This window comes from Pelodiscus sinensis, chromosome 13, assembly GCF_052426305.1.
Source record: "Pelodiscus sinensis isolate ZL-2025 chromosome 13, ASM5242630v1, whole genome shotgun sequence".
NCBI lineage: Eukaryota > Metazoa > Chordata > Testudines > Trionychidae > Pelodiscus > Pelodiscus sinensis.
This window is the reverse complement of record NC_143064.1, coordinates 47,673,085-47,736,696: the sequence shown is the minus strand read 5'-3', so window position 1 is coordinate 47,736,696 and position 63,612 is coordinate 47,673,085. Positions and strand designations below refer to the sequence as shown.

The 63,612-nt window shown below is 63.9% G+C and overlaps 2 protein-coding genes across 4 annotated transcripts; one reads left to right on the top strand and one right to left on the bottom strand.

Annotated features, from left to right (window-relative positions):
- The first annotated feature begins 5,363 nt into the window (after window positions 1–5,363).
- Window positions 5,364–34,353, top strand: OCRL (OCRL inositol polyphosphate-5-phosphatase). Of its 2 annotated transcripts, XM_089781684.1 has the most exons (24): window positions 5,364–5,541; window positions 6,392–6,461; window positions 7,240–7,319; window positions 10,162–10,200; window positions 11,222–11,332; window positions 11,405–11,500; window positions 12,442–12,562; window positions 12,650–12,811; window positions 13,240–13,341; window positions 13,814–13,928; window positions 15,950–16,066; window positions 16,570–16,757; window positions 18,452–18,563; window positions 19,088–19,197; window positions 20,370–20,505; window positions 21,342–21,452; window positions 22,477–22,642; window positions 22,818–23,053; window positions 25,258–25,281; window positions 30,900–31,019; window positions 31,159–31,243; window positions 32,586–32,713; window positions 32,959–33,070; window positions 33,145–34,353. In XM_089781684.1, the coding sequence occupies exons 1-24, from the start codon at window positions 5,511–5,513 to the stop codon at window positions 33,267–33,269; spliced, it is 2,697 nt and encodes an 898-aa protein (XP_089637810.1). In that variant the 5' UTR covers window positions 5,364–5,510; the 3' UTR covers window positions 33,270–34,353. The 2 variants fall into 2 exon arrangements, with proteins under 2 accessions (XP_089637810.1, XP_089637811.1); XM_089781685.1 differs by lacking the exon at window positions 25,258–25,281 and having other exon boundaries at window positions 5,365–5,541.
- An 11,510-nt stretch (window positions 34,354–45,863) lies between these two features.
- Window positions 45,864–52,603, bottom strand: APLN (apelin). Of its 2 annotated transcripts, XR_012895625.2 has the most exons (4): window positions 52,344–52,603; window positions 47,415–47,586; window positions 46,377–47,069; window positions 45,864–46,253 (listed from the first exon to the last, which is right to left on the bottom strand). XR_012895625.2 is itself a non-coding variant. In XM_075896608.2 (3 exons), exons 1-2 carry the CDS (start codon window positions 52,561–52,563, stop codon window positions 47,420–47,422), a joined length of 387 nt encoding a protein of 128 aa, XP_075752723.2. In that variant the 5' UTR covers window positions 52,564–52,603; the 3' UTR covers window positions 45,866–47,069; window positions 47,415–47,419. The 2 variants fall into 2 exon arrangements, 1 of the variants encoding a protein (XP_075752723.2); XM_075896608.2 differs by having other exon boundaries at window positions 45,866–47,069.
- Window positions 52,604–63,612: the final 11,009 nt, after the last annotated feature.

Genomic DNA, 63,612 nt, shown 5'->3' with positions numbered 1-63,612 from the left:
AGACTTTTGCCCGAACGGGAGCAGCATAGTATTTCCGCAAGAAGCACTGATTTCAGACAGTAGGAAGTCAGTGTTCTTGTGGAAATTCAAGCGGCCAGTGTAGACAGCTGGCAAGTTTAAATCTTGCCAGTCTAGACACAGCCGAGAGCATTTGCCCTGACAGCAGTTTGGAGGACATACACACTGCTTGTATCCCAGGACAGAGGGCAGGGTAGAGTTTTTTTGGGAGCCCAACTCTGCACTTACAGGGCTGCTATGGGGCCAAGATTCAGGTGCACGGAGCAGCATCTCTGGTGGTACATCCCACTGGCTCTAGTCCACACTATCAACCCCTCACTCTGGCAACATGAACACCTAACTGTCCACAACTGTTGTCACATTTCCAGCAGGACAGTGAAAAACTTCAGGGCCTGGTGGTGAGGCGCACGTGCGTGCGTGTGTGTCCCTGTCTCGGATCAGTGTAGCATCAGCAGGCACCTAGCTGCCGTGCTCTGGCCCGTGCTCTCGGTGCCAGAGCTATCTCCTCCGTTTGTACATCTGCAGTCACTAACACAGCCCCATTGGGGCTACATCTAGACTGCAAGCCTCTTTCGAAAGAGGTTTTTTCAGAAGCTACTTTCGAAAAAGCCTCTTTCGAAAAAGAGCGCCCAGACTACAACCAGTACTTTCAGCGTCTAGACTACAAAGAGCACTTTTGAAAAAAGGTGTTCTTCCTCATAAAACGAGGTTTTCCACGGTAGAAAAAACTGCCACGTTCTTTCGATTTACTGTTGACAGAACGCGGCAGCAGGCTAGACACACCCTGTGGTTGTTTGGTGACTGGTCGCTGTGGAAGAACCTTGTTTTGTGAGTAAGCTGCCTGTCAGGGCTCTCTTGGATCACTCCCCTCATGGGCCTGAGTCAGTCTGCAGTGGACTGCACTGCCATTTCTCACCAGCATGGTGTGAATGGCGAGGTGATCACAAGCCAGTGACGTGGAGTAGTGCAATATGGCTTCAGGGTTCAGTGACAATTCATGGCCAGTTACAACTGCTCTGCTTCTCCAGCAAGGGCAAACCTATCTACTGAGTATCTGCGACCTTAGTGTCCTGCTGGCCACTAATAAGCAACTGGGGGCAGGGGCTCGAGGGGGACATGGGAAGGGAGAACTTCTTGTGATCTCACAGTTCCACCAAGCCATGACTTCCTCACTGGCACAAACCAGTGACCATGAATTGTCCCCCTCATCCCAATGGCATGTGGATGATTTATTTCAGGCCAGCCCCTCTGACTGTCCACTTCTGCCAGCACATCGCCATCTGTCACACCATGGGGCTTCCCTCCAGCTTATCTTCCTAAGACAATGTGCTGTGTAACTCTCATTGGGATCCCTCGACATGCAGGATGCAGCTCCATCCGGAATGCACACTCAGCCGGGGACCAGCAGTAGCACTGGCCGTGCCACTGAGACTAACAGCTGAGCAGTGTCCAAGACAGTGTTGCCTAGCACAACTATCCAAAGCTGGCGTGGGGAGGGTCCCAAACAATCAAATGGTGGTTTGGAAGAGAGTAAACTCTTGTGGATCAGGGCAGAAGCCAACGGCAAAACTTTGTAGTTTGTTTGTTTGTTTGTTTGTTTGTTTGTTGCAGGGGCACTTTGAGGTTTTTGGCTAATTACAAAATTGCTAGAGAAACAGACCAAGATAGCTGATTATTTTTAATTCCAGGAGGGACCACTGTAGTCATCTAGTTTGTCCTTTTACATAACACATAGAAAATCCCTCTGTCGGCCCCCATCCCACAACTAGAGGCTGTTTTAGAGTACGTGTTTGGGAAAGATAGTCACTCGAAGTACAAATTCCAGTTGCCTGGAGAATTCCTCAGGAAGCTGTTCCAATAGATATTACAAATCTGCCGCTTATTCCCAGCACAGCACTCTCTGAGCACAGGCCCAAAGACCCGGAGAAGTCCTGGCTGCAGAAAGAGAGGCAGCAGCTTAAGGAAAGGAAATTCAGGGAGCAGGAGCTGAGGCAGCAGCAGGAAAAGCAGCACCCACAGAGAGTGGAGTGGAGCTCTGGATGAGTGGTTGCTAAGCCCCGACCTGCCCACTCTTTCACCTTTTACATGTTCTTATATAATAAAAAACACTGTTGGGGATTGGTGTTTCCAGGAACCTGGAATGACAACAACTAGTTTCACTCCTTCATACTTATTTAAATAACACAGAGATGATTTTATGACTGAACCTGGGAATAATGTGTCAGAACTCTCTGGGTAGCGCATAGCAGTGTTTCTATTCCGTAATCACTGCAAATATTTCCACGAGTCATCACCAGGGCTGTCTGGAGTTTGAACAGCTGAGCCCACGTTGTAAGGAAATGGACTTTTTCTGTAGCCATATTGGAAAGCCTAAAGCTGGATGTCCACTTATCCTGAGTGTGGCCAAGTTTCCAGTGGTCCCAGAAAGTTTGTTTACAGCCACCAGTCCTGGCTCTCAGTGTTCTGTGCTGACATTTACTCTAATTTACCCGATGGCTGTGTCTAGACTGGCAAGTTTTTCCGCCAAAGCACCTGCTTTAGCGGAAAACTTGCCAGCTGTCTACCCTGGCCGCTTGAATTTCTGAAAGAACACTGACTTCCTACTGTCTGAAATCAGTGCTTCTTGCGGAAATACTACGCTGCTCCCGTTCGGGCAAAAGTCCGTTTGCGCAAAAGGGCCAGTGTAGGCAGCTCAGATTTGTTTTGCGCAAAAAAAGCCCCGATCACAAAAATGGCGATCGGGGCTTTTTTCGCGCAAAAGCGCGTCTAGATTGGCACGGACACTTTTCCGCAAAAAGTGCTTTTGCAGAAAAGCGTCCGTGCCAATCTAGACACTCTTTTCCGAAAGTGCTTTTAACGGAAAACTTTTCCGTTAAAAGCATTTGCGGAAAATCATGCCCGTCTAGACGTAGCCTAAATGTCTTGCAAGAGCCCAGGAAGCAGCGGCAGTGCTGGTGGTGCTGCTAGACAATACTGACCTCCCATAGTCCAGCAAATTCTCTGGTTCGGCACTGGTCAGGTCCCGGAGTGCCAGACTAGAGAGGTTCGACCTGTGGGCTAGTGCCATGAAGGCCCTTTCCCTTGTGAACGGGCATGCAAGCCCGCAGAGTGTAGGTTCACAGCAGAGACCCCAGAAGGGTGGGGTAGTGCCTCTGTTGGCAGGGTTATGCCAGCACCTAAGGGACAGGTAGGGGTGCATGCCTGAGTATGGCAGTGACAAGCAGAGAGGGTTGTGTGGCCAACATGGCACTGACAAGCAGAGAGGGTTGTGCAGCTGGTGTGGGACTGACAGGTAGAGAGGGTTGTGCGGCCGGCATGGCACGGATGAGCAGAGAGAGTTGTGTGGCCGATGTGGCACTGACAGGCAAAGAGGGTTGTGCAGCCCGCGTGACACTGACAGGCAGAGAGGGTTGTGTGACCATTGTGGTGTTGACAGGTGGAAAGGGTTCTGCGGCCGGTGTGGTGCTGACAGGCAAAGAGGGTTATGCACCAGTGTGGCACTGATGAGCAGAAAGAGCTGTGTAGCAGAGGCGTAGCGTGGGTGTTTTGCGCCTGGGGGCAAAGCCCAAATTTGCACACACACCCCAATCATTTGTTACTGTGGATCTGTTATTATTTCGAAATCAGCAAAAAAATAAGAACATAAGAAAAAAAATCACAAACACTACTAATAGCCACAGATCCTTGGATTAATGAGTTGATCAGTTAGGGTATGTCTACACTACCACCCTAGTTCGAACTAGGGTGGTAATGTAGGCAACTGGAGTTGCAAATGAAGCCCGGGATTTGAATTTCCCGGGCTTCATTTGCATAAAGCCGGGAGCCGCCATTTTTAAATGTCCGCTAGTGCGGACTCCGTGCCGCACGGCTACACGTGGCACGGACTAGGTAGTTCAGACTAGGCTACCTAGTCCGAACTACCGTTACTCCTTGTGAAATGAGACATACCCTTAGTAGACCATAGTAGACCATAGTAGAACTACCATGATGCTGTCTGGAGTAAGCTGGATGAAACATTGGACTGAAAAGTCATATAAACATTCAACACCAGAAGCAACAGGACATTACAATTAAAGACTTTTGTTAAGAAAGTTTAATTTTTCTTGCCTTAGCTATAGTGAACTGATTAATTATGTCATCAAAATCTATTTTTTGAGGGTCTCTCTCTCCACACTTAGAAGGGCCAGATCACTTAGTCTGTTCTGGCCCATTGATGCTCGAAGGTAAGACAGAATCAACTTTAATTTGCTAAACGAGCATTCACAGCTGGCAATAGATACAGTGACAGTGAGAAGTATTTGAAGAGCAACCCGCAAGTTGGGAACCACATCGTCACCATAAGTCATAACACACAGAAATAGTTTTAAATCAAAGTAACACACAACTGGAGAATCGCCCTCACTTTTTTGTGGTGCTGACAGGCGGAGAGGGTGGTGGGGCCTAGCGCTGACAGGCGGAGAGAGCAGTGGGCAGGGGTGGCGCTGAAAGGCGGAGAGGGCTGTGGGGCGGGGGTGGCGCTGACAGGCAGAGAGGGCGGTGCGGCAGGGGTGGCGCTGACAGGCGGAGAGGGTGGTGGTGACAGGCGGAGAGGGCATTGGGCGGGGGTGGAGCTGACAGGCGGAGAGGGCGGTGGTGACAGGTGCAGAGGGTGGTGGGCGGGTGTGGCGCTGACAGGCAGAGAGGGCAGTGGTGACAGGCAGAGAGGGCGGTGGGTGGGGGTGGCACTGACAGGTGGGGTGGGCGGTGCTGACTGGCGGAGAGGGCGGTGGGTGGGGGTGGCACTGACAGGTGGGGTGGGCGGTGCTGACTGGTGGAGAGGGCGGTGGGCGGGGGTAGCGCTGACAGGCAGAGAAGGCGGTGGTGACAGGCGGAGAGGGCATTGGGCGGGGGTGGAGCTGACAGGCGGAGAGGGCGGTGGTGACAGGCGGGGTGGGCAGTGGGCGGGGGTGGCACTGACAGGCGGAGAGGGCGGTGGGCGGGGGCGGTGGTGACAGGCAGAGAGGGCGGTGGTGACAGGCAGAGAGGGCGGGGCGGGGGTGACAGGTGGGGTGGGGGGCGGTGGGCGGGGGTGGCGGGGGGGTGGGCAGGTGGGCGGGGGGCGGGCGGGGGCGGTGGTGACAGGCGGGGTGGGCGGTGGGCGGGGCGGTGGTGACAGGCGGGGTGGGCGGTGGGCGGGGCGGGGGTGGGGGTGACAGGCGGTGGGCGGGGGTGTCGCTGACAGTCGGAGAGGGCGGTGGTGACAGGCGGGGTGGGCGGTGGGCGGGGCGGGGCGGGGGCGGGGCGGGGCGGGCCCATTGCCGCAGGGAGGGTCCCTTGCCCATTGCCGCGTGTCCGGGCGCGGGGCTCAGGCGCGGCCCGGCCGGGGACTGGCTGCAGCGCGCTCCTCCGGCCGCCAGGGGGCGGGGTCCTGGCCGGGCCCGCTCGCTGCGCCCTCGGCTCGGGAGTCGCCGGGAGACGGGGCCGCGGGAGCGACCTGCCCCGACCCGCCGCCCATGGAGCCGCCCGCGGCCTGGAGCCTGGACGTATCCGCGGGACCCGGGCGGGGGGGTGTCGGGGGGCTGGAGGGACCCGGGGCGGGGGGGGTGCGGGGGGGCTGGGGGGACCCGGGGGGGGGGCGGGGGGGCTGGGGGGTCCCAGGGCGGGGGAGGGGGCTGGGGGACCCGGGCGGGGGAGGGGTGTCGGGGGGGCTGGGGGGGACCCGGGGCGGGGGAGGGGGGTGGGGGGTCGGGGGGGGGAGGGGGGCTGGGGGGGACCCGGGGCGGGGGAGGGGTGTGGGGGGGGCTGGGGGGTCCCGGGGCGGGGGGGGGTGTCGGGGGGGCTGGGGGGTCCCGGGGCGGGGGAGGGGGGTCGGGGGGGTGGGGGGGACCCGGGGCGGGGGAGGGGGGCTGGGGGGGGCCGGGGCGGGGGAGGGGTGTCGGGGGGGCTGGGGGGACCCGGGGCGGGGGAGGGGTGTCGGGGGGGGGGCTGGGGGGTCCCGGGGCGGGGGAGGTGTCCGGGAGGGGCTGGGGGGTCCGGGGCGGGGAGGGGTGTCGGGGGGGCTGGGGGGTCCCGGGGCGGGGGAGGGGTGTCGGGGGGGCTGGGGGGGACCCGGGGCGGGGGAGGGGTTTGGGGGGGGCTGGGGGGTCCCGGGGCGGGGGAGGGTGTCGGGGGGGGGGGGGGGGGTGGGGGGGTCCCGGGGCGGGGGAGGTGTCCGGGAGGGGGGCTGGGGGGTCCCGGGGCGGGGGAGGGGTGTGGGGGGGGCTGGGGGGTCCCGGGGCGGGGGAGGGGTGTCGGGGGGGGCGGGGGGGTCCCGGGGCAGGGGAGCGGTGTCCGGGAGAGGGGCTGGGGGCTCTCGTGCCGGGGCATTGCTGTGTTCCTTAGCCGTGTGCCCATGCGGTGGAGGTGAGAGCAGGACAGAGGGTGCCCTGCGTCCTGAGCCTCTCCCAGCGCCGTGGGCAGTGCGAGTGAGTAGCGCACACGGGTGGCCGGGGTCCACAGGGAGGTGGGCTGCCCACGGTGGCCGGATTGCACAGAGGTGGCAGGGCTGCGCTTTGGGGGTACTACTGGATAGGAGTCAGGGTGCAGCATCTTCCTTGCCCTTGTGGGGCACAGGAATTGTTCATTTGTCAGCTGGGCTGTGTTGGCAGACGGCTGTGTAGTGTTTGGGGGAAGGTGAGCGTATCCCATGTTATTGTAGGGGGTGAAACTAAGTTCCTCTCTCTTGTGTGGGCACCTCTTCCATGGCTCTCGCTCCATTCCTGTGTCTCCGGAGTCGGAGGTTACACTACTAGATGAGTTAAAGCTGTATAGCTTTTGTGGGTAGGAAATCCCTGAGAAATGGAAAGGCCTGTCACACTAGCAGCACACTTGCTCTTGGAGTCTTGCCCCTCACTTTGGGGATGCTGTCCTCTTACCAGACAGAGAAGTGGCCCTGCTTCCAAGTGTTAGGTCCCTAGTCGACTCCCCATTTCTTCTGGTGTAAGCAACTTAGCATGCTTCCTTCATCATGTGCAGATCAGGAAGCATCTTTGGGAGCTTTTCTTCCAGACACATATTATTGCATGCATCTGTCTGTATACCTACGGATAACTGTTCCTCCCCACTGTTCCCACCAACGTAGATCAAGAGCAGGGATTGAAGGGTCTTTGGTTTCAGGAGAAATACAGCCATGGTGTCAGCAATACCTTTTGCCCATGAATCTTTTAGTTTTGGAGCTGTTCTGAGTCTTCCTCTTCTCTCCAGGTTGGTTATCCATTCGCGGGAGAAGGACACACCTGATCAGGATAACATTCCCATCAACAGCCGCTTTAGATGTGTTCAAGGTACTGATGCTCCCACACCTGCCCCTGTACTCTGCAGCTAGAAACCCGCTGCTTTGTTGTCCTGGCTGTACACATTGGAGTTTCCTTGTGGAGCTGAAACTCAGGGCTTATAATTACGGCTTCCTGCTTCTTCCTTCTCCCAAAGCTGTGTGGGGAGTTGGTGGATCTCAATATAAATATCGATGTGTGGATGTTTGGCTAGTTCAGCTGCCAGCATGAGGAGCAGCATATGGAGGCCAAGTGAAGGCTGCGTTTTGGTGGCCCCCATGACGGGAGAGGGTAAAAAGGACAGGATGTGCTGGGTCCTATGAGATTCTGAGCCCCCATGGAACTTTGAGGGTAGGCTGGAGGTCTCATGGGATTTGGAGCCACAAGTTTTGTCATAAAGCTACAGGCCCACTCAATGACCCCAGCTTTGGAACAGCCTCAGGGTATGTCTACACTACCCCGCTAGTTCGAACTAGCGGGGTAATGTATGCATACCGCAATTGCAAATGAAGCCCGGGATTTGAATTTCCCGGGCTTCATTTGCATAAGCCGGGCGCTGCCATTTTTAAATCCCCGCTCGTTCGAACCCCGTGCCACGCGGCTACACGCGGCACGAACTAGGTAGTTCGAACTAGGCTTCCTAGTTCGAACTACCATTACTCCTCGTGGAATGGGGCACGGGGTTCGAACGAGCGGGGATTTAAAAATGGCGGCACCCCGCTTATGCAAATGAAGCCCAGGAAATTCAAATCCCAGGCTTCATTTGCAATTGCGGTATGCCTACATTACCCTCCTATTTCGAAATAGGAGGGTAGTGTAGACATACCCTCTGAGAGGACCTCTTCAGTGAGTGATGCCTGTAGGGGTGAGCGCCTTAGGCTGGTCCTCCTGCCCTTTAGCACTCCTGCTTCCCATGCGCTCTGTTCACCAAGGCAGACCTCGGGGGAATCTTGTACCATCTCTGGGAGCAACACACCTGCAATAGCACCTCCAGGGACAGTCAGCCAGCATGGTCAAAACGAAAGGATTTATTAGTCAGCTGGAACACAGCCCAGAAAGTCCTTCAGTAGCACAGAGAGAAGTTACAACTTTGTCCTTCCAGGCTACCCCATGGCCCCAGCCAAGCAGTGCCCTTCCCTCACCCTTGGCTCCATATTCAGGTTCCCAGGCCTGTCCCGCTCTGCCCCTCCTCAGGCCTTTATTGTCCAGCTGGTCAAATGTGGCTGGCTTCCTGTGGAGGGGGTAGGCCATCCTAGCTCATTATGTGCTGTGAGCCAAATGTCCCATTCTGTGCCTTTGTCATTGGCTTCATGGACCTGGGCTCCAAGGCTGAGACAGCTAGGCATCAGTCACTCCTGCCTTGCTGGATCTCTGCAGACAGCTCTTTCCCCCACCTATGGACCAATGCTGCATCTGGGGGAAACCGAGGCACACACCGCATACATACAGAAAATTCCCACTCCATCACAAGATCTAACGGGATTTTGTGCAAGATTTGGAGACAAGTAAAGAGCCGTATGGTCAACGCCAGTTCCAGCAGTCAGTCCACCCCACTCTTAGGCTGGTCTGCCTGTCCTTGAACCCTCCTGCTTCACACCATGAGCTCTGTTCCGCTCCAGGTAGCGGTGGGCTTATGCTAGTCACCGCTTTGGACCTGGGAAGGAATCTTTCCCCTGCCACCAGCTTGCCCCAGGCTGGTTGGCTTTTTCACCTTCCCACATCTAGGAATAGGGATTTGGCTGCTGGAAGACTCAGTTTGTGCCTATGTGAGAGTCGCTTAGTTGCATGCATTGTCAGGTGCTCAGTGTAGGAACTCGCTGATTTAGGCTCCAGATCCAAAAAGTAATGCAGTGGGCATCCCACGGGCATCCCAAGCACATCTCCTTATGAGAGGCACATCGCGTGTGACCCCTGGGGGCTGCAGGGCCTGTGGTACTACGCCTATGTGCTCGATGACCGGGCTGCTTGGGGGCTGAGGTTCCCTCTTGCCTCAACCCCTGAGGGGGGAGGGCTGCTAGTGGGTGAGAGGAGGAGCCCAAAGACCATGCTAGTGTGCTGATTAGCTCCCCCTGTGAGGAGAGCCCCTAAGAATTGGCAGAGGATCGGTGGGGTGTCAGTAACTGCCCTGGGCTGTCCCCAGTGGGCACCTGGGATGTAACTTGACAAATAAAATTGTGGCCTGGTTAAAATTCATACCACGTGTGCTTGCCTTCCATATGGGAGGCCCCTGATGTCCAGTATCAGTCAGGAGTGCCTGAAAATCAGCGGCTATGTGTCCCTTCCTGTGACATGTTTGTGCCAAAAACCACTGCCTGGAATGGCATCTCATGGCTCCCTCCACTAGCGGTGCGGCAAAGATCAAAGCTAGAATGGGAGCTGGGGTCTGAATGGACTGAGAGCTTGCTTACGCAGAACTGTACCTTTATACTTATCCTGAGGGACTCCCTTTATCTGCCATAAGCGTCCCCAAGGGGCATTATACCACGATAGTCATGTGGCATGCTTCTGCCGGTAAATTTCTTCATGTAGCCAACCATGGGACTTGTGGGTGGAGCTCGGTGGGAGCTTGTACAGCTGCACATGCTACTCTTGGGGAATCAGTCTCCAGACTGTCAGGCTGCTATCTCTCTGAAGAGACCCATTTGCAAGGGGACCTCTCCAGCCTGGCCTGGTAACTCTTTCCAGGCATGCCACTGCTAGTGGTGAGATACAAATGGAACCTTTCTGCTCCTTTGCTGGGGCTTGGGATCCCCTTGGGTTGAGGGCAGGCGCTGTGCTTTCGTTGTCTGTGCTCAGTCTCCTTGGTGCCCCTGGACAGGCTGAATTTTCCTGACTCTTCTCTTTTCTTTCTCAGAGGCTGAAGAAACTCTGTTGATCGATATAGCTACAAACAGTGAGTCTGCTGTGATGAGAGCTTTCTTCAGCAAATACATCATCTCTGCATCACTGACACACTTTCCTTCCTGTTTCACCCACTCTGCCCGCCCTTGTCTCTTCCCCTTGTGCCCTCTGCCTCCCCTTGTCTTTCTGTCCCTTTGCTAGCTGTGGATTGTGTCCTCTGTAAGTTGGTAGCGAGAGTGGCTGGCTTTGCTATTCTTTCGGAAAGTGCTCGGTGCCACGAGGAGTGGGATCGAAATCCTTAGCTCAAAAGGTGTCACTTGGCTGAGTGTAATCTTTCCCTTCATGCTTCTCTCAAAGCCCCTCCCTGTGAGCCTGCCTGACTTTGCCCAGAGCGTATCCTGCTGCCCCCTTTAGTGGTGCCGGACTCCTCGCTGCCGCAGAAGCAGCCCCGTGGTTAGAATGCAGGGCCAGCGGAAGGGGAGCCTGACACTCCTAGGAGGGGTTCATGCCCTGCAGGGTCCCCCGGCGCTTTGCGTGCAGCTTAGACAGGTACAGGTAGTCTTCACTCTGCCCAGCGGGAGCGGGGAGAACAGACGCACTTGAGGGTTAGGTGCTTTGGTAGCATGTGGGCTGCTTGTCTTGGGGACCCGTAATGCCTCTAGTGCCTGTCAGGGCGTGCCCATTGCTACAGATCCCCCCGGAGCCCTGTCCATTCTGCACTGGGCATTCACCCGCCTTTGGTGCTTGCAGAATCACCGCTTCCCTTGTGTTCGCCTTTCACACAGCAGCAGGGCAGCAAAGCAGTCTGACAATCAGGAAAAGGGCCCTAGAATCCCATCCCGCCCACAGATGGGTGGGGGTGCCGGGGTGCAACGAGGACTCGACACTGCCTCAGACTCTCTTTTTAAAATAGACTAGATGTCAGGGTAGCAGCATCCCTTTGGGAAGATGAGCTGTTCCATGGTGAGCCCAGAGGAGCAGGTGGCAGCTCGTGGCTTGTTCACGGGAGTGCTTTAAAGGTCGAGAAGCCGAAACTGTCTGTGTCTCGGTGTGTGTGTTTTGTATGTCTGAAGCTGGCTGCAAGATCAGAATACAGGGCGACAGCACACCAGAGCGCCTCTTTGAGATCCCTGATGAGGAGCGCTGCTTGACCTTCCTCTCCCAAGTGCTGAGCGCACAAGAAGGTAACCATGCTTACAGCCACGTGTGGTCTTGGAGCTCAAGAGCCGTTTCTCACAGCGTTGTTTCCTCCGCAGCCCAGTCGAAAGCACCTCTCCCTGAGCACAGGGAGCCAGCCAGCTGGTATCAGGTGGAGAAAACCCTTCCAGCTCCTCCTCAGCCGTCTGCCTCAGGTACTGAGTGAGTCCTGCCTCTGCCATTGCTGCCCTGTGTTCAGGGCACAGTCAGGCTCTTGTTTGCAATGGCTGGGTGGGTTGCATATGAAACTATGATCTCTTAGGAACTTGGATTTTTATTGGCCCTGATAAGTAGGAGCCTGGCTAATGCTTTCCCCCATCCCCCCAAAAGCACATATGCTGCTCCTAGTGTGGTGTTGCCATGGAGTAATGTCTTAGGGTATGTCTACACTGTACACTTGTTGTGGAATGAGCTATCCGGAGATACATTCCAAAATAGCTTATTTCGAAATAGAGCGTCCGCACTACAGGGAAGCCTCAAAATAAGTCCGAGGCAGGCTCCCCTGCTGTGGCCACGCTACCTCGATTTAGAGCCCCAGGAGGCACTGGGGAGAAATGACTTTGAATGCCCTGGGGAGGAGCTATTTCGAAATAGCAGCAGTGGAGCATCCGCACTGCAGCTGTTTCAGAAGAGGAGTTATGCCTGGTGGAACGAGGTTGACAAACGTTGGATAAGCCTCCCATTATTTCGAAATAAGAGAATTGCTGTGCAGACGCTTGCGTTGTTATTTCGGAATAATGCTAGTTCTCTCGAAGTAACGGTGCACTGTAGACGCACTCTTATTGACCTACTTGTATCTCCTTCTGCCAAAGTCCCTCTTGATTCATTAATGTTTCTCTCGCTTCCTCTGCCTGTTCCTCCCCTCCCTCTGCCCCCAGCGGGGCCCTCCCATGGCTCTTGGCTCCCCCCCACCTCTGTCCGCAAGCATCGCTGTCTCTCACCCCTGAGGCGCTGTCAGGGCTGCTGTAACACAGTGACCCCTGGCCTCCCTTCCCCCTGCCGGAGTTAAGGTGCCCCCTCTGGGGCCTTGTTAATTGGTCTCTGCAGAGCATTCACCTGGGCATCAGTTTCACCCTCCAGCCGTCTGTCATTACAGGGGTTCTAGGCTTTGAGGATAACTTCAATGCCATAAGTTTGGAGAAGAAAAGAAATTTACAAAACCAGCAAATGGGATCTCGCCGGGAGCCCCCGCCTCCTCCCCTGCCGCAAACCAGGCAGTAAGTAGCCTCCCGGAGCTGTTCCCTGGACCCTCCGGTAGCCTCGGCAGTAAGCCCACATGAAGTCTGTGGTTGCCTCCTGTGCAGGGTCCATCGGGAGAGGGAAAGTGTGGCCAGAGACCAGCCAAAAGTAACCAACACCATGCGCAAGCTGTTTGTGCCCAGCCCGCAGTCTGGGCAAAGAGAGGGGCTCATCAAGCACTTGCTTGCCAAGAGAGAGACCGAATACGTCAACATCCAGAGCTTCAGGTCAGCGCCACGCCCGGTGCCTTGGGGGGAAGGGAGGGAGAAGCAGAGCTTTCCTCAGCTTCTCTGGGCTGCTGGCTTGATCCTCGTGCAAGTCCCACAGCCAGCGCCTGCTGCTGGGTGGCCTGTTTGAAACACGTGTGTGTGTAGCGGGGAGGGGTCAGTCCAGTTTGTAGCTGGACAGATGGCCACAGTACAGTCCCACCCCCATCCCGTTGGCACCTCCTGGTGGGTGATCTCAGCCCGGGAGCGGGGCTGAGATTACAGGGCTTACTCGGCCCCGAGCGGTGAGGCCTGGGGCTTTGGCTCTCACCCCTGGGGCAGTGGGGCTCAGGCCTTGGTCCCCAGTCCTCAGGCTGTAATTCTTGTTTGAAGGGGTGTGTGCACTGACATTTGAGAGCCCTGCCTGGCTGCTCTCGTGTGTATTGCAGGTTTTTTGTGGGCACGTGGAACGTGAACGGCCAGTCTCCAGACAGCGGATTGGAACCCTGGCTAGTCTGTGACCCAGACCCCCCAGACTTCTACTGTGTTGGGTGAGGAGTGAGCTCCTGCTAACTTACACATACTCATCTTGTGCCTCCCCCCTTCCCTTGGCCTAGTGGACTCCAAACTATAGACTGGTGCCTGGCTCGTTCCCGGGGACTCCGCAGGAAGGGACTCTCCTTTGCAGGGCTGGAGGAGTCAGGCCGATACAAAGAAGCAGCCGAAAGTCAAGCAGATTTCTTGAGCTGACAAAAAGCAGCTTTCCTCCAGCGAGACAGCAGCTCATCCCCGGCACTAGCAAAGCAGGCAAGACTAATGCCCCAGGGGCATGGTCTCTGGAAGGGGCTTGTAAGCCCCTGCACAGGGCCATGGTGCTTTTGTCCAAGCTAGCCTAGGTGTCCTTCCTGCAGGCTGAGTGACCAGAGAGTCAGACGGGGGCCCCTGCTGTGCTGACTTCTGACGGGGGCACAGGAGAGACTGGCTGGGGGAGCGGGGAGGTGTCCTAAATTGACCTGTTTTTAGGTTCCAGGAGTTGGACCTCAGCACCGAGGCGTTTTTCTACTTTGATTCTGGGAAGGAGCAGGAGTGGCTGACTGCCGTGGAGAAATCCTTGCACCCCAAAGCCAAGTACAAGAAGGTGAGTCCCACTCGGCCATCTCTGCTGGCATCCAAGCCGTGGGGCCGGGGAGGGGGCAGGAGTGACGCTCGCTCTTTCCCAGCTCAGAGGCGCCCTGTGTCTCCCAACCCATATGGCCAGGGCTGTGTACCTGAGACCGAAGCAGGACTAGTCTCCGGGTCAGGGGGAGTCGCTGTGTACTGGAGTAAACCTGGAGATGCTTGTAGGGCAGAAAACCCTCCACTAATAGCTCGCTGGCCATTTGGTGGGTGCCTCATGAGGAGCAACAACAGCAAAAAGGCACCAGAGAGCTGACAGGACAGGTGTTCTGAGCGGGACGAGGCAGGCGGTCAGTTTCCACGTCGGTAGCTCCGCTGCGAGAGAGCCTGGGTGCGCCTTGTCCGTGAAGGAGCACAGGGGAAGTGAGCTGGGAGCCTGCGCCGGGGGGGAGCTACGTTACTTGAAATGCTGCTAGCTGGCTCCTTCCCGACACATCAGAACTGAGTCACTGCAGCACAGCAGGTCTGGTGAGTGGCTCTGTCGCCCCCCGTGTTCTGCTGTGACAGCTGCGCACTGCTGGTTTAGGCAGAGCCCGGTGATACGAGACACAGGCGCTCCAAGCAGGCCTGGTCTTGAATCTCCATCGCATGTGGAAGGCTGATCACACAGGGGTAGCGGCAGGCAGTGTTCCCTGTAAGCTGTGCACTGTGCCACCCAGGCGAGATTCAGGTGCAGATCATGTTTCCACTGGTGGTGCATGTCCACTCATGCCTCAGTGCCCAGAACAAAATCTATTCCACACATGGATGGTAAAATTGGAGGGAAGATTGGCTGCAGGCAAGGTGGAAGTGGCTGAAATCACAGATAAAGTTCATGGTTAAAGATGCGGAGTTCAGAGTCCTGCAAAATATTGGGATGTCTCTAGCTCCTCCTCCAGGGAGGGATTGTAACACCTGCTGATAGGGCATTTCTTCACCCCCTCTTGATGGGGAGGTTTTCTTCTCATTAACAGTCATAACACTTCACACTTCTCTGGTGAGCATTTCAGAGCGCTCCACGTACCCTGGTCAGTTACATCTCTCAACCTGCTGAGCTGGGGGAAGTAACACCCCCAGTTAGAAGATAGGGAAACTCCTGGACTGAGAGGTGAAGTGACTTGCCCAGAGTCACCCAGAAGAGATAGTGGCAGAGCCAGGATCCATGCAGCAAGTGATGGTGCACACAAGTGCCCCGTTAGTGACTGTAGGATGAGCCGCATGGTGGAGAACAACCTCCCGTCCTGCGGAAGGTGCTAATGCCCTCTGGGAGGCGGGCAGTACCAAGCAGGGCAGGGAGGTATTGTGCCAGCTTCGCTTGCTGGCTATCTCCTCTACATTGAAACCACTCGTGCAAAGAGTTGGGCATTTAAACTGTGAGCGCCACACCAGAGGAGCAGAAACAAACTCCTGCCACCCTGGGACCCGAGCTCTTGGCTTTTGTGGGGCCCAGGACTAGTTCCGTCCATTCCTTCTGCAAGGTTTGGCTGGTGGTGCCTAAGTTTTGTATTGCAGCTGTGGCTCCAGTCTGACTCCTGCAGGGCACTTGAGAAGCCTCCAGTCTTTCCCACCGGGACGGGACGTTGCTTCAGAGGGATGCGCCAGAGCATGAACAGTCATGAGCTCGGCAGCATCCCCTGCTGGTGCCGTTGGAGGGCCACTGGCTCTTCTCAAGTCTCCTGCAGTGCAGGGAGTCCCCCAGCTAGTGCTTTGTTGGGAGACAGGAAGGGGCCATGGAGACAGGGCAGCGCAGGAGGGGAGAAGTCATAAGAACGGCCGGACTGGGTCAGACCAAAGGTCCATCTAGCCCAGTAGCCTGTCTGCCGACAGTGACCAATGCCAGGTGCCCCGGAGGGGGTGGACCGAAGACAATGATCAAGCGATTTGTCTCCTGCCATCCCTCTCCAGCCTCTGACACACAGAGGCCAGGGGCACCATTCCTACCCCCCGGGGAGTACAGTACAGCTGACCTGGAAACTCTCTGAACTTTTGTTTGCTTGTTTGCAGGTGCAGGTGGTCCGTCTGGTCGGGATGATGCTGGTTGTGTTTGCCAGGAAGGATCAACTGAGTTATATCAGCGAGGTCATGGTAGAGACTGTGGGGACAGGAATCATGGGCAAAATGGTGAGTGCCCTAGATCAGTGTCTACATGGCCCCGGAGCAGCCGACTCTGGCGGGAGTGAAATATCCTGTGGTAGGGATGTAAGCGACGAGTCGACTCCCCGATAAGCAAATGCAAAGGAAGAGGCACAGAGGGGAACCCTGCCAGCGGGGACTGCTTGGCTCCCGGCACGGTTCCCGCTGCCTCTCACCCTTTGAAATATACAAGAGCTGCAGACAGCTCCTGTACGTCCCAAAGGGAGGGGCACAGTGGGATAGCGAGCGCCCCCCTTATCGACTAATCCTGCAGTCAACGGAAATTCCACTGCCTCTCGAGTAGCTGATTAATCAAAACGTAACATCCCTAGAGCAGTGTCTTGCCCTCATCTCATCCCTGCTGCCTCTTTTCCTGCCGGTCCGTCTCTTGTTCTCATTGTGTCTTTCCCCAGCTCTCTCCTGTCCCATCTGTGACTCCGCCTCCTCTCTCTGTGCCCGTGCGACAGTCTCACGGGTAACTCTGTCCCCAGGGTAACAAGGGTGGTGTGGCCGTAAGGTTTGAGTTCCACAACACCACCTTCTGCATCGTCAATTCCCACCTGGCAGCTCATGTAGAGGAGTTTGAGCGGCGGAACCAGGATTACAAGGACATCTGTGCCCGGTTAAGCTTCCTGCCCCCTGACCAGGGCCTGCCTCAGCTGAACATCATGAAACACGAGTGAGTCACCCATTCCACCTTTCCTCACGGCCTGGGGCTTCTTAGCTAGCAGTTGCTGCCAGCTGGAGCCCTAGTAGAGCCCAGCCTTCCTGTTTCATCGACACGGTCTACACTGACATTCCTGGTGGTGCAGCAGACAGGAATCGGCTTGTGGGCAGCGTTCGTGCAGTGGCCAGCCGGTTGCTAGTACCCTGTGAGAAGTGTAGTGTGCTCGTCTCAGCAGCCTGCGCTCTTCCATCACAGGCTGATTGTTCCAGGGCGCGGAAAACCTGGGGCCTTTCTAGAACAGCCACCAACCTCTGGGTTTTGTTCCAGGTTTTCTGCTCTGTTCGTTTTTGAACTCTTGCTCCTTGGGAGGGTTTACGTGAGCAGAGCACAAAGGCTGCAAGGTTGTGGGACTAGCAGTGGGCTCAGATTTCAGTCGGTGCATGTTAGCTTTGTTGTAAGAGGCTGAGAGGCGAGTAGGAGTGTCCGAGCTCCCATCATGCGAGAGGGCTGTCCAGAGGCCTGTGAGGGGGTCGCCAGTGTGGCTAGCAGGGGGACCAGTGAGAGAGGATGGCTGCATTAAGGAGTCACAGAAATCTGAGGAGACCTGCACTCTTGTCCTGCCATCTCAGCTCAGTCACCTGCGTGCTCAGCAGAGGTGCTCTGGGGCTGCCCAGATCCTCGTAATTTCCTAGGAGTGGAAAAATAAACAACCTGGTAGACTTGGATGGGATCCAAGGGCCATGCAAAAGGCCTACGTGCTGGGTTGGCAGGGGGCTGAGCCTTATCCAAGTGCAAGCTTTTCCTTGTGGGCTGTGTGCGCGGTGTGTTGGAGGGATAAATACCACTGGGCCGTGACTCGCTGTACCTCTCCCTTGTTTCACACGGATGGGTTTTTTCCACATTGTTTTCAGACCGAGGAAAACTTCCCCAGCTGTTCCCGAGGATCATGGTCAGTCTCCATCGCTGGCATTTTGAAATCAGGGTTGGCCGGTTTTCTAAAAGATGTGCTCGAGTTCCTACAGGAGTTTTTGTGGGGGCGTCAGACTAGATGATCAGAGTGTGTCCTTCTGTCCTTAGCATCTGTGTGGTGTTAGTCACTGCTTGGTTTCTGGGAGGGTACTCTAGTAGACACTTGCAGGAGTGGCAGCTGCTGTCATATTTTGAAGCTTCCTGTGTTTGATTAATTGATTCTGTCGTCCTGTTGTGCTCTAGCTCAGTGACTCTCAACCCTGCCTACTGTACCCCTCTCGGGAGTCTGATTTATCTTAGCACCCCATGTTTCTCCTCACTTAAAAACTCCTTGCTTACAAAATCAGACATAAGATACAAGATTGTCCCAGCGCCCTGTCACTGAACAATTGCTGACTTTCTCCCTTTTACCATCTAATTATACAATGACTCACACTGCCAGGTTGAGAGACCCTCATTTAGTACATAGAGCAGTATAAACAAGTCATCGTCTCTGTGAAACGTTAGTTTGCATTGACTTTGCTAATGCATTTCGTGGAGCCTGTTGTAAAACTAGGCAAATGTGCCCCCTGCTAGATCTCTGTGTCCTCCGGGGTACAGGTACCTCTAGTTGAGAACCCTCCCCTAGCTGTACCGAGATGCCCCCTTCCCAGCCTGGCACCCGCTGTGTCTCTCCCCCAAGGGAGCTCTGAGACAAACTGCTGTCTTTTCTTTTCCATGTTTGCCTTTGGGTGCAGTGTTGTCATCTGGCTGGGAGACCTGAACTACAGGCTGTGCCTCCCTGATGCCAGTGAGGTGAAAACACTAATCACTAAGAATGAGCTGCAGAAGCTGTTGACATATGACCAGGTGAGCGAACTCCGCCACGTGGTCGCCCCGTTTGACTGTGTCCCCGCGCTTAGGAGAGCTGGCACCTGCCCTGTGACGGTGACTGGACTCTGCTCTCGGGCGGTGTTGTTCCTTGCTGGCTAGTCCCCATTGAACATCCGAGCAAGGGTCTCTGGCTGAAAGACGTGCTGTAGGGATGTGCATCAGAACTCAGACACCTTGTGTGTAGCTCCTCGCCGCAGCCCCCTGCTTTCCTTGACATCCAGCTAGCCTCTCTCTTGTTCCGTCTACCAGGGCTTGTGTCTCAGGCTGGTGGATCATTCCACTGAAGGACGTATTAACGATTGCCCTGGCTGGGTAACGCAGAGTGTGAAGACAGAGGGGGAACACTGACAGTGGTCAGTCACGGCTTGGAGGGCCCTGGACAGCGTGTTGCAGGAGGGCTGCCTGTAACTGGGGCCCAGTGTGCTGCTCAGCAGCCTGGATCTGAGTTGTGGGGCGGGGCTGGGCTTTGGTGCTGATAAGCTGTTCCTTTTTGCCTCTAGCTGAATATTCAGCGGACTCAGAAGAAAGTTTTTGCTGATTTCACAGAGGGAGAAATAAAATTCATCCCCACATACAAATTTGACTCTAAAACAGACCGCTGGGATTCCAGGTAAGTCTGTTGCTGGTAACCTGTGACACCAACAGCATCTTGCCACAAACTTTCCTTCCCTGGCTGAATTATTAGGCTGTGATGCCTCTCCTGGGAACACGCCTAGTGCCGTCAGTGTGACGTTGAGTAGCCTGGGGGAGCCCTCGCAAATAGACTAGACGTGGTATCTGGGACAGAGCTCTTTGCTGATGAGGCTAATGACTGCTCCATGCAGGCCATGCTCCCTGAGAGGCGTGGGGAATACCTCTGAGGCGAGAGATACAACACAGAAGGTGCCGAGGGGTTGGGAGTAGGTGCAGGTAATCTTAGAACAAGACAGCTTTGCCGTAGTCTGATCGGCCCGGGGACACAGTCAGTTTTGCTTTAGCCTTCAGTGCAAGCTCTTTGATTCCTCTGCCGCACTAAGGCAAAGGAACAAAAACGATAGGCCCCACCCAGGCAGGCACTGCAGTGTCCCCTTCCTGCAGCAGCTCAAGGATTGCAGCTCTCCCGTAGCCCCACGGGGCTACCAGCCCCATTGCAGTCTGCTGCTGCTGCTCAGGCCCCCTCCCTTACAGACCTGGGTCCTTATATCTGCCTGTTGAGCGTCTCCTTAGGCCATGGTTGCTGGTCTCTGGCCCTGCAGGCCCTCCGGGGGAAGGCCGCCCTCCTGCTCCTGCCCATGCACTCTCCTGGGAGGGGTGATCCAAGCCACCCAGACTCGAGGCCCGTGGGGAGCAGGAGCAGCTGAACGGGCTTTTGGCAGTGGGGCCCGTGGGCAGAGCACTAAACTAGCTTGCACCAGCGTGTGGCAACAAAAGAGGCGACTGCCACGTGGGGCCATGTATGCTGGGGCCTTGCGTAGAGCTGGCCCCTGCTAGCCCCGTCCGTTTCCTAGCACTGCCGCAGCAGCAGGGAGGTCAGCAGCCCCAGTGCTCGCAGGGTGGGGACGAGGTCTGGAGCACTACATCCGTGTCTGTGGGCGAGCTGGCCGCCGGGAGGGAGCTGCTAGGCACTGGAAGGGTGCCAGCCCAGGGTAGCCCCATGCAGGGGCAGGGAGAGCACAGAAGCAATGGGATGCGAGGTCAGGAAGTGCCGGGAGCCCCCGGCTCGAGATGCTGCCCTGGGAAGTGGGCGTGCAGGCGAGCGGGACAGGAGCGCTCGGGGATTCCCTGCTCATTGTGTATCTGCAGTGGGAAGTGTCGCGTGCCAGCCTGGTGCGATCGGATCCTCTGGCGAGGGGGGGACGTTAATCAGCTCCGGTACCGCAGCCACATGGACCTGAGAACCAGCGACCACAAGCCAGTCAGCTCGCTCTTCCTTATCGGGGTGAGTGTCCCTTGCGGCCTGGTGCAGGGTCCACCCGCTGACCAAGGGAGACGGGGCCTGCGCGTCTTGATGTAAACGGGAAGGGGGACGAGCAGCAACGAGCGCTAGTCGCCCGGCAGCTTCGCTTCTCTGTGTCTGCAGCCGGGCGCTCAGCAGAGCTGCTGTTCTCTGCAGCCCCGCTGTGGTGTGCGACGCCGGAACGGCCTGTGCCCCGCTGGCACAGTGGCACGCTGGCTTGTGCCCTGCTCAGCAGGAACGCCCAGCCACCTGGTTGCTTTACCAGTGTTTTCTGGGCTCCGAGGTGTGACCCCGGGGCCCCTGCCGCTGGGGTGGGCGTGCTGAGCTGTTTGCAGCTGGCTCCTCCCCAGGCCCACGCGCTACCTGTCAATAACTGCCCCCTTCTCTGATGCCGCTTCCGCTCTGCTGGGAGAAACAGAAGGGCTGGGAGCCTCTGGCCGGGGGGGGGCTGAATATGTGCGTGGGTGGGGAGCGACTTGAGAGCCCGGCCGCTGGGTGGGCCACATGCCCCCCTATTACTCTGCCCCGCTCTCAGAGCTAGGCTGTCTGGGTGGCTTGTTGAGCTCTTGGGAGGCCTGAAGCCCGACTGGCGTGCCCGTGCAGGTTGGCAGCGCCTTTCCCACAAGTAGCAGATCCTTCCTGGTGCCCGCTGGCCAGGAAACACCAGTGCCATGGCTGCAGGTAGCACCGCGTGCATGGACTTACCCGAGACTTGGGGGGCAGCTGGGCCAATCCGCAGCCTTCAGAGCTGCGCACGTGACATTCCCAAGAGTCTCTTCCGCTCTGGCCTACATCCGGGGTGACCTGCTCTTCCGCAGGTGAAGGTTGTGGATGAGCAGAGGTACCGGAAGGTGTTTGAGGATATAGTTCGTATGATGGACAGAATGGAGAACGACTTCCTTCCCTCACTGGAGCTCAGCCGGAGAGAGGTGAGACCCCAAACGGATTCCTCGTCTGCGTGCTGGCGAGCAGCGTTTCTAGAGGCTGAGACCCGGTCTGCACCCAGCACGTGGGCTGCCTTGGCTGCCTGGCTCAGGGCTGTGAAAAATGTCCCGGCGTGAACACCGGCGTTGGGTTGCTGTAACGCCAGGGTTCTTCTGTCGCCTCCCGGGGCGGTACCTACGCAGCTGGAAGAACTCCTTCGCTCAGTGCAGCCTGTGTCTGCGCGAGGCTGCTATGATGGTGTGACGGCGCGTTGGGGGTCCCCTGTCTCCTGCACCCTGAAATGGCACAAACAGACTCCACCAGCCAGTGGAATTGAGGGTGGTTTATTGCTCCTCCAGGATACAGCACAGCACAGATGTAATCTGGTTACAGGAACTGGGGCTAAGAGGCCTCAGTGCCCCCCTTGAGATAGGGGAGTCCCAGCCCCCCTCCCCAGCTCCTTCTCCCCTGCTTTCCAGACAGGAACTAACCCACTCTCCTCCAGCCCTGCCCCCCAGCCAGGGTAGCATTCACCTTCCTTTGTTCCTCTCCATGGGGGGTGTCTGGCCATACTGGTTTGCATAGTGACTCATCCTGTTTTGCTGGGTCGTGGTACCCACGGCAGCCAGTGGGGGTTACCCCAGAGCCAGCAGCATAGAAACCAGCCAGGTACCCCCACTACGTCACAGATGGCACAGCGCCCGGCCTGCGGCAGCTGGAGCATGGACCCGGTGTGACGAGTCATTAACTCCAGCGTGGAAAATAAGCCAAAAACTAACTTCCGTCCCCTCCCCCCAGCCGGGCGTGGGGTTAGAAATTGGGCATTCCCCTGACCTCATGAGAACGGCCAGGCGGGGTCAGACCAAAGCTCCGCCCAGCCCAGTGTCCTGGCTGCCTGGGGGAGCAAACAAAGCAGGGAATCGCCAGGCGCTCCCCTGTTGCCAGCAAGTGCTGAGGTGGGGCCTGGCGCGGCGGCGATGCTGGTACTCACTGTGGCTCCCCGGGGGCCGTTTTCTCTTTGCTTTGCAGTTTGTGTTTGAGAGGGTGAAGTTCCGGCAGCTCCGGAAGGAGAAGTTCCAGATCACCAACAACGGGCAGGTCACCTGTCACTTCTCCTTCATCCCGAAGCTCAACGACAGCCAGTACTGTAAGCCCTGGCTCCGGGCCGAGCCCTACGAGGGGTACCTGGAGCCAAGTGAGTCTCACGCGCGGCTCTGGAGCGCCTTGGCTCAGGGCACTTTGCCTCTCCCCTTTTGCCTCCATCCCCACCCTTGGGAGCATCTGTCTCCCTCGTTGCTCGGCTCTCTCCTGTGCGTGTGCCCGCGAGGTCGCCGTTCGGAGAGCCCAAGTGTGCCCCTTGCCTGTTGCAGACGAGACCGTGGACATCTCCCTGGACGTGTACGTCAGTAAGGACTCGGTCACCCTCCTGAACTCGGGGGAGGACCGAATCGAGGAGATCCTCGTCCTCCACCTGGACCGGGGCAAGGATTACTTCCTCACTGTCAGCGGGAGCTACCTGCCCAGCTGCTTCGGCACCTCCCTGGAGGCTCTGTGCCGAATGAGACGGCCAATCCGCGAAGTTCCTGTCACCAAACTGGTTGATCTGGTAAGGAGCAGCGGTCCGGGAGGGCAGGCGCCTGGGGTTTGCACGAGGGCTTATTGAGCAGATACTGCGCCCTTCCCAAGGGCTAACCTCCCCTCCCTGGTGCAATGGTCCTGGCTTGCCCTCGTCTTCCTCCCCTCCCTGGGGCAATGGTCCTGGCCCGCCCTCGTCTTCCTCCCCTCCCTGGGGCAATGGTCCTGGCCCGCCCTCGTCTTCCTCCCCTCCCTGGGGCAATGGTCCTGGCCCGCCCTCGTCTTCCTCCCCTCCCTGGGGCAATGGTCCTGGCCCGCCCTCGTCTTCCTCCCCTCCCTGGGGCAATGGTCCTGGCCCGCCCTCGTCTTCCTCCCCTCCCTGGGGCAATGGTCCTGGCCCGCCCTCGTCTTCCTCCCCTCCCTGGGGCAATGGTCCTGGCCCGCCCTCGTCTTCCTCCCCTCCCTGGGGCAATGGTCCTGGCTCGCCCTCGTCTTCCTCCCCTCCCTGGGGCAATGGTCCTGGCTCGCCCTGGTCTTCCTCCCCTCCCTGGGGCAATGGTCCTGGCTCGCCACTGAGGGCTCTGCTTTCAACCCCAGCCTCTCCTGGGCCTTCCCTGCTAGTATCAGAAGGGACGAGAGGCTCTCCCGGACCTGTGGTGTCTTGCCTGGGTGCCGAGCTATGTGACTTCCTTATGGAACCCCGGACGGCAGGGAGTGCGAGGAGTCTGCCGTTCCCAGAGGTTGCCTGCAAGCCACCCAGGCTGTCCGAGAACGCCAGAGCCTGGCCCTGATGTGGGCGCATCAGGGAACTCAGACGCTTTCTAAAGGCTGCCAGTGATTTACCTGACACAACTCTTGGGCTCTTCCTAAGGCGGAATCACTTCCCCTTATTTATTCTGGCTTGGACTGCTGGGGCTTGCCCTCTGGCCAAGGGCGTGAGCACAGAGCTAGCATGGGCTCCAGCGACAGCACCCTCTGCACGCAGGGTGGCTGCATGGCAAACATGCTCGTTTTGCAGGCGTGCGTGCTGTGTGAGGAGGGAGGCCGGTCAGTCCCTCTTGGCGCTGCAGAGCCGGAGCGGCACGAGCGAGCACGTCGGTAAAACAAGAGGCCCGCTACCTCTGCGGAGTCGGGGTTCGATAGTGAAAGCACACAGCCTCCGGCATCAGGAGCTTTGCTCACGCTAGGGCCGGGGGTGCTCGGTGTTGGTGGGTTAGGAGCCAGCGGCTGCCGGCCAGGAGCAGGGTTTGCATCCCCAGGTCCGCTGGCAACTGCTGACCAGCGGAGGGGGCAGGCGAGCAGGAGGCCAGCGTCCTGGTGCGGCAGGCAGGGAAGTGAGCCAGGATGCGGCTGTCAGGTGTCACCGGAGCCTGAGCTTACGCTGCCTGTCTCTGCTCCCGCTCACCTGGTGCCGCGCCGGGGAGCCCGCTTGCTCTAGGATTTGGGGGTCCGGACCCCAGACCCTCGTGGGCAGAGAGCAGAGTCCGAGGAGAGAGCCCATGCTGAAGGGGGGTGCTCTGCAGCCAGTGCCCCGTGCGTGCTGGAGTGGCATCTTTCCAGGGAGCGGTAGCTCTGAGCTGCCCACTGCGCTCGTTCCAATTCTCCTTGAGGGGGCAGTCCCCTGTCCCCCTCCTCCGGTTGCCTCTTAACGTCCCATTGGGCCCCTACCCCAGCCACTGCCTTTCCGCGGTGGCCGGGGGCCCCTCCACACGCAGCCTGGGAGGTGCAGGAGAGGCCTGCCAGCAGAGAGGCGGCGCCAGCATGTAGCCGGTTGAGGCCGACTCCCTCTGGGCCTTTGCAGCATGTTTTCCTGCCCCGAACTGCACAGAGGTATTGCTGGCACCTGGAGCTCCCCTGCCACCTCTCGCCGCGTGCCAGGCAAGCCCCCGGAAACGGCCCAGAGATTAGACAGGGCTCAGTGCCGGCTGCGAAGCCTGGGGGGTGGGGGGGTGCCGGTCCCACCCCGGGCTTTGGGGGCCCGCTGAGTGCGCTGGGGCAGCTCAGTAGATTCCTGAGAGGCCGTTACATCATGTGAGCAGCATTCCTGCCAATTGGGATCGAAATCGCCTGCCGCAGCTTTACCGGCAGCGGTGTCAGCAAACCACGGGAGGAGTAGCTGCCAGTCAGTGCTGGTGGGGTCTCGGGCTGCTGCTTTTCTGCTTAATCTTCAATCAGGTTCTGTCTGTTAACGATGCCTCTCTCTCTCTCTCTCTCGCTCCCCCGCTGTGCTCCCAGGGAGAGGACAGCTTCCTAGAGAAGGTAATGCAAGAAGCCAGTGCTGCGGGGCTGTTGTTAGGACTCACCGTAGAAACCAGACCTTTTCCCATTGGCTGCTGGCGAGGCAGCCTGCATCCGGGAGAGGGCAGGGGCAGACTAGGGCAGGGGCAGCTCCAGCTCCAGCCACAACGACAGGCGCCGCTAGGAGCCTGGAACAAGCCGGTGCGCTCAGGAGCACTGCGTTCGCCATGGGGAGGTGCAGATGGCACCGCTCGCGAGTGTGGTTGTAGTTTCCTTCCGATGTTTTCTGTTGGGCACGAAATTCCCCTGCCAGGGCCCAGTGCCCAGGGTGAGTCTGTCTGCAGCCTGCCGAAGGCCTCACCCCGCCGGGCAGTTTACATCAGCACGGGGGTGTCAGCATCGAGGAAGGGTTTGTTAGGCGACGTCACCCTGCGTGTGCTGATTTCCTGGAGAGTTGGGGACTCGGCTCCCACTGCTGCCTAGGGAAGGGGCCACTGTCCGTCCCTCTCCTGCAGCTGTCCCGCGGGAGAGCTCCCTGGGCCGGGCCGACCCCCAGGCTGTGCTCTTGGCTGGTCCTGCAGGACAAGGAGCAGCGGGTGGCCTGTCTCCAAGGGCTGCTCCCTGTGGAGTGAGGGAAGCACAAGAGCAGAGTGTGCTCCGAGTGCGTCAGGCGGGGGCACGCTGTCACCATGCCCAGTGTGCCAGCTTTGCCAACAGGCTGCTCCGAGTCAGCCCGAGAGCCTGTCTTTCTGCCTGTTTCTAGTGCAGCCGGTTGCATGCCTGGAGTGAGTCCAGGCTAGGGCAGACTGTCCAGGAACGGCGCAAGCCCCAGCTGGAGGTGTGTTCCATCAGTCGATTTCACCAAGCCAGTAACAAGCGGGAGCTCCTGAAGCAGGGTAGCAGGGGGCTACAGGCAGTCCCCGTGGCCTCCGGTCGCGTACCACACGAGCTGTTTGCTGACCTGCTTTCCCCTTGTATGCGCGCAGGCGAATTACAGTCAGGTTCCAAACGACCATAGCTGCTTCTGGAGTGAGCAGACTGTGTGTGTCCTTTAGGGCTGACCCAGCTCGGCACCGGGGGCCCCGGCTTAGCCTTAGAAATCTCGCCCCTCAGCGTTCAAGCAGCAAAGGACGACTCAGTTCTCCCCACCAGGCGGTTTTAGTCCCTCCCCCCACACCCAGGCTGTGATGGGACAAGAGCTTCCCCGGGCCCGTTGGGTTCAGTGGTACATAACGCTCCTGCGGGGAAGGAGGCTTTCACTGGACAGTGCTTCTCCCCTGGGGGAGGGGGAGGAGTCACAGGCTGAGCATACGTCTGTGTTGTTTGTACCATGGGACGCGGCTGTTCTCAGTAGGATTAATACCCACAGCGTCCTATCGGCCTCCCGCAGGCACAGAACACGCGCGTAACGCTTCTGTCCATTTTAACTGGACTAGCCCCGGGAGCCAGCACCGCCATGTAATCCCTTAGCCCTGGGCTACACTAGCGCATTGGGTCAGTCGCATTGTGTCACCCACGCGTGTAACAAATCGCCCTCCTGAGCAACACAATCAGCCTGCTCTGCCTCCTGGCGTAGACAGCTCCCAGTTGCTAGGGGAATCCTCCCGTTGCCCTGGCTACCATCTCCGGGGAGCGGGAGTGCCTGTGGCAACAGGAGAACACACACACCCTGTCGATGGTGGTGGCAGGAGCGCTCCGGGGCCGGCGTGCTGCTCTGCCTGCTACGAGCGCTTTGCAGGGAGGGTTGTGGGTGGAGCATGCAGCTCTGGGGGGGGGGGGGGGGGGGGGAGAAAGCCTTCGCCTGCCCGTGATCCCCAGCGCACCGGCTCGCTCGGCCCCACCGCTGCGACTGCGCGTTCTGTGCTGGGGGGATCCCTACAGCTGCGCGCTGGAACAGGGCAGGTGCCAAGCAAGTCCGCATGCCGATGGGGTTGCCGTGTGTGTGGAGGGGGCAGGGTTCGTGCCAGACAGGGCCTGGGGCCAGCGCTGCATGCAGCTAGCAGCGCTCCTCCAGCATGATCTAAACCGGGAGCCCACACTGCGGGGTAGCCCTGTGCCTGGGAAGGGGCTGGAGAGTTCGAAGCAGACTTAGCTGCTTGCCACAAGTAGCAGGGAAATGAGGCAAAGGAGGGTGCAGGCCCTCTGTGAATCCAGCAGGAACAGGACCCCAAACGGGGGCGCTTGAGCTGGGCCGAGAACACGTGTCCGAGTGCAAAGGGTGCGAGGGAATGACTGTGCTAAACCCGCAGTCATGGGCGCTGGGCGGGCAGGCAGGAGCCAGCACCCATCGAACCTGGAAAATGAGTCGGAATGTTTGAGGGGAGGGGTGAGACCATGTGATCCAAGCCCAGAGTGAGCTACAGCACAAACACGCCCGTCGTGCGAGATCACATGATCCAAGCTGAGTGAGCTACAGCACAAACACGCCCGTCGTGCGAGATCACGTGATCCAAGCCGAGTGAGCTACAGCACAAACACGCCCGTCGTGCGAGATCACGTGATCCAAGCCCAGAGTGAGCTACAGCACAAACACGCCCGTCGTGCGAGATCGCGTGATCGAAGCCCAGAGTGAGCTACAGCACAAACACGCCCGTCGTGCGAGATCACGTGATCCAAGCCCAGAGTGAGCTACAGCACAAACACGCCCGTCGTGCGAGATTGTGTGATCGAAGCCCAGAGTGAGCTACAGCACAAACACGCCTGTCGTGCGAGACCGCGTGATCCAAGCCCAGAGTGAGCTAAAGAACAAACACGCCCGTTGTGCGAGATCACGTGATCCAAGCCGAGTGAGCTACAGCACAAACACGCCCGTCGTGCGAGATCGCGTGATCCAAGCCGAGTGAGCTACAGCACAAACACGCCCGTCGTGCGAGGTCACGTGATCCAAGCCCAGAGTGAGCTACAGAACAAACACGCCCGTCGTGCGAGATCACGTGATCCAAGCCCAGAGTGAGCTACAGCACAAACACGCCCGTCGTGCGAGACTGCGTGATCCAAGCCAAGGAGTGAGCAACAGCACAATCATGGCCGTCGTGCGAGACTGCGTGATCCAAGCCAACAAGTGAGCTACAGCACAGATACGCCTGTCGTGCGAGACTGCCTTATCCAAGCCCAGGAGTGAGCTACAGCACAAACACGCCCGTCGTGCGAGATCACGTGATCCAAGCCCAGAGTGAGCTACAGCACAAACACGCCCGTCGTGCGAGATCACGTGATCCAAGCCGAGTGAGCTACAGCACAAACACGCCCGTCGTGCGAGATCCCGTGATCCAAGCCCAGAGTGAGCTACAGCACAAACACGCCCGTCGTGCGAGATCACGTGATCCAAGCCGAGTGAGCTACAGCACAAACACGCCCGTCGTGCGAGATCACGTGATCCAAGCCGAGTGAGCTACAGCACAAACACGCCCGTCGTGCGAGATCGCGTGATCCAAGCCCAGAGTGAGCTACAGCACAAACACGCCCGTCGTGCGAGATCGCGTGATCCAAGCCGAGTGAGCTACAGCACAAACACGCCCGTCGTGTGAGGTCACGTGATCGAAGCCCAGAGTGAGCTACAGCACAAACACGCCCGTCGTGCGAGATCGCGTGATCGAAGCCCAGAGTGAGCTACAGCACAAACACGCCCGTCGTGCGAGATCGCGTGATCCAAGCCGAGTGAGCTACAGCACAAACACGCCCGTCGTGCGAGATCCCGTGATCCAAGCCCAGAGTGAGCTACAGCACAAACACGCCCGTCGTGCGAGATCACGTGATCCAAGCCGAGTGAGCTACAGCACAAACACGCCCGTCGTGCGAGATCACGTGATCCAAGCCGAGTGAGCTACAGCACAAACACGCCCGTCGTGCGAGATCGCGTGATCCAAGCCCAGAGTGAGCTACAGCACAAACACGCCCGTCGTGCGAGATCGCGTGATCCAAGCCGAGTGAGCTACAGCACAAACACGCCCGTCGTGTGAGGTCACGTGATCGAAGCCCAGAGTGAGCTACAGCACAAACACGCCCGTCGTGCGAGATCGCGTGATCGAAGCCCAGAGTGAGCTACAGCACAAACACGCCCGTCGTGCGAGATCGCGTGATCCAAGCCGAGTGAGCTACAGCACAAACACGCCCGTCGTGTGAGGTCACGTGATCGAAGCCCAGAGTGAGCTACAGCACAAACACGCCCGTCGTGCGAGATCGCGTGATCGAAGCCCAGAGTGAGCTACAGCACAAACACGCCCGTCGTGTGAGGTCACGTGATCGAAGCCCAGAGTGAGCTACAGCACAAACACGCCCGTCGTGCGAGATCGCGTGATCGAAGCCCAGAGTGAGCTACAGCACAAACACGCCCGTCGTGCGAGATCGCGTGATCGAAGCCCAGAGTGAGCTACAGCACAAACACGCCCATCGTGCGAGACCGCGTGATCCAAACCCAGAGTGAGCTACAGCACAAACACGCCCGTCGTGCGAGATCACGTGATCCAAGCCCAGAGTGAGCTACAGAACAAACACGCCCGTCGTGCGAGATCACGTGATCCAAGCCCAGAGTGAGCTACAGAACAATCATGGCCGTCGTGCGAGACTGCGTGATCCAAGCCAACAAGTGAGCTACAGCACAATCATGGCCGTCGTGCGAGACTGCGTGATCCAAGCCAACAAGTGAGCTACAGCACAGATACGCCTGTCGTGCGAGACTGCCTTATCCAAGCCCAGGAGTGAGCTACAGCACAAACACGCCCGTCGTGTGACAGCACGTGATCCAAGCCCAGGAGTGAGCTACAGCACTGACACACCCGTCGTGTGACAGCACACTAGGGCTGTTGGCACACAGCCAGTTCTGTAGGCACCAGGTGACAGGCCGGGCGGAGTCTCCCTACCCAGCGCTGGAGACCCTGGGCTGTTGGAATGGAGCGGCGCAGGAGGGGCTGGACTCAGGGGAGACGTTCACTGGGACCTGCAGCTCCGGGGGTGGGGGAGGCTGGTGCCATCTCCGAATAGCAGGGGGGCGACCAGCCTGGTGAGGCCAGGGGTGTACCGGGGCGGCATGGGACAATGAGCAGGGTCTCGGGGGCACAGGGAGTCCTATCGCCATGCTGGCAGTGCAGCTCCGCTGCTGGGAATGGCGGCGCCTCTGCCCAGGCCCCAGGCTGCATCTCGTGGTGCTGGCACCGTTCCTCAGCACCGTCGGGGGCAGAAGGCGCCTTGCTGGCGCGGCGCAGCAGTCCCAGGTGTGAGCGAGACAAGGTGGGGGAGTGATACCCTTTCCGGAGCCCCTCGGGGCCAGGGAGCGGCTTGGCTGCTCTTCGCCGGTGTCCTCCCTCAGGACGGCTGCTGTGAGCGGGAGCAGCTCTGTGCTGGCGGGAGGAGGAGGCTGCTGGTCTCCCAGCAGGCCCCTGGGCACTGTGGGTCTCCGTGCCTGTAGCCAGCTTGGCCAGAAGTGCGAGGCTGAGGAGGGGAGGGGGGGCAGTGCCGTATGGGGACCAGCAGAAGTGTCACCTGACTTGATGAGCGGCGGGGGGGGGTGCAGAGCCTGTTGGGGTGTCCCAGAGTGGAGCTGGGGGGGCGGTGGGAGCTGGCTGGCCTGGGGGTGCCGGCAGGTGCTGGTGTCTGCGGCAGAGGGACAGGCTCCTGACCCTGGCTCTGCTCTTCCCCACCAGGAGAAATCCCTTCTGCAGATGGGCCCCTCGGACAGCGAGGACGGCAGCGAGAGGCCCCTGCAGGTGCCCAAGGAGATCTGGCTGCTGGTGGACCACCTGTTCAAGAACGCCTGCCACCAGGTGAGCGCGAGCGGGGCGGACAGCCCAGCTCCGAGTCGCTGGCCCCAGAGCGTGACTCAGAGCCACGGCGGGCTCCCGGGGCTCGGCCGCAGCCCAGACTGTCCTGGGGCGGGCGCCCTGACCGCGCTGTCCCTGGCAGGAGGACCTGTTCCAGACGCCTGGCATGCAGGAGGAGCTGCAGCAGATCATTGACTGCCTGGACACCAGCATCCCCGAGACAATCCGTATCCTTCCCGGTGCCCCAGCTCTCCGTGGCACTGCCCCCCTCATCCCCCCAGGGAGCCACTCGGCAACCACCCGGGTCAGGCCGGCTAGGACAGGAGCAGGGGTGTGCTCTGCCCGGGGCGCCTTCCCCGGGGAGAGCAGAGGTGCCCATGGAGGAGGGGCTCAGGCAGGCAGGGGATGGCCCGTGGTGGCCGGGGCACAGGCTGGAGGGGGAGGGCTCCCGAGCTGCAGCAGGGATCTGGGCGAGCTGGGTTTGTGACGGCCGTGCAGGGGTGCACAGCAGGCAGTGTCGCGGGGAGGGGGATGCAAGGCGGCGGGGTCGGGTACAGCTGGGTGTGCGTGGCTGGAATGTGCACAACAGAAGTGGGCAGGGGAGCCACACAGCGGGATGTTGGGGGGGGCCTGCGTGTGTGCAGCATGACGGGGGGGTGCTGCAGGGAGCAGGCGTGTGTACGGTGGGGAGGGGCAGGTGTGTGCATGGGGAATGTGTGTTGGGGTCTCAGAGACCGGCTGTGAACAGCTGGGGGGCAGTGGTGCTCTTGGGGCACCCAGCGGGCGTTTGTGGGGAGGGACGGGATGCGCCCGGCGGGTCTCGGAGGAGGGTTTCGGGGGGGGTCTCGGGGGAGGGACGGGCTGCATCCGGCGGGTCTCGGGGGGGGTCTCGGGGGAGGGAGGGACCGGCTGTGCCCGGCGGGTCTCGGGTGGGGGGTCTCGGGGGAGGGACCGGCTGTGCCCGGCGGGTCTCGGGGGGGTCTCGGGGGAGGGACGGGCTGTGCCCGGCGGGTCTCGGGGGGGGCGGTCTCGGGGGAGGGACGGGCTGTGCCCGGCGGGTCTCGGGGGGGGCGGTCTCGGGGGAGGGACGGGCTGTGCCCGGCGGGTCTCGGGGGGGGGGGGGGTCTCGGGGGAGGGACGGGCTGTGCCCGGCGGGTCTCGGGGGGGGCGGTCTCAGGGGAGGGACGGGCTGTGCCCGGCGGGTCTCGGGGGGGGGGCGGTCTCAGGGGAGGGACGGGCTGTGCCCGGCGGGTCTCGGGGGGGGCGGTCTCAGGGGAGGGACGGGCTGTGCCCGGCGGGTCTCGGGGGAGGGATGGGCTGTGCCCGGCGGGTCTCGGGGGGGTTTCGGGGGAGGGACGGGCTGCGCCCGGCCTTTGCTGGGCTCTGGCTGTTTAGCAGAGGGGGTGGAGAGCAGAGCAGCGCAGCTGGAGGCTGCCCGCAGCCAGGGAGAGCCAAAGCCAGGCCCCGGGCCGTGCCGGAGGCGGGGGGGCGGACAGAGGCCGGGCGTGGGGGCTGGGCGCTGCGCAGGGCCAGCTGGAGGAAAAGGCTCCTTGACAAGCCCTGCCCCAGCGGGCAGCAACCACTCGGTGGCTGAGGCTCTGCTCATCTTCCTGGAGGCTCTGCCGGAGCCGGTCATTTGTTACGAGCTGTATCAGCGATGCCTGGACTGTTCCCAGGACAGCCGGCTGTGTCGACAGGTGTGTGCCCCTCCCCTTGCTGGGGCTCCCCCGGGCTGTGCCGCTGCCCCCCCCGGCCGCTGCTACGACTCAGGCCCCAGTGACCCCCCCGGGTGGGCAGTGCTCTGTGGCGGCACAGGCCTGCGTGGAGGCTGGGGAGCCGGCGTCCCCTCTGACGTGCGCCCGCGGCTGGTGGCGGGGGTCCCGGAGCTGGGGCGGGAGCAGACCGGGCCGGCGCGGGGGGAGCTCACCTTTCCCCCTTGCAGGTGATTTCTCACCTGCCCCGGTGTCACCGCAACGTGTTCCGCTACCTGATGGCCTTCCTGCGGGAGCTGCTCAAGTACTCGGAGGACAACAACGTCAGTGCCAACATGATCGGTAAGAGCCCCCCTCCCCGCCCCCGCCCCCCCCACGCCAGCCCCTGGGTCTGACGCAGGTTTGCCCCTCTGCAGCCAGCCTGTTCACCAGCCTCCTCCTGCGGCCTCCACCCAACCTGATGGCGAAACAGACTCCGCATGACCGGCAGCGTGCCGGCAGCTTCCTGCTCGGCTTCCTGCTCGCGGGGGACGAGGAGTGAGCCCAGCCCAGGTGCCGTCCAGCGGGGCCAGGCCTGCCCAGCGCCTGGGGGCTCCCGGCTGCACTGCGGGTCGCGTCTGTCGTCAGAGAGGAGGGGGCCGCCCCCCCTTCCCGTGCTGCGCCGACACCGCAGGGGACTTGTACGCTCATCACACTGCCACCCCAGCCAGAGCCTCCTCGGGGCGGGGGCCCTGCTGCTTCGCTCCCAGCTCCCCTGGCCTCCGGGGGAGCTGGTTCTGGGAGGGGCAGGCCCAGAGGGCCTGGACTCTGCTGCCCTGTGCGTGTCCGTGTCCGTGTCTGTGTGCGCACTGTCATCCGTGTCCCACCAGCTGCACCGCGGGCCCTCCCCACGTGTGCGTCCCCGTCCTGGGCCAGCGTGTGCCAGCAGCACCCGAAAGGTTCATTGGGCGTTCTCCTGTGCTGTGTGATGTGCCCCGCCCCCGCGCTGCTCCCCTGCCCCCTTGCACCTGGCCCGGCTTCCCCGGCGGGTTGCTGATGGAGTAATGAGCTGGGGAGCGCAGCAGGGGCATTTGGCAGGGCTGCAGGCTCAGGGGTGCACCAGCACTGGCAGGTCAGAAACGCAGCAGCTCCCTCAGTGCTCCTGCCGGGGGGCTCCCCCTTCCCAGGTGGGCACGAGTGGGGCAGAGTCCCCAGCTTTTTGCAGGTCTCCCCTTTCCTGCAGCCTGGGCATCCTGGGAGCCAAGTCCTGGGCAGGGAAGGGCGTGTGCCATGGGCCCTGCCCAGTGCTGCGGTGTGAGGCGCTCCTGCCGCTCGCCGTGCAGTGGGGTCCATCCCCAGAACACGAAGCCCTGCTGGCTTTGGCCACAGCCCAGCTGCGGGGCCCAGGCAGCTCAGTAGTTTGGGAGGAGGGAGCTCTGGTCACAACAGGCCCTGGGGGTTCAGTGGCTGGTGAGATCTGGAGGAAGGTCCCCCCCCCCCACACACACACACACAGTGGGGGGAAGGCCCAGGGTTCACCCATGGGAGGGCCCTGCACAGACTGTCCTGTGGGGCCCGTTTTCCTTTTTGTTACATAATTTATTGGAAACCTGTTTCTTCGAAATAAACCTCCCTTGTGCAATGAGTGCGCGGTGTCCCGGCACAGCCTGCCTGGCCCCTCTGTCCAGCTAGCCAGTGCGCAGTGTCCCGACCCCTCTGCCCGGCCCAGCCAGTGCGCAGTGTCCCCGCCCCTCTGCCCGGCCCAGCCAGTGCGCAGTGTCCCGACCCCTCTGTCCGGCCCAGCCAGTGCGCAGTGTCCCCGCCCCTCTGCCCGGCCCAGCCAGTGCGCAGTGTCCCCGCCCCTCTGCCCGGCCCAGCCAGTGCGCAGTGTCCCGACCCCTCTGCCCGGCCCAGCCAGTGCGCAGTGTCCCCGCCCCTCTGCCCGGCCCAGCCAGTGCGCAGTGTCCCGGCCCCTCTGCCCGGCCCAGCCAGTGCGCAGTGTCCCCGCCCCTCTGCCCGGCCCAGCCAGTGCGCAGTGTCCCCGCCCCTCTGCCCGGCCCAGCCAGTGCGCAGTGTCCCCGCCCCTCTGCCCGGCCCAGCCAGTGCGCAGTGTCCCCGCCCCTCTGCCCGGCCCAGCCAGTGCGCAGTGTCCCGACCCCTCTGCCCGGCCCAGCCAGTGCGCAGTGTCCTGACCCCTCTGCCCGGCCCAGCCAGTGCGCAGTGTCCTGACCCCTCTGCCCGGCCCAGCCAGTGCGCAGTGTCCCAGCCCCTCTGCCTGTCCCTTCTGTCCAGCCCAGCCAGTGCGCAGTGTCCCTGCCCCTCTGCCCGGCCCAGCCAGTGCGCAGTGTCCCGACCCCTCTGCCCGGCCCAGCCAGTGCGCAGTGTCCCCGCCCCTCTGCCCTGCCCAGCCAGTGCGCAGTGTCCCGACCCCTCTGCCCAGCCCAGCCAGTGCGCAGTGTCCCCGCCCCTCTGCCCGGCCCAGCCAGTGCGCAGTGTCCCCGCCCCTCTGCCCAGCCCAGCCAGTGCGCAGTGTCCCCGCCCCTCTGCCCGGCCCAGCCAGTGCGCAGTGTCCCGACCCCTCTGCCCAGCCCAGCCAGTGCGCAGTGTCCCCGCCCCTCTGCCCGGCCCAGCCAGTGCGCAGTGTCCCCGCCCCTCTGCCCGGCCCAGCCAGTGCGCAGTGTCCCGGCCCCTCTGCCCGGCCCAGCCAGTGCGCAGTGTCCCGGCCCCTCTGCCCGGCCCAGCCAGTGCGCAGTGTCCCGGCCCCTCTGCCCGGCCCAGCCAGTGCGCAGTGTCCCCGCCCCTCTGCCCGGCCCAGCCAGTGCGCAGTGTCCCCGCCCCTCTGCCCGGCCCAGCCAGTGCGCAGTGTCCCCGCCCCTCTGCCCGGCCCAGCCAGTGCGCAGTGTCCCCGCCCCTCTGCCCGGCCCAGCCAGTGCGCAGTGTCCCCGCCCCTCTGCCCGGCCCAGCCAGTGCGCAGTGTCCCGACCCCTCTGCCCGGCCCAGCCAGTGCGCAGTGTCCCGACCCCTCTGCCCGGCCCAGCCAGTGCGCAGTGTCCCGGCCCCTCTGCCCGGCCCAGCCAGTGCGCAGTGTCCCGGCCCCTCTGCCCGGCCCAGCCAGTGCGCAGTGTCCCCGCCCCTCTGCCCGGCCCAGCCAGTGCGCAGTGTCCCCGCCCCTCTGCCCGGCCCAGCCAGTGCGCAGTGTCCCGACCCCTCTGCCCGGCCCAGCCAGTGCGCAGTGTCCCGGCCCCTCTGCCCGGCCCAGCCAGTGTGCAGTGTCCCCGCCCCTCTGCCCGGCCCAGCCAGTGTGCAGTGTCCCGGCCCCTCTGCCCTGCCCCTCTGCCTGGCCCAGCCAGTGTGCGGGTTTCCCCAGGCAGCAGTGTCACTGCCCAGCTACCTGGGCGGCTCCTGCCCCTGCCCCAAAGGAGGGGGCTCGGCACTGGGCTAGGATCCAGCAGGCACGCCCCATTGGGATCCCCCCTCCCCAGAGTCCTGCTGCCAGAAACCCAGCCCAGGGGCCAGGCTGCAGGTTATGGAGGGATCCTAGTGCGGGGGGAGGGACTCGGCTGGACCAGGCTCTCCCGGCCTCCTTCCGAGGGCGCAGCCCTGGGAGCCGGATGCTGTGTCCAGATGGCAGCGGCCGCCGTCTGCTGGTCTGGGCAGCTGCTTGGCGCCTGGGGCCTGCTGGGGGACGGTGCCTGTTCTACCCCCGGTGCGGGGCAGGCACAGACCTGGGCACTTCAATGGCTGCTAAAATCTGCTCTGTTCCACTGCCCCTGCTTGCAGAGCTCTGCCTGCCCCAGGCAATGCCCCACCCAGCCGGCCGGGGGCTGTAGCACTGGGGGGGGGGCGGGGGGAGCGCTGGGGCAGGCCTCAGGGCAGGCTGGGCTGGAGCCTGGGCTGGTGTGTGACGGGAGGAGCAATGCCCCAGACGGGCAGCAGGTGGCACACGAGCACCGCTGTCCCCGGTTCGGAGGGAAGGGGGGGGGCCTAGCCCGCCTGGTCCCTTCACCCCAACCCAGCTGCCTGCACCCCCACAGCCCCGCTGCAGCCCCTGGCGCTTTGCCAGCTGGGGGCTGTGGGGTACCTGGCCCTGTGTCCCTGCCTACATGGGGGCAGAGCTCCTGGGAGCCTCCTGTTCTGTGTGCCCCTCCCTGCCGGGCAGCGTGGGGCCCGTGGGCTGAAGCGACAGTCCCAGAGCTGAGTGCGTGGCTGGGAGGCGCCCCAACGCCGCGGTGACAGGCCCAGGCTTAGGCACAGCCCAGAGGGGCACTCTGGGTGGGAGTGGTGCCGGGGGTCCTGGCTAAAGGGCTGAGTGCACTGCAGGGCCCAGGGTGCGCTCTCCCCTTGCCCCTGCCTCGCTCCGCTGCCCCGTGTGGGCGGGAGAGCCGCTGGGGCGGCGCAGGAAGCCTCAGGCCGATTCATCTGCAGCTGCTTCCTGCCACCTCCTTGCCGGGTCCTGCGGGGCCGCGCCTGGCCCCCCGCAGCAGCTGGCCGGCGTGCCGGAACCGGTGAGGGGTGCCCATTGTTCTGCGCGCCGCCCGCATTCCTCAGGCCGAGGGGAGGAAATGCCAGGCAGGGGGACGTGCCAGCGCGGGGCGGGCAGAGCGCTGCGGAGGGGGCCACAGGGCGGGAGCAGGCAGCCTGCTTCCAGCTCCTCTATGGGGCCCAAGCTGCCGCCTCTGGGCCCGGTAGCAGCGAATCTGAGCAAGGCTCCAAGGCCTCCCGTAACCCCACTTCCTAGGAGAGAGCCCCAGAGCGAACCAGCCAAGGGCTCAGCCCGGCTCCAGCCCTCCCGGTGGCAGGGAACGAGGACAAGGGCCTGGCCTGGCCGGAGCACAGGCTGTGCTGGTCTGGCTCTGGCTGGGGAGGGGGTCCAAGTGCCTAGTGCTGGGGGCTGCACAGGGCTGAAACTATGGGGCATTCTGCTAAGAGTATGGGTGGTGGCACCTGAATCGCAGACAGCAGAGAGGGCGCTGTGACCCAGTCTCTGGGGTGCTGATTGTGACCCACAGGGGGCGCTGTGACCCAGTCTCTGGGGTGCTGATTGTGACCCACAGGGGGCGCTGCGACCCAGTCTCTGGGGCGCTGGTCCCGGCCCACAGGGGGCGCTGGTACCAGCCCACAGGGGGCGCTGCGACCCAGTCTCTGGGGCGCTGGTCCCGGCCCACAGGGGGCGCTGCGACCCAGTCTCTGGGGCTCGTGTGCTCATGGCGGTGCGCGTGCGGGTGCGCACACATGGTGTGGGGTGTGCAGCAAGTACGCGGTTTGGACCCTGTCAGCTCTGAGCACAGCCTGGCCTGGGGGCCGTTTCCCACGTTAATCCCTCAGCTCCAGGATCCGCAGAGCCACGCGACCCGCCCCCGGCCCAGCATGGGGCCACCCTGGCTAAGCTGGGTCGTGCTGCCAAGCATTTAAACCTGGCCCCGGGCATGGCTGCCCACTGTCCCCAGCGCCTGCCATGTGCCCCGGCCACGCTGCCAGCCTCCTGGGGGTCCCTGCCGACGCTGACTCCCCCTGCCCTTGGGGCAGAGCCCCCCCCCCCGCCCTCCCCTCCAGCGTGTGCCAGCTTCTGGCTGGGTCCTGCTGGTCTGTGGGTGCCGCTTGCCAAGCTCCTGCCATTGTTTCCGACCACAGGCCTGTGCCAGTGACTCGGGACAGTGCCCCCCGCTCCCAAGGGGAAGCGTTACCCTGGCTGCCCCTCGCCCTGGGCCCTGCAGACAGGCAGGGAAGAGCCGCCTTGGAGCACAGTGCAGAAGCCCAGGGCCCCACCTGTGGCCTTGGAGACGCGGCGGAGCAGGGCTGCGGGCAGGCTGCCAGGCCAGGAAAGGCCACGGATTCCAGCGCTCCCGGCTGGCCTCTCAGCCCAAGGAGCCTTTTCCGCCGCGCGGCAGCTGGACCGGCCTAGCCCTGGGCTGCGTGCGCGGGTCAGAGCCCAGCTGTGTGTCTGCTGGACACAGCCCAAGGCCGTTCGCGGCACCCTGCCAGGCTCACCTCGGCTGCCCACAGGGCCACGCTGTGCACCGGGCACCCTGCAGCCCAGCCCAGGGAACCCCCAGGGTCCTGCCCCCTCTAACGGCGCCAGCTCCTGCCTGTGGCTCACGGCAGGGGCTCCTGGTTCTCTCCAAAGCCCCCCCCACGTTTCCGCCTTCGCGTGCAAAGGACACGTGCGTTTCTAGCGCGGGTGGCTGTAGAGAGAGCTGCCAGCCGGGACCCCCGCGCCCCGCACGGCTCAGGGAGCAGCAGGTGACACAGAACCCCAACGCTGGGTTCTGGGGGGCTGATGCGTGACCTGGGGCCTTTCAGGCTTGGCAACCCTGCCTGGCCCAGTGTCTCCTGTGGACCTGCCCATAAGGAGTGTTGGCAGCAGGGGCGGTTGTGCTTGGGGCCCTTACCACAGGGGCTTGGGAGAGTCAGGTGCACTGGGGCAGGGTGTTGGCACTGGGGGTGCCAGCTGTGTCCATGCCATGGCAACCTCGCTACAGTATTATCACCATGGGAACCTATAGCCTGCGCTCCATGTCTCTCTCCCAGCTCCTCGCCTGGGTGTGGGGGTGGGAGACTCACTGCCTGTCCCCAAGGCCTGGGGGAGCAGCCCCAGCCCCATTGACAATCAGCCTGGAGGCACATGGTGCTGGGTGGGGCCGCGCCCACTACCCACATCCCTTCTCAGGTCCATGCCCGGGGGCTGCAGGGAGCAGAGGCAGCTGGGAGGGGTTTCCTGGGGCCCTTCCCTTCCCCCGTGCTCTGAATTCCTGCTGACCCCGGCCCTGGAGCAGGAGGCTGCCCCCCCCCCCCCCCCCCGAGCTATGGCAAGAATCTTAAGGAGCTTGAGACAGTCTCAAAGACATGGAGCCAGGTGGTGCTGGAATGCCACGGGCTGGGGAGCCCTGGCCCCAGTGCTGTGCCCCAAAGGCGGATGTGCAAAGCCAGGCACTGCCCCCTCCCAGTCCGACCTGTGCCGCCTCCTCCTGAGCACGCTGGCGGGAACTGCCTCCAGCGCCGCTTGCTCCCGGATCCCGCTCGCCCCAGCTGGGGGCACAGTGACAACACCTCTGCCAGGGGCTGGCCCTGCTGCCTGGCACGATGCACGGGCACCCCTGCACCTGGCTGGCACAGTCTGACACCCCCGCATGCTCCCACCCTGCTGCGCCGAGAAGCTGGGGGTAGCTCTGCCTTGCGGGTGGTAGGGCTGCCTCCCAGCCTGGGGCGAGCCCGGGGCTAGAACCGGCAGCCCCTTGCGCCGGCCCAACAGGCCACATAGCTCTGTGCTCACCGCCAGGCTGCTGCCAGTTTTCACACACGAGCCCCAGCTCTGGGCTGGGCAGCTCGACCCCAGGGCAGCACGGCTGGAGTCCAGGGCCTCACCCAAGGCCACACGGGGAGTCTGTGTCAGAGCATGGTCCAACCCCCAGTGTCCGAGCCACCAGCATGCAGCCTCTCCCGGCCTGGACCCCTACCAAGCACCAACCCAGGGCTGCGATCCGCCCGCCGGGCCCAAGGACACACCAGCAGAGAGGATTCCGGTGTGTGCCTGGAACAGCAGCTTTGGGGTCCTCCGGGCCACCCCCGCCTGCCCACGCCCCGGGAGCCTGCCCTCGCGTGGCTGTTCGGCTCAGGTCGGAGAGCGGATGAGGCTGGGGCCAGGCAGAGGCGGGAAGGGTACTCGACCGGATTCTTCCCGTCCCCTCTGGCCCTGGGCCAAGGTGCTAGCTCCAGCATCCTTCGCCGCAGGCATCTGTTCATTGACACCCGGCACTGGCCTGAGGCGCCTGGAACCAGCACCTGTCCCTGGGGTCACTGAGAGCAAGCCAGGGGGTTCCCTGGGCCAGCGTCACCAGAGAGGTGGCAGCCTTGGCTCTCGCCCCCGCTCCTCTTTGCCCGGCTCCTGCCACCCAACTCGCCCCTGGGCCATGCCTTGGGGGATCTGCCGCCCCACCGGGCTGCAGGACCCACCCGCTACCTCGGGTCTGGGGGTAACGTCCCGCCTGCTGGCCGCTCCCACGAGGCCCATTGCTGCTATTAGCCAAGGAGCAGCGTTCAGTAGCTGAGCTTCGTTTTCACCACGGGGAACACGCGAGACCCGGCCCAGGGGGCGCGACCTGGCAGTGCCAGCGCCTGGCAGAGGGCGAATATTGGGCCAAAGGGCCGGCTGGCAATTACAGCGTATTAGCAGGCCGTGGCTAGTCTGGAGAGGGGCCGAGACGAGCCAGGCTGGAGACGCTGCCCGTGGTGGTCGATGCCAGGCACTGGCTGGGTCGCGTCACAGAGCCGGTTACAGGCCGACTCGGTCCCTCTCCAACACCTGCCTGCAGCGGCTGAGTAGGCCAGGGACCAGCACGCTGCCGCTAGTGGAGCATCTTTGCCACCCGCCTCCCTTCTCTGCTACGGCCCTGGGCTGCGGACACAAGGCAGCGCCCGGCCCACCGCAGGGCCCACGTTTCACGGGCTTGGAAGCCAAGGGGCCAAGCCCCAAAGTGTTCCCTGAGCCCCCCCGACTGAGGGGCGTCTGCGGGCGGCCCCTGCGCTGAAACACAGAGGAGCTGGCCCGGCAGGTGCAGCGCTGCCCGGGTAGGTCTGTGACGCGTCGAACCCCAGGGAGCCGGCCCCGTACACAGGGAAGGGCCAAAAGGCGCTGCGTGCCCGCGGGGCTCTAGCGCCGGGCGGTGACGAGCCAGTGGCGAGGCCGTGGGCCTGGAGCACCTGGCGGCCCTGACTGGGGAACAGGCACAGGGCCATGGGTGACAAGTCTCAGCCGCCCAGTCAGGGTGGAGGGTGGCGCTGTCTGTCCCGCCCCGCGGGAGCCCCGTTCGTCGACAGACGAGGGCCAGCACGACGGAGCCAGAGCCGCTGGTAACCAAGGCAACGTTGGGATTTTAAAACACCAGGCCTGCATTAGCACACACACATAAGCGCGGTTTTAAAACAGGCGTCAGAAAAACAATCGTCCGCACGTGGAAGCCAGCAAAGCTAGCAAGCGGGATGCCCTTTATTTCAGTGTCGTGGCCCAATCAACAGCCCCAGCCCCACAGACCTGGTTAAAGCTGAGGGCCAGGCGGCTCGAAGGAGCAATTAAGCTCACTCACGCAGCGAGATGGCTGGAACACCTGCTACCGCCCAAGGCCAGCGCCAGAGCAAAGCCGGAGCAGGACTAAGCCACATGGTCCTACGGTGTCCATGGGCCCGGCTGCCAACGCTGTGGCTAGCTGGTTGCTTGTCAGGCCAGGCATGGCTCTGAGAGGAGCAGAGACGGCGCTTGCTGGGGGCAGGACGGGCAGGGACACCAGGCTTGGGATGGGTGGGCTGGACATGACCTGCGGCTGTTTGTTCTTTACCCAGCCCGTGGCTCAAGGTGTAACCCGGTTAGGCCAGGCCTCACTTGGCTCCTAGGGCTCAGGGTGGGTGCTTCTGTGCAGTGGCTGCTCCGGGTCCCATACTTTGGGGGCCCCTGAGAACCAGGGCGGCCTGGAGGATTACAGGGGGGCTGGGCCCACCCTACACTCACGGGTGGTGACAGGAGCCGCGGGAGGTGGAGCGACACAGCCGCAGCCTGCTGTGCCAGGAGCCGAGCTCGGGGGGGGGGGGGGGCAGTGAGCTGGGGCCCGGTTGCCTTGCTCCCTGCTGCCATGGTGAGTGCAGGGGGGGGGGATCGACCCTGTGGCCGGCACCGGGCCCCTTGGAAACTCTGCAGGGGAAGCAGGGCGGTGGAACAGGGGTGGGAAGAGCAGGGGTGGTGCCTGGGGGCAGGGGTGGGAAGAGGTGGGGGGCTGGGGCTTGGAGTGGGGGGGTTTCTGGGGTCTGCACACCCCCCCTCCCCGGGAGGATGCTGCCTCTGAGGTACGTGGGGCCCTTGGCCAGTGAAAGTCCCTTACACTGTAGTATCCTCGCCCCGTTACACCGGCCTGCACGCGCAGCCCTGAGCCTGGGGGCGTTGCCGTGGGGACCCCAGTGTGTATGGTGATGCTGGCCTGGCCCAAGCCGTCCCGCCAGGGCTGCAGCACGGCGCTCCCCCAGCCCTAGCCCGTTTACCCAGGCGGGCCCCCCCGCCCTGGCTCCGTTCAGTCTTGCAAATGGAGTTATGCAACCGAGCGACGCGCTTCCCGGTGCAGCCGGCTCCGTCAGACACAGCGGGCAGCGGCAGCGCAAGGGCAAACCAAGAGAGGCGCCGCGCACAGCCTGCCCAGTCCGGGCGTGGGTCTTGCCAGGCGGCCTGCTGGCCGGCCAGGCTTCCTTGGAGGGACCCACGCCCCGTGGGGCTCTGCGCTGGTGGGTGTGGCGCGGACGGGGCAGCCTTCCGAGCAGCCAGCTGTTCCATCGCCGTGGCGATGTCAGTCCGAAGGAATGCGAGGCTGTGACTGCTGCTCGGGGCACGGCGGCAGCTGGCCACATCTGGCTGCGGCTGCTCCCTGCTGCAGGAAAGGCCTCGGCCTTCACGCTCGCCCCAGCAGACCCGGGGCCCGTCCCAGCTATTCCCGCCCCACCTGGCCTCGAAACGGTGGGAGGGGCTTGCCAAGGTCAGCGCAGCCAATGGCAGAGCAGAGGCAGGACGGTGGGGTCGCCACTGGAGTAACCTGCTGCCCCGGGCTGGGGATGCCCAAGCTGCTCTCCAAGGCTAGTGGGCAGGACGCCCCCCAGAAGCGGTGTCCCAGCCCGGCCCTCTGGGCGCTGCCCTTCCTGCTTCGCCCCATCCCCGGCGGCCTGGCCTACGCGGTGGAGCCCAGCGGCCGCCCCCGTCCCGCAGCTGGCGTCTCCTGCACCGCCTGGCCACTGGGCAAGAGCCGTTCGCCCAGCCAAGCCCCAACCAGGGTGCCCCCACATTCACAGGGGGGCACCTGGCTCCAGCAGCAGCCCCAGGGACTTACGACGTGTGGCGTACAAGGTGGGTTTGCTGGCCGTCACTATGGACAGCCCCCGGCGCACGGCCCGTGACAGCTGCCAGGCAGCTCTGTCTCTTCCGGGTTTGGTTGTCACTGTTTAACTCAAACATCCGAGACACAGGTGGGAGGAAGGTGGCCTGTGCTAAAGACCCAGCAAACCTCACCTTCCCGGGGGCTCAGGCAGGGTTTCTCCCAGGGCAAAGCCAGCCAGAATCACCAACCCCTGCCCAGCTGTGAGCCGCCCTGCAGAAGCTGAAAAAGGGACCGCTTTCCTGGTGGGCCCCCGTGCGCTCCTCCTCTGTCTCCGGGTGCCGAGCCCTGTGGGGCGCCCCCTAGGAATGGGGTGCAAACATGAAAGTGGGAGGAAGTGGCCATCTCGGTGCTTGCTCCGCCCCCCCCCCCAGCCTGGTTCCCCTCTCAGAGCAGGTGGGGCTGTGGGCATCTGCCTTGCAGCCCCTCCCCCCAGCTGGTGAAATTAGCAGGGATTTGGGAGTGACTTGTGCCTGACACTCGGGGGGGGGGGGTGAGTCCTGAGGAGCCGGCCAGGCGGTGAGTCCTGCCATGCGTGTGGCCACTGCCATTGCGGGGTGCTGGTGACGTGTCCCCACGGGCACGGGCACTCAGAAGGGCACCGATCCTGGCTGCTGCCCCTCTGCCCCGCAGCTCTGGTGGGTCGTGCCCGGGATCTGGCAGGAGCTGTCGTGGCCCCGCTGGCCACGGGTGGCCATTCTGGGAGGCCTGGGCTGTGCCAGAGACCGCAAGGCAATCAGTGGCGAGAGAGGCAGGGTGGGCCAGTGGTGAGGGCACTAGCCTAGCACATGGACACGCTGAGGGTGGGGGAAGGGAGGACGAGGCCAGTGCTGGGGGAGGTTTGTCCTTGGGTGGGGCGGTGTCCCTGGGATGGCTGTGCTGGAGGGGCAGTGGTGGGCAGGGGCTCCGTGGGGGGGGTACTGGAGGGGCGGTGAGGCGGGCAGGGGCTCCGTGGGGGGGGGTGCTGGAGGGGCGGTGAGGCGGGCAGGGGCTCCGTGGGGGGATGCTGGAGGGGCGGTGAGGAGGGCAGGGGCTCCGTGGGGGGTGCTGGAGGGGCGGTGAGGTGGGCAGGGGCTCCGTGGGGGGTGCTGGTGAGGCGGGCAGGGGCTCCGTGGGGGGGGGTACTGGAGGGGCGGTGAGGCGGGCAGGGGCTCCGTGGGGGGGGTACTGGAGGGGCAGTGGTGGGCAGGGGCTCCGTGGGGGGGTGCTGGAGAGGCGGGCAGGGGCTCCGTGGGGGGGTACTGGAGGAGCGGTGAGGTGGGCAGGGGCTCCGTGGGGGGTGCTGGTGAGGCGGGCAGGGGCTCCGTGGGGGGGGTACTGGAGGGGCGGTGAAGCGGGCAGGGGCTCCGTGGGGGGTGCTGGAGGGGCGGTGAGGCGGGCAGGGGCTCTGAGGGGGGGGGTGCTGGAGGGGCGGTGAGGCGGGCAGGGGCTCTGAGGGGGGGTGCTGGAGGGGCGGTGAGGCGGGCAGGGGCTCCGTGGGGGGTGCTGGAGGGGCGGTGAGGCGGGCAGGGGCTCTGTGGGAGGGGGGGGGTGGAGGGGTGGGGGGGCGGGGGGGCTCCGTGGGGGGGTGCTGGAGGGGCGGTGAGATGGGCAGGGGCTCCGTGGGGGGTGCTGGAGGGGCGGTGAGGCGGGCAGGGGCTCTGTGGGGGGGGGGTGCTGGAGGGGTGGTGAGATGGGCAGGGGCTCCGTGGGGGGTACTGGAGGGGCGGTGAGGCGGGCAGGGGCTCTGAGGGGGGGGGTGCTGGAGGGGTGGTGAGATGGGCAGGGGCTCTGTGGGGGGGGTACTGGAGGGGCGGTGAGGCGGGCAGGGGCTCCGTGGGGGGGGGGGGTGCTGGAGGGGCGGTGAGATGGGCAGGGGCTCTGTGGGGGGGGGTACTGGAGGGGTGGTGAGATGGGCAGGGGCTCTGGGGGGGGGGGGGGTACTGGAGGGGCGGTGAGGCGGGCAGGGGCTCCGTGCGGGGGGGGTGCTGGAGGGGCGGTGAGGCGGGCAGGGGCTCTGTGGGGGGGGGGTGCTGGAGGGGTGGTGAGATGGGCAGGGGCTCCGTGGGGGGGTGCTGGAGGGGCGGTGAGATGGGCAGGGGCTCTGGGGGGGGGTGGGGGGGGGTGCTGGAGGGGCGGTGAGGCGGGCAGGGGCTCCGTGGGGGGGGGTGCTGGAGGGGTGGTGAGATGGGCAGGGGCTCCGTGGGGGGGTGCTGGAGGGGTGGTGAGATGGGCAGGGGCTCCGTGGGGGGTACTGGAGGGGCGGTGAGGCGGGCAGGGGCTCCGTGGGGGGGGGTGCTGGAGGGGCGGTGAGGCGGGCAGGGGCCCCATGCAGAAAGCCCTTTGCAAGCCACAGCCAGGGAGTCCATGGGGTGCCCTGCAGCGTCCCGGCCAAGCCAGGGGTGCGCCCCCCGTGCCGCGGGAGGAGGCAGCAGGCAGTGCCCGGAGCGCCACACAGACGGGAGCGGCGGCGTCAGAACTGTATTCTAAAGACGTATTTACACGGAGCGATCTTTACAGACGCGGACGACGTGGGGACCCGGCGGGGGGGGGGGGCAGCCCCGCTGGGTATAAATTAGTATTTTACACACGGCTCCTCGCCAGGGGGCCAGCGCCGCCTGCCTGCTCAGCGCCCCCGGGCTGCCCCACGGGGTGCTTCCCCTGGCCTAGGGGGCAGGGCGGGCGCCTGGGGAGGACGGGGTCGTGGGCGGGTGGGTCGGCCAGAGCCAGTGGGGCTGGAGGGATAAGGGGCGCCCGGATGGCACGGCGGGGGGGCGGCTTCCCCTGGCCTAGGGGGTGGGAAGCAGGAGTGGAGGGAGCTTCCTCCTAGAGGAAACAGGGCAGACACCTCCCCCATCCCGCAGTGTCGCTCCACTGCAGCAGCAGCCCCCCAGGCTCAGCTCTACACCCACCTGGGGAAGCCCCCTCCTGCCCTCCCACCACACACCGGGCAAAACAGGCTGCAGGATGGGCAGAGGGGGGCTCACATACAGCCCCCCCCCGAGATCCTCAGGGCCCAGCAAGCACCCCCACCAGGCGCCTGCTCACGGGCAGCCGGGAGTCACTGCAGAGCAAGGCCCAGGCCGGGTGCCATGCACTGGAGCAGTTCATCTCCCCAGCAAGGGCCCGTCCGTCCAGAGATCCCCACGCACAGGGCTCCACGGCCCTGCTCTTTGGGGAGAGCCAGCAGCCGGGCCCCTTCCAGTCCTGAGTGCCGGGGAGGCCACGGTCCCCTGTGCCAAAGGCTGGGAGCAGCAGCGAGTCAGCCGGGAGAGGGCAGAGTGCCGTGGGGATGCCGGCCGGGCGCGGGGGCCTGTGTCTCTGCAGGCGAGGGGGCCGAGGTGCTGACGGCTCCATCGGGCGGCTGCAGGACGGGCAGGCGGGCGCAGCGGGGCCAGCCCACCTCGGCGGGGGAACCCGCGCTCGGGGCTTTGCGACAAGCAGTCCAGGCCCTGGAGCCGAGAGGCCAGCAGGCAGTGACCCTGCAAGGGAACAGACGAGTCAGGGGAGTCCATAGCCCCCATGCACCCACCCCACAGGGCCAGTCCTGCCCCATGCTGCTCCCTCCTAGGGACCCTGCTGCTTCCTCGCCTATAACCAAGCAAACGGTCCCAGGGGAGCCACCCCCAGCTCCCTGCTGCAGACCCCCAGCAGCCCGTCCCCAGGGACCCCGCTCCGGCCCTGTCTCTGAGCAATGACCACAGCATGCAGACGGAGCCTTCACATCTGCGCCCTGGAGAGCTGCTCCCGGGCCCCTCCCTGGTCCTAGCCCCCAAGACCGGAGCAATCGCCCTCCCACCCCCCCTGGGCTGGCCCCACATGGTCACCTGCATCAGAAAGGCATGGGGCCCTTGTGGGAGAGACGGGGTCTTGGCCGCCGGGTCTTTCGCCAGCCAGTGTGCCGGTGCCCTGCTCCGCTCCGCGCCCCCCTGGGGTGCACCAGGTTCCGGATGTTCCCTTCCTCCAGGTCCTTGCCATCCGCCCCCTCTGCCAACGGAGCTGTGGGAAGAGGAAGCACGTTAGTGCCACAGGCCTGGCCGACACAGCAGCTCCTGAACCCCATAGTCAGGCCCTGCCCCAATGCTTAGCGTCCAGACCCCGTCTTCCAAGACACCCAACGCACATTCTGCCCTGAGGAACAGAATGGATCAGACCAACGATCCGTCCAGCAGTGTCCTGTCTTCCAACAGCAGCCAGCACCGAACGGGGAATCACCCAGCGATCAGTCCCTCCTGTCGCCCATTCCTAGCCTCTGGCAGAGTCGGGGGACCCCCGGAGCATGCAGGACCACCCTGCCCAACCTCGCTAGTAGGACCTGTCCTCCGGGAACTTACGCAATGTTATTTAACCCAGTTCTTGTTTTGACCAACACAACGTCCTCTGGCAGTGAGTTCCACAGGTTGACCATGGGTATGAAGAAATACTTTATTTTAAACCTGCCACCTATTCATGTCACAGGTTGACTCCTAGTTCACGTGTTACGTGAAGGAGTAACTAGCACGTTCCTATTTACTTTCTCCACCCCAGGCACATTTCTAGAGACCTCCAGCATATCCCCCTTAGTCACCCCCCTTCCAAGCACAGCCCCCGACATGGAGGGACCTGCCTGGAGCTGCCCCAGCACAGACTGGCCGTGGGTCTGTGTGAAGAGCCCTTCCCCCCTCTGCTCCCGGTGAGAGGGGCAAAGCCAGGGGCCGTTTCCATGTGTGGGGCAGACTCTGTCACGCTCCCTGGGCTGCCTTCCCCAGCCGCCTGCGGCAGGCCTGGCTCCCCGCCCCGCTCCCTTGCCCAGGGAGGGCTGGGCTCCAACACAGCCCCTCCGGGAGGCCAGCTGACTCCCTTCGTCCTGAGGATGCATCCAAGGGCGGGGCTGGGGAGTCAGGAAATCCCCTCCCAGGGCTGCAGCCTCCTTGGGACACTGACCCCTCAGCCCCCCCCATTCCTGACTGCACATCGCACAGGCCATTTCCTGCTGTTTCCTCCTCTTCCGGCCCCTGCACCCTGCCCAGGGCCACCCAGGAGGGGCGAGTCAGGCTACAGGGGGGCTGCAGCCAAGGGCCCAGCCCACTCTAAGCAGGGGCAGAGCCCCCCTCCCCCATCCTGGAAGGAGGAAGCCCCTCGGGGAACCCTTGGCACAGTCTCCTCGCTGCCCTGCCTTCCGCACAGGAGGCACGGCCCGGGGCCGGCTACTGTGCACCTTCCCTCCCCGCCGGCTCCAGCAGCTGGCTGCCCTGCCTCTGGCTGCAGGCTCCCAGGCTACAGGCGCTCGCTTCCCCACTAGCCCCTCTGGCCTTCAGGCCAGGCCCTGGGCCCAGCAAGTCCCTACCAGGCCTGGGGGAGGGGGCAGGCAGAGCTGCCCAGGGAGCAAGGGGGGGGGAGGGGGCAGGCAGAGCGGCCCAGGGAGCAAGGGGGGGGAGGGGCAGGCAGAGCTGCCCAGGGAGCAAGGGGGGGAGGGGGCAGGCAGAGCGGCCCAGGGAGCAAGGGGGGGGAGGGGCAGGCAGAGCAGCCCATTTGCCCCAGGGAAGGTGCACGGGGCGGGGATGGAACCCAGAGCGCAGCCGGCTTCCTGGATTGCCCCGGCAGGAGCCATTCGCCGCCGAGTGCTTCCTGCAGCCCCTGGCCAGGTCACCTGCAGCCCCTGGCACGGTGCCACGGGAATTCTCTGGCAAGCGGGGACAGCTCATGCCAGTCGCCAGGGCTCCGGGAATCCCTGGGTCAGCTGACAGCCCCGCCCAGGGCTCTGCATGCCACCCCCGCGCTGCACACGGCCCCCGAGCGGTAACCCCGCCCTGACACCAGCGCCAGCCCCCCCGGCCTGCGTGCAGTGGGGCAGCCTGAGAACCCAGCACGTGGCGGAGCCGGCAAGCCCCGCGGACACCCCCGGGCTCGGCACGCACCCAGGCCACTCCCCAGGGCGGTCCCTACACCCCACTGCCCCCTGCCCCGCCCACACCCGCCTCCCCAGCTTTGCCAGCCCCGCGCTCCGGATCCCAGGGCTCAGCAGACTCGCGGGGGGAGTCTGAGCAGACCCATCGCGCCGGAGCTGGGCGGAGGGCGGGTGCCCCCAGCCCATTAACCCTTTGTCCCATCCCCGCTCTGGGTGAGATGCCCAGGAGCCCAGCGCAGCTCTGGGCCACACCGATCCGCAGCGGGAGGCCTGCAGAGCTGATACAGCCCCTGGCAGGAAACCTGGGCTGGTCCCACTACAGCCCTGCCCGTCCCCTCTCCCGACAGCTCAGCCTGGAGCCAGGCCAAGCGCAGGGAGCAGGGCTAAGCTGCCCTCCCCTCCTCCTATGCCAGGCAGATCCCTCCCTGGGCAGCCTTAGCCAGAGGGGAGATAGGGGCCCTGGCTCCCCACAGCCCCCTCGCCAGAAGGCAGCTGGTGCCGTGGTTCTGTGCCTGAGGCAGAGAAGAGGAGGATGGAGGGGCCAGGCAGCCCGAGGGACACGGGGCTGGAAGCCGGTCAGGGCTGGGGGGGATGAGGTTTATTATCACCATGGAGGGCGCTTTGCCCAGAGGGGGCAGGAAGTGTCCAATCACTGGCAACAAGGCCCCATTGACTAGCCCCCAGGCGCGCGCTGCCCCGCACGGCTCTGCCTGCACTCCCCCGCCGGCGCCGGCCCTGCGCAGCCTAGAGGTGCCAGTGAGCAGCCCCCCATCCCATGCACACTGCTCAGCAGGGGGCTCACCACGCCAGCACCAGCCCCACAGACCACGGCCTCCCTGGCCAGGCTATTCCAGGGCATGGCCTGAACCCTCCTTTGCCTCCAGGGCCAGAGGGTCCCAGAGCTTCTCCTGCCTGCAGCCCGATGCCTGGCGTGGGTGGAGCTGAGCCCTGGTCCTGGGGTGCTCCGGGCAGCACCCCAAGGCTGGGATCCTGCAGCTCTCCACAGACCCCGGCACCTCACACGAGAGCCCCCGTCCCACCTCCCTGCCTGCGCCTGCTGCTCTCGGACGCCGGCACGGCTACTGCCAGGCCCCTTCCACGAGCCCCAGCATTGCTCAGAAGCCACGTAAGGCCTCCCACAAGCCACAGACCCAGTCTGCCCCAGCCCCGATTTGGGGCACCGCCAGCTCCTGCTCGTGCCTTTGCTGGGCGCCCCCGTCACTGGGAGGGGGTTCCCACAGCGCCGGAGCAACGGGGTGCAGAGCAGGGAGCAACGGCGAACAGGCAGGAGACGAAACGGGCAGCAGCCGCCCTCCTCCACGCGGAGACCTGGCTCCAGGAACGAGGCGCGTCCTGCCTGCCTGAGCATGCCTGGTGGCAGCTGGCTAGTGCCTGCCGCTCCAGCAGTCGCAGCTGGGCAGGTGCCAGTCTGACAGCTGGGGTCACGGCGTGGGCATCCTGGCCAGGACAGCCCCCAGGGCTCCAGCGGGCAGCCACAGGCAGGCGTGATGCTAGACAAGGCCAGAAGAGGAGCCAACCCTCGAGCTGCGCCAGCAGGAGCCGGCCTGAGCTTCTCTTGGCTGGGCCTCACCGTGGGCAGCTCTCCCTGGGATCCGTTGACACTGTGGATCAGGTGTTCTGTCCCCTTCTGCCTCGGCTGCTCAAGGGCACAGTAGGCAGAGCGTCCCCAGAGCAGCCTGCACAGACCTCTAGCCATGTGCAGTGTCACCGAGCCCTGCGTGAACCCGCCGGGCGCCCAGACAGACCCACGCCCTGCAGCTGCCTGGTCAGTTTCCGCTTTGCGCCGCTACGTTTCAGGCAGGAGCCCCTGACCGAAGAGCTGCTCCAAGCCCCGAGGGAGCGGAGTCTGGGGACACCGGCTAGCCCGGAGCAGCGCCGCCTGCCGCAGGATCACACCACGCTGCCGGGCAATGAGCCGGCGCTGCCGCAGGGAGAGGCGCACGGGCCAAGGGCCAGACTGCCGGGGGGCCCGTGGTCGGGACGGAGCCCTCCTGGCAGCCCAGCGAGCCCCATGCTAGTTGGGCTCCGGCCACAGCGATTCCCTCCGCACTGGGGGCCGTACACATCCAGCAGTGACAGAGCTGCTGCGGCCAAGCCACCGGGCTGGTCCCACCTGGCAGGCGGAGTCAGCATCTGTCGCCGGCCCTGGGGCCTGCAGGGAACGTTAACTCCTTTGGCAAGTTCTGCAGCCGGGCTCCGGCCCCACAGCCTGGCCAGGGGGCAGGAGCAGGCACCGGGCACAGGTCAGGCCTGCCCCTCAGGCGGGGGTGCTGCCAAGGTCAGGGCAGCCCGTGGCGGGGAGGCCCAGCACCTTCCTCTACTACTCCCCTCCCCCCCCACAGGCAGCACCCTGCCCTGCCCCACCTGCCACAGCCAGCACAGCCCTGCGCCCCACGCACGCAGGGATCCGGGCAGACCGGCTGCGCTCACACCCGCAGGCAGACACACGAGCCCGGGCCTGTGACCTGAGCAGATCGCTGGGCACGGAGCGGCTGGCACCGGGCTGGGCTGGGCTGGCACCGGGCTGGGGCGGGGCTGGCACCGGGCGGGGCTGGGCTGGGCTGGCACCGGGCTGGGGCGGGGCTGGCACCGGGCTGGGGCGGGGCTGGCACACAAGCACGGGGCTGGGCTGGGCTGGGCAGGGCGGCTCGGTGCCCAAGGAGAAGCGGGACGCAGAGCGGCCCCTCTGCCCTGCCGGGCTGTGGTAGCGCGGGCCAGGCTTCTAGCCGAGGCGGGCTCCGGGCCACCCCCGAGCGCCCCGGGCCCGCCCCCGCCAGCCGTCCCGAGCCCGGGCTGTGCAACAAGTGCCGAGCCGGGCCGGGCCGGGCCGGGCCCCCAGCGCACTCACCTCCGGAGCCCGCGCTCAGGAGGAGCCAGAGCAGCAGCAGCGCCAGCAGCCAGCGCCGCACGCCCATGGCGGGGCCGGGGCTGCAGGCGGCCGCTCGGGGCCGGTCGCTCGGCTGGGACGGGCCGGGCTCTGCCAGGCGGCGGCGGCTACTGCGCCCGCTTGCGCCGGGGGCTGCATTTGTAGCCGAGCCGTGCTCCTGGCTCCCGGCCCGCCCGGTCATGTGGCCGCCGGAGGCTGGCGAGGGGCCTCCCCCGCTCGCTCCAGCACCCCCCGCACTGAGGGGGCGCGGCCACCCCGGCCCCGCCCGGCCCGGGGCGCTGGGGACGCGAGCGCGGCCCGCTGCGCGCCCCACCCCCCGGCCGGGGACCTCGTGCGCGGGGAGCCCGTCCCGTCTGGGGGACCCCAGCGCCCCCTTGCGCGGGGAGCCGGCTCGGGGATTCCTGAGCGGAGGCTTCATTTCTGGGGGTGACGGAGACACTGAACCTCCTTCCCCTGGGCTGGGAGCCCCCTGCCCCCCCGGGCCCCCAACCAACACGCCCCGAGAGTTTCTCTAGAGACCAAGTAATCTGCCCCTCCCCCCTGCGCCCCTCCTGGTCCCTTGTCTCGGCATCTTCCCCCGGGCAGGCTGGGGGCACCGCTCCCCAGGGGCTCCCTGCTGGGGCTCAAGCACACTTCGAATTTGCTGCCTGGCGGCCCCGAGGATCGTGGGGGCTCAGCCCTGGCGCCATCTGACCCGCAGCTCCCTGGAGGGGCGCTTTGCACCCACAGAGCTTGGGCAGGAACCAGGAGAGGAGGTGCCGGGGGAGGCAGGCCCCTCCGGTGAGGCTGGGTTGGGCTCAGTCGCATGGGGGGGGGGCAGGGGAGTCTCTGGCCGTGGGCTGCCTGGGCAGGGGAGAACTCACATTGCCAGGGGGCCCAGCAGTGCCGCCCCGGATCCCCAGAGGAAGGGCCCACAGACACCCAGCCTCACCCTGAGCAAACCAGCCCCCGGCCCCCGGGAGCGGCCGAGTGGCAGAGCTTCTCCCTGCGCAGCTGGGCTGACCTTGGTTCCCCTGGTCCATAGGGCCCCTTCAGCTGCCACAGGCCTCGCCAGCTGAGTGCGGTGCAGGGCAGGACCGGAGTGGCCCTGATTCCAGTCTTATCTTTGGGAATGGGGAAAGCAGCACAGACACTCAACATCAGAGCAGGCAGACCAACAGTCCATCCAGCCCCAGGGTCCTGTCTGCCCAGCAGCCAATGCCAGAGGTCCCAGAGGGAGAGATCACAACAGGGAATCACCATGTGATCCCTCCCCGGTCACCCACCTCTGGAAAAACAGAGGCCAGGGACGCCATTCCTACCCAGCCTGGCTAATAGCCATCGGTGGACCGAACCTCCATGAATCTAGCTAGCTCTTTTGAACCCTGTTAAAGTTCTAGCCTTCACCGCATCCTCTGGCAAGGAGTTCCACAGATGCAGGGAGTGAAGAAAAACGTCCTTTGGTTTGTTTTAAACCAGCTGCATATTAATTTCACTTGGTGACCCCTAGTTCTTATATTGTGGGAATAACTTTTCCTTATTCACTGTTCCCATACCAGTCGTGATTTTATAGACCTCTATCATATCCCGCCTAGGTCTCCTCTTTTGTAAGCTGAAAAGTCCCAGTCTTTTTAATCTCTTTTCATATGGGACCCTGCATCATTTTTGTTGCTCTTTTCTGAACCGTTTCCACTGCCAATAGATCTTTTTTGAGATGGGCAACTACATGCATCTGACGAAGTGGGTCTTTGCCCACGAAAGCTTATGCTCCTACACTTCAGTTAGTCTATAAGGTGCCACAGGACTCCTCGCCGCTTTTCCATCTGTAGGGAAGATTCAAGCTGTGGGCCTCCCATGGATTTCTATAGGGGCAATACGATAGTTTCTGTCTTATTCTCTGTCCCTTTCCTAATGATTCCCAACTTTCTGTTTGCTTTTGTGACTGGCGCTGCCCATGCGGGGATGTCTTCAGAGGACTCTCCCCAGTGACTCCAAGATCTCTCTCCCCAGTAGTTGTAGCCTGGGACAGAGCCTCTGGGAACCCCCACGTGGCAGCCGCCACAAAAGAGACCCGTGGATCTGGGCCGCCCCGGCCGCAGGTACCGGGATGTGAGGCAGATGGCCAGGCATCCGGAGGGCTGCAGTGACGGGGCCGAGCTCGGAGTCTCAGCTGTCAGCACCGCGGGCCAGAGCCTGCGCGCCCGGCACCTCGTACAGCTCCATGCGTGCATGCAGCGCGGAGCATTTCACCCCCTGGCTGGCGCAATCGCAGGGGCTCCGCGGGGCCATGCAAACGGGAGCGGGGCTCCGGGCCTCGGCCCCTCGGGATGGAGGGAAGGAGCCGGGCCCGTGGCCGGGGGGAGCAGCCGGAGACCTGCTGCGGGAAGGCGGCTGCAAACCAGCCTGAGTCTCGCTCAAGCTGCCCCCCCCCCCCCCCCGCGCGGCCCCGCAGCACGGCTGGGAAGGGCTGTCAGTTCCCGGGCACAGCGACCACGTGACCTGGCCAATCAGGGCCCACATGGCACCGGGTTCGGCGCCCGGAGCGGCGCTGGAGCAGGGCCCGGCACGCGAGCCTCCCCCCCCCCCCCCCCCGCGCGAGCGCGTGGCACTTGCCATTGGCCGCTGGCGCTCTTGCAGGGACTTTTGCCATCCAATCAGGAAGCAGAGGCAAGGCCCGGTGGCCGAGGCGGCCAATCGCGCGGCGCGGAGGGCGAATATTGACTGGTCGCTACCAGCTGGCCCGGGCGCTACAGGCCCGCCCTGCCGCCGGGCCGCGAGCCACGTGCTGATGCACACTAGGGCCAAGGGCTGCACAGACACTCGTGCCCGGAACGGCCCCCCCCCGCCCGCGGGCGGTCGCTATCGGCAGGGCTCTAGGGACCCGTCTGGCTTTGCATCCCGGGGGAGGCGCGCGCCCGAGCGGGGTCTGTTCTGGGTCCGAGCGCGGCCGCTCTGGCCCGGCGGTGAAAGCACCGAACGGCTCTTAGCGGTACTGCCCGATCGGAACCCAGCGCAGGGCGGGGAGGGGGCTGCGGTACGGCAGTACCAGTAAGAAACTCAAGTGTGGGGTGGAGTGCAGGGGGCTCAGGGCAGAGAGCTGGGGGAGGTGCAGGGGGCTCAGGGCAGAGGGTTGGGGTGGTGCAGGGGGCTCAGGGCAGAGAGCTGGGGGGTGCAGGGGGCTCAGGGCAGAGAGCTGGGGGGTGCAGGGGGCTCAGGGCAGAGGGTTGGGGTGGTGCAGGGGGCTCAGGGCAGAGAGCTGGGGGGTGCAGGGGGCTCAGGGCAGAGGGTTGGGGTGGTGCAGGGGGCTCAGGGCTGGGGTTGGGGTGGTGCAGGGGGCTCAGGGCAGAGAGCTGGGGGGTGCAGGGGGCTCAGGGCAGAGAGCTGGGGGGTGCAGGGGGCTCAGGGCTGGGGTTGGGGTGGTGCAGGGGGCTCAGGGCAGAGAGCTGGGGGGTGCAGGGGGCTCAGGGCAGAGAGCTGGGGGGTGCAGGGGGCTCAGGGCTGGGGTTGGGGTGGTGCAGGGTGGAGTGTGGGGAAGAAGCCTCGGGGTGGGGCAGCCCCCGTTGGTGACCCTGCCCCTGTTCCCAGTGGAGTGGGAGCTGTGGGGGCAGTGCCCACAGGTATGGGAAGGGAATTAAGGGTGGGTGGGTGCTGCAGCACTCTTGGGAACCTGGCCCAGTGCTGGGGGTCCTGGCTGCCAGCCCATGTGCCTAGGTCTCTCCAGTCTACCCCCCCCCCCCCCAGGACCCCAGCTGCCAGGCTGCTCCATTCTGTCCAGGTGGCTGATCAGGGCTGGGGAGGGGCTGGAGATCTCCACGGACCCCTCTCCCACTCCGGGACCCAGGTCCCCTCTGGCCCTTCCCACCCTCCCCGACAGCCTCCCGGGCTTTTGTCTTCACACGCCGCTTCTCCCACCTCTCCTTAGCATTCCCCGGGAGCCCCCAGCCTTCCCCACACCTGACCTCCCAGGGATGCTGCTAGCTGTGCTGCTCCCCAGGAGACCGGCCCACCTGCTTCAGCCTGAGAACCTGCCTTCTTCAGCCAGGGCCTTTGGGTTGCCCGCCTGCTAATCAGCTCTCCCATGGCTAGCGTCCAGGATCCCCGGCTAGCGTCTGGGCTCTTTGGGCCACTGGGCTTAGTCATTTCATGGCCCCTTGCTTTCCATCCCCCTTTATCTCTCGCTGTAGTGCTTGCTGCAAAGCCGAGACACTGCTGCCGTTTTAAGCACCGTTCTAGAGGTGCGTGGCTGGCTCTTGCTGTGTTTGGAGATGAAACTTCCCCCCACACACCAAGGCCTGTGACATCAGCAGTGTCAGCGGTGGAAGGGAGGGGAGCAGAGAGGCGCTCCCTGCTCTACCCAGTGGGGGCCGGCGCTGGGGGCCTGGTGCACCCTGCAGTGGTCCAGCCAGAGCTCTTCCATTTCCACCCCCTGCAGCCCCACTTACCCCTGGTGCCCGGCAAGGCAGCACGCAGCCAAGGGCAGCAGGTCGCACGTTTCCTGTGAGTCACAGACCACAGGCCTGTGGTGAGTAGCGGCGGCAAGCCTGACATACCTCCCCGGCCAAACCCAGCGCCGGGCGGCACGTCGCTGTCTGGGGGCTGGCTGCTCTGACAAGGCCTGCGAAGACATTTGTGTCTGTCCCATGCAGCCCCTGGGACTCGCGCCGTCGCCCCACCGGGGTCATCGCTAGGCAGCGGCGGGTCACGGGGCGAGCGAGACGGTTCCGCCCGAGGGAGGCTGAACACCTTGCTCAGTGCATGGGGAGGGCAGGACGAAGCTCCTTTCGACGGCACCTCTAGCGCAGCCTCTCCAGAGACTGGAGAAGGGGCGTCCGGCTAAGGGAGGCCCGGGATGGCGCAGTGGCTGGGGAGGGAAACCCAGCATGGCCACGGTGTGTGGTAGCTAAGGCAGCCGTGGCTGCTGGCGAGGCGGATGGAGGAGGAATGATCCTGGAGCTCCACTTTCTTATTCCCTGCCCGTGCGAAGTCACAAACCCAGCCCGCAAAACACGTAAGGGCTCAAGTGGGAGAAACCTGCGGCCCCAGGCCAAAGGGGCGGATTTTGCAGAGCCAGCGCTTCGGGGCCCAGAGCAGGGACATCTGCAAAGAGCTGGGGGCAAACCCACAGGCTCCTGGGCGTGAAGTGGCAAGGCAGCTCCATGGTCACCTTGCACCCGGTGGCTCTGGCAGCAGGCCCGTGGCTTCTGGCTGGGTGCGGCCTGCCTTGCGGGAAGCATCCGCCGCAGGCCTACGGAGCTGGGCCCAGGGATGGCCACGGGCACCGTTTTGCTGGTGCACCCTGTGTCTGGCTGGTAGTGTTGTGACACCTGAGCCTGAAAGGAGAGCTCGGAGCCATGTGCAGGAGCCTGCTGCCTAAGGGGCTATTGGAGAGATCAGCACCCAGGGGAGGGGGGGTTAAACAGCCCAGCAAGAAGCAGGCAAAGGCCGGGGGTGTCGCTCCATGTGGGGCGTGGAGGAAGGAGCTGGACGGTTCACTTCAGATGCATCTTCTTTTGCTGGGGCAGCGGGCAGAGCTTGGGGCGTGCGTGGGGCTTGGGCACTGCTGAGCTATGTTTCCAGCTGACAGCTGGTACGGATCGGGGGGAAGAGGGGCCGGGATGGAAAATGTTCTGACGTGGGGCTGCCAAGGCCCCGTGGTGCTGTAAACATCTGCCGACCCGGCCCGGCCCGCCTGCCTGCCGCACAAAGGAGACGCGGGCTGGACACCTGAGCTGCAGGGGTGTCTCCGCGTGCCGAGGGCCTGGGGGAGAAACAGGAAGCGCGGGACTGCTCCTGCAGGAAGGATGTAATGCCGCGGGGGGTGCTGTGACGGATCAGCTGCCTGGAGCGTCCGGTATCAAGGGATACAATGGGGGGGGGGGGGCTGGTACAGGTGGCCCAGGCTTTCTGGCTCTGCTTCAAAGCCCATTGGAGTCTGGAGCCCGGACCTGTAGACTCCAGCTGTACTGAAGTCCTGGTAGGCTCCCTGGCACCAGACCAAGCCCCTGGAGCAGCCGTGGGACTCCGAGATGCCATGGCCTGTGGGCACTCGCCTGCCCTAGCCCAGCGAGCTGGGGTGCCCATGTCCCTGCAGTGCAGCCTGCGCCAGCCTGGTGCTGGGCTGGATCTCGGGCGGGCGAGCGGGGCGTTGCCTCGCGAGTCTCCCATTGCCAGTGCGCAGCTGGGAGCCCGGCTGCAGGGCTCAGGAGACGGCAGGGGAACCCGGCGTTGCACTCCCAGCCCGGAGCAGGAGATGTAGCACGTGGCCCCAGGGGCGCCCAGCAGCGGGCAGGCCACACAAACGCACGGGCTGCATTTTGGAACCTGTGTGGGACTCGTGCAGCCTGGTGCTGGGTTTCCAGGAGCGACTTTGCTGCAGCCGGGCCTCAGCCACCTGCCCTGAGGCATCCACCTTGGCTCTGTCACCCTCCCCCACGCGGCTCCGTCCGGCCCCTCCCCCAGCCTGGCCACGGCTGAGCAGGCAGCCCATGTCCGTGTCCTTCAGCAGGTGGCCAGGGGTCCGGCTCTGAACCAGACAGTCCAGTATTGGAGCTTTCTGTTCGGGAAACAAAGGGAGACAATAGAAACGAGACAATAGAACTGTCGGGTATTTTCTAAATCAGATGGAAAGTGGATTGTGATGTCGGCGAGTGTGTCCGGGATTTCTGGTGAAAGCATCTGGCAGCCCTGTCCGGAGAGAACACGGCCGGACTGTCCCTTGCCCCCTTCCCAGCGTGTCCACCCCGAGGGCCGCTCCGGCATCGCTGCCTGGGAACCCGCCGCAGCTGCGAGCCCAGCACCCCGTGTGCTTCCCCCTTGCCTGGGCCTGAGCTCTCCCGGGAGGGAACCCAGGACAAACAGCCCAGCCCCATCCATGGGGAGCCCCCGGCCCTCTCCCTTGGTGGGGCTGCAGGCCACTGCGGGTCCCCTGTGGGATCGTGCTCCAGGCCTGGCCCCGGACGCCCCTCGGTGAGAGGTGCCAGACATGCCTGGCTCGGGCACAGCATGGCCAACGGCTCCCACGGCCCCCCAGTCCAGTCACAGGCAGTGGGACCGTTGGGTGCTCAGGCCCACGGTGTCTCGGGGAGGGGCGGCCTAGGCCACTGGAGTCTGCGATGTCTGGCCTAATTCTGCAGCGGTCCTGGGTCTGCCCCCCTCCGGGGGCTCCCGTCTACGCCCTGCAGCGGAGCTGAGCAGGGACTGAGGCCTTGGGGCTCCTCAGGGAGGGGGGTGCGGAGGGAAGGAGACAAGCGACAGGCCAGGGCCACCCAGAGGATTTAGGGGGCCTGGGGCAAAGCAATTTCGGGGGCCCCTTCCTGGCACTCCCTGTCTCAGACCTCAGACCCTCTCGTGGGGGCCCCACTTGCCCCCCCCCCGGGCGGCCCTGCAACGGTCTGAGGCACCAGGAAGAGCGCCCTCCGCCGCCCAGCCTGCAGCCTTGTCTCTGTGAGCAGGGCCACGCCGGGCCCTGGGTGTGTCGGCCCCGCAGGGCCCGGCTCCGGCTCCGGCTGTGGAGCATGGGCCTGGCCGAGGGGCGCCTGTTTGCGCTGAGGTGGCTGAGGCGGGACCACGCGGCCTGGCTCTCTGCAGCCGCCCCCGTCGGGCGCTCGAGGGGAGAGCTCTGCTAGACCCGCCAGCGCTCGGCCGTTGCCGCTCGGGGGCGTTTCCCTTCACCGGAGGCTGCTGCTCGCCCAGCCACGCAGGGTCGAACTCTCCCGGGTGGCTCAGAGCAGGGACCCTGCAGTGCGGGAGGGACCGCCGGGGTGTTCCTTGCTGGCTGTGTGAGGGGGTGACGGGGCCCTGCCATGGGGGACGGGATCCCCTCTCCCCCCTGCAGTGCAGGAGGGACCACCGGGGTGTTCCTTGCCGGCTGTGTGAGGGGGTGACGGGGCCCTGCCATGGGGGACGGGATCCCCTCTCCCCCCTGCAGCGCGGGAGGGACCGCCAGGGTGTTCCTTGCCGGCTGTGTGAGGGGGTGACGGGGCCCTGCCATGGGGGACGGGATCCCCTCTCCCCCCTGCAGCGCGGGAGGGACCGCCAGGGTGTTCCTTGCCGGCTGTGTGAGGGGGTGACGGGGCCCTGCCATGGGGGATGGGATCCCCTCTCCCCCCTGCAGCCCAGCTCCCCTCACCCCGCTGGCTGTTCCCGCAGCGCCCCGTCTGGCCGGGTGGGTGTCTCCGAGGCGGGAGCCTGCGCTGTGGCCGGGGGCTCGTCCGGCTGAAAATCCGGCCACTTCGGACATGGGCGAGGCGGCTGCCAAGTGCCAGGCTGTGCCGGGGAAAGGGTCGTGTCAGCGCAGGGGGCATGGCAGCCGCTCTCCTAGGGCTGGTCCAGGCACAGCTGTGCCAACCCACACCCCCAGCACGCTCATACACAGCCCTGGCTCCAGGCCCGCACAGAGCGATACTCAGCCAGGCTACACACAGCTAGACAGGCACGGCCAGCCTCTCGTCACAGCCATGCCTCGCCACAGCCAACCCCCCTGGTAGGGGCACATGGAACTGTGCCTCTAGTTACACACACCCACAACTGTGCTAGTCACACACACACACACACACACAACTGTGCTAGTCTCACACACATACACACACAACTGTGCTAGTTACATACACATATATACACACAACTGTGCTAGTTTCACACACACCCACAACTGTGCTAGTCACACACACACACACACACACACACACACAACTGTGCTAGTCTCACACACACACACACACACACAAACTGTGCTAGTTACATACACATATATACACACAACTGTGCTAGTTTCACACACACCCACAACTGTGCTAGTTACACACACACCTGTGCCTCTAGTTACACTCACCCACAACTGCTAGTTACACACACACACACACACACAACTGTGCCTCTAGTGACACACACTCATCCTGCTCACACACATAACCCCCCCATGCCTGCAGACCCCCCTCTCTGTGATACCCCCTCCCTAGAGCCGCCCCCCCTTTGAACAGTGGCTCAGTCCAGCTCTCCTGGTGCCACCAGCGGGGCGGCCGCCCCTGAGTGCGCGCTGTGGCTGGGCGGGTGCTGGCGGTGGCACTCGCGGAGGGGAGGAAAGGGGAGAGGGCTGGTCCCTGCCCTGCGACTGGCTGACCCCACGGCTGGGCGGGCGCTGGGCCCTGGGCCCCAGCTCCTTTCACTGCCAATGCCCAGCCCTGGGGGTGAGCTCCCTTGCAGCCGCCCCAGGCCTGAGGGCAGCCTGCCAGCCCCGCTCCTTGCACAACGGGGCAGGGGGACGGCTTCCCGCAGCTCCCGGCCTCGTCCCGCACGTCAGCCCTGGCTGCAATCCCGCGTCCGCCCCCGGCTCCCTGGAGAAGCCACTGTTGCTTCACCCAGACACATCCAGCCTGCCCCGCGCGGTGAGTAACCGTTGGGCTCGCCACAGCCATCGTCCAGCGCTGACACAGCCTGGGGGGCTGGCCTGGTGGCCCACGCAGCATCCGCCCCCCGCGCCGGCTGCATAGTGTCTCCCCACCGGGTGCCGTGCCCCTTGCCCGGTGCTGGGGGAAGTGAGCCCAGGGCTCACACAGGGCTCCCCCCGTGCAATCTGGTGTGTTCTTTGCACAACTGCCTGTGTCCGCCTGGTGCAGAGAGCGTGCACGGGGCGGGGGCGGGGCGGGGCGGGGCTGTCACGTGCGAGAAGGGTTAGAAAAATGCCAGGCTGAGGCGGCACGTTCCAGATCCCCTCTGTGCACGCCAGCCCCAGCCAGGGCACTGCCAGTCTCTTCCAGCCCAGCCCCAGGCAGCTTCACACATCACACAGCTGCAGCCAGGCACCCCTGCCCCCAGCCAGGGCACTGCCAGTCTCTTCCAGCCCAGCCCCAGGCAGCTTCACACATCACACAGCTGCAGCCAGGCACCCCTGCCCCCAGCCAGGGCACTGCCAGTCTCTTCCAGCCCAGCCCCAGACTGAACAAAGGGGCAAATTCCACGGGCGCTGCAGCCACGGAGCCCTCCGGCTCAAAGCATCTGGGCAGAGCAGTGGTCACAGCCCTCCGGGATGCCGGGCGGGGTGGCTTGTGCCCTGCAGGGCCTGGCTGCCCCCGAGCCCCCCAGGGCTTGGTCCTGGCAGGCAGCCGGAGGCCCCTGAAAAGTTCCTGGGGGGCTGTCTGCTCTGTGACCCGGGGTCCCCCACCCTGCGCTGTGCGATTCCCATGGACTCACCCCGTGCGGATTGGCCCAGACACCCAGTCCCAGCCTGGGCAGGTAACCAGGCTCTTCCCAGGGGGAGAGACAAAGGGAGGGAGGCGGAGCGGCCACCTGGCTGGGGGCAGGGCCTGGGAGCTGGGCAGTCTGAGCGTGGGAAGCATGGAGGAAGAGTCTGGAACCAGTATGGGGGTCAGGGGCCTGTGAACCCTTCCCCCAAGGGAGCTAGAGCTGCCGGCGTAGCCTCGGATGCCCACCTCGAACCCAGGGGCTGTCTCTTGGAGAACATGGGAACGGGCGGGCGGGGTCAGACCAAGGGTCCATCCAGCCCCGTGTCCCGTCCGCCGACAGGTGCCCGAAGCAATAAACTGCCTCTGTTCTCTGGCTGGCGGAGTCCCATCGTGCTGCGGAGGGGGTGCAGGGCCAGGGGCTCCCCGATGCGCCGTCACAGCTGCCAAGGCCATCGCCCGTGGAGACGGAGACGTTACCTTTGCCACTGGCGCAGGGAGCTCCGCTGCAGGCACGGCCGTTCCGCGAAGCCGGAAGCGGCACACAGGCTGCCCAGGAATGCCCGGCCAGCTCTGCCCACGGGCGGCTCCTGGCCCCTGCTCCTGGCATGTCTCCACCACGCTGTCCCGTCCAGTGGTGCTAGCCGGTCTCTCCCGCCCTCCGCCTCTCGCGCTCTCCGGCCTGCAAAGGGACCGGACTCAGACAGGGGGCGAGCCGGGAGACAGGACTGTGCTGGCGCTGGTGTAGGGATCGGTGCCCGCTGGCCTCCAGGCCGGTGTGGGGAGCAGCGGCCATGGGGCAGGGCCAGGAAGACAGCAGCGACCGGCACTCTAGAAAGCCCAGGAGCTGGGTCAGTGACTAAGCCAGCGGGAGGTTGCAAGGAGTTCATGGATCTGGGAGCCAGTCCCTGATCCCCCACAGCCGGCAGAGCAATGTTCCCTCTCGTTTTTCCCATGCCTGTGCGCGATACATTTTGTTCTGTGCACTGAGCCATGTGCGGATGTGCACCACCCATAGCAATGCACACTGCCGGCTGTGGGCACTCTGCTGGTCAGCTGGGTGGCACGTGAAT

What these genes read in the sequence shown, in the direction of transcription:
- APLN (XM_075896608.2), bottom strand. Translation starts at nt 52,563, where the DNA reads ATGACCGGGCGGGCCGGGAGCCAGGAGCACGGCTCGGCTACAAATGCA. An exon ending in CCTGAGCGCGGGCTCCGGAG is followed by an intron (nt 47,587 to 52,343) that starts GTGAGTGCGCTG and finishes CTCTTCCCACAG; the next exon opens with CTCCGTTGGCAGAGGGGGCG.
- OCRL (XM_089781684.1), top strand. Translation starts at nt 5,511, where the DNA reads ATGGAGCCGCCCGCGGCCTGGAGCCTGGACG. An exon ending in GTCAACATCCAGAGCTTCAG is followed by an intron (nt 12,812 to 13,239) that starts GTCAGCGCCACG and finishes TGTGTATTGCAG; the next exon opens with GTTTTTTGTGGGCACGTGGA. An exon ending in TGGAGCTCAGCCGGAGAGAG is followed by an intron (nt 21,453 to 22,476) that starts GTGAGACCCCAA and finishes TTTGCTTTGCAG; the next exon opens with TTTGTGTTTGAGAGGGTGAA.